This window comes from Lolium perenne, chromosome 3 (genome assembly GCF_019359855.2).
Source record: "Lolium perenne isolate Kyuss_39 chromosome 3, Kyuss_2.0, whole genome shotgun sequence".
In the NCBI taxonomy this organism is placed as follows: Eukaryota; Viridiplantae; Streptophyta; class Magnoliopsida; order Poales; family Poaceae; genus Lolium; species Lolium perenne.
In genome coordinates, this window is record NC_067246.2 from 173,816,630 (window position 1) to 173,888,718 (window position 72,089).

General features: G+C 43.8%; 1 protein-coding gene and 1 long non-coding RNA gene across 2 annotated transcripts in view; both read right to left on the bottom strand.

Moving 5' to 3' along the window:
- Positions 1-24,724: 24,724 nt before the first annotated feature.
- Positions 24,725-35,411, bottom strand: LOC127318337 (uncharacterized). Its single transcript, XM_051348807.2, has 21 exons — positions 35,046-35,411; positions 34,840-34,922; positions 33,045-33,122; positions 32,813-32,941; positions 32,495-32,545; positions 32,264-32,404; positions 32,049-32,171; positions 31,868-31,945; positions 31,228-31,317; positions 31,035-31,154; positions 30,754-30,837; positions 30,007-30,105; positions 29,729-29,917; positions 28,874-28,949; positions 26,809-26,912; positions 26,452-26,711; positions 25,866-25,952; positions 25,520-25,747; positions 25,350-25,428; positions 25,209-25,272; positions 24,725-25,134 (listed from the first exon to the last, which is right to left on the bottom strand). Exons 1-21 carry the CDS (start codon positions 35,125-35,127, stop codon positions 25,025-25,027), a joined length of 2,355 nt encoding a protein of 784 aa, XP_051204767.1. The 5' UTR covers positions 35,128-35,411; the 3' UTR covers positions 24,725-25,024.
- Positions 35,412-71,897: 36,486 nt separating this feature from the next.
- The window catches only part of LOC127318373 (uncharacterized), a 2,878-nt gene continuing 2,686 nt past the window's right edge, over positions 71,898-72,089 (bottom strand). Inside the window, exon 4 of the long non-coding RNA XR_007861793.2 lies at positions 71,898-72,089. This exon is cut by the window's right edge and continues 27 nt beyond it. This is a non-coding gene — a long non-coding RNA (uncharacterized lncRNA).

Below are 72,089 nucleotides of genomic sequence, written 5' to 3' on the forward strand. Positions count from 1 at the left end.
GGCGAGCTTGGCAAGACGCTTGGGACACTCGTTGGAGTAGTGCCCCACTACACCACACTCATAACAAGTGATAGTGGTCTTGTCCTGCTTGTTCGCAACGGGAACGGCATTGCTTCCGGTTCTAGGAGCGGTGTTGGTGTTGGTGTTGTTAGGGGCTCGAGGTGGAGCGCGGTTGTAGTTGTTGTTGTTGTAGTTGTGGTTGTAGCCTCCTGGCTTGGAGTTTCCTCCACTCCGATTCTGATAACCGGGGCGAGAGTTCTGCATCTGGGGTTTGTTGTTTCTCGGAGTGAAACCTCCGCTTGAGCTAGGGCGAAACTTCTAGGGGTGGCTTGATCCACTCTGATTCGCCATGCGGCGCTTGCGGTTCTCATTGGCTTGGTTCAACTTGCCCTCCATCTGGATGGCGGAGTCAACAAGGGCTTCAAGGTCGGCGAAGGGGATGTTGACGAGGACAGTCTGCATCTCATCATGCAGTCCGTTCAGGAATCTCTCCTTCCTCTTTTCAACGGTGTCGGTCTCATCAGGGGCATACCTTGACAAGGTGAGAAACTTGTCGCGGTATTCAACCACCGTCATGCGACCTTGTTTCAGCTCACGGAATTCATCCCTCATCTTCTTGATAAGACCCGGGGGTACATGGTACTTGCTGAACTTGAGTTTGAAATCCTCCCAAGTCATGAATTGACCTCCGTTCATGGCACGGGTGCTTGTCCACCAAGCGCGGGCTGGTCCAGCGAGATAGTGAGTGGCGAACAAAACCTTCTCGTTGGCTTCTACTCCGGCTACCTCCAGATTGTTCTCCATAGTCTGGAGCCAATCGTCAGCGTCGAGGGGCTCCTCGGTCTTGCTAAACACCGGAGGGTTGGTGTTTTGGAAGTTCTTGAGCTTGGATCCGGGGTGGTCATGATTTCCATGGCCTTGGTTGGCGATGTTCTGCAAGGCGATGAGGTTGGCTTGGCGTTCGGCTCTTTCGGTTTCCCGGTCTGCAAGCATGGTTTGCAGCAGTTGCAGCATCGCGTCGTTGGTGCGATTCGGAGGGGCCATCTGAAGATGTAGAAGATTATGAGATAAGAGGGAACATTCTATGGTTCATTTTGGTTAAGTTTGAAAAACATTTGAAAACTGGTAATCTTTTCATGAAAAACATAACATTCATTCATTCATGCAACACATAGTACAAACTACACACATACTCCAATGGTTTTAAGAACCATTCTCATGCTACGATACAAGGGACGGGATACAACTCACACCTACTATAAGTGAACTAGTGCAACTACTCCTCATCATCGACATCGATCGGGACGTAGTCGTCGGGTCCTGCCTCCAGGAACTCGTAATCCTCCTCCTCGGTGTTCTCGTCCTCCTCAAAGTCGTTGTCGTCGCTCAGGAAGGCGTCTCCTCCCTGAATGTTGATGCCTCCGTCGTCATCCTCCAGCTGACGAATCTGATCCTCCTGGGCCTTGACAGTGGCCTCAAGTGACGCGATCCGGGCGCGAAGGCAACGAATCGTAGCGTCCTTCTTGGCACGCTGCTGGCGAAGGCTCTTGCGATCGTTGTTGAGTAGCTTGATCGCCTCACCCTGCTCGGTGATGTGAGCGTGGGTCTGGTTCGCGTAAGCGCGAGTGGCGTCGAGGTCCCTCTGAGTCTGGTAGAGCATGAAGTCCAGGTGCTCAGCATGGTGCCTCAACTCCGGGTGCGGCTGCAGCTCCATGGGCACTCCCGCGGCATCACGCCTCACAAGGTGGGCGTAGCGAGAGGCGAGGATGCGCACCATGTTCTGTCCACAGAGGCGCGCAAGTGCCTCCTGAAGACCACGTGCGAGTCCGTCGAGCCAGTTGCTCTCGCGGAAGGAGAAGAGAATCCTCTCCGAAGTGGGAGGCTCCATCTTGCCCCTCAAGTCGGCAGTGATCACCCACTGCAACTCTCCTCCGGGCGTGTCGTCCAGCTGAACCCCGTGAAACTCGGGGTGTGGGCGCCCAAGGAAGTCAGAGAGGGCGTTGAGGTCGTGCTCAAAGATCAAGCTTCCTCCGTTCCCAAGCTGATAAAACTTGGTGTTGATGGGTTCATTCAGCGCCATCTGAAAGAGAATTGGATGAGTAAGTTAGAGAGTGCAAAGTGTGGCAAAGTTTTAAGTTGATTCAAATAAGATAGACATGATTCATCAAATTTTGGCAAAGTCTCAAAGACAAGAGTGTAGTAAATTTTCACAAATAGTTTCTTTCATTTGATTTCAAAGCTAAGGTTTTCAGAACGCCCATTCTAACTAAGGTCTTCTAAGGTCAAACAATGGCTCTGATACCAACTTGTCAACACCCGGATTTTTAAGTCCGAATGCCTATTATGTCATACATCACAATCCCAGGAATATTGTTGTTGCGAGGCATAATAGTTAAGTATCACAGTCATCATTCATTACAAACCATAAGTCTTACAAATTTGGAATCACATGATCCATATTACACGAATAGTTGATCTATTGATCAACGAACACACACAAGTTCATAGTTCAACATAGCGGAAGCGTAAGATACAAGGACTCTCTAGTCCACAGGCCAACGCTTGACGTCGGAAGGCGCTTAGTTGTCGTAGGCGTCCTGCTGGTCATCTCCTTGGTCATCTTCATACTCTGGCCATTTGAATAGCCAGGGACAAAGCCGTGAGTACGATGAGTACTCGCAAACTAATACTAATGTAGGTGCTAGACATTCTAGTGTGGTTTGCTAAGCTCTAGTTTATTTGCTTAAAGCCAGTTTTAGTTCACAAAGTTTGAGAAAAAGCTTACTCAAGTGCTAACTAACTCAAATGGGAACATTAGTGTCATTCCCACCATTCAAGTGGTGATTTCAATTCAATTCACCACAAGTCATTTCACCATCATCTTTCAACATCGTTTTCAAAAATATGACATCGGAAACTGTATGGCCTTTCCAACCGTCCGTAACCGTGGACGCGGCTATTCGAATAGGTTTACACTCTGCAGAGGTTGCACACTTGTGCCACAACATTTGATTTCATCCGTCGGGATTTCCCCGAATCATCGTAACACAGTACGCGGATCATCAACCATAACCTTTCACTTACGAATCCTAGTATGAGCACCTCTCCCCATGAGCTTGGCCTCCCAGTGAAGACCAACTGTCAACCTGGGAACTGCACAGGGCTTGGGCCGGACATTCACCTCATTTTGCATCGTGTCATATCATTTCTTTTGTGGTAGAGGCAGCTTTCGGCATAACCCCGATGACGCTTGTTTAGAGGGAACCCATACTAAGACGCATAAACTTCCAGTTAAGCCCTACCCATAATCAGGTATTGTGGGGGTACTTATTAATTGGAAAGGTATCGCATTCAAACCAACATCATTTTTTATCAAAAATCACCATCTTCTCTTGTTCATATTCACCTTCAAAAATCATTCAATGGAATGCATCATCATTCCAATGTTTCAAATTCCTTTCAAATTCACATTGTTCCCATCTAGAGTAGTCAAGTTTTATTTCATTAGCACTAGCTCTAAATCATGAGGGGTGCTATCTTGCTTTGCTTGGAAGAGACTAACTCACTACTCTAGTAACCAACTTGTACTTTGACCAAAGTTAACTATAAAAGTAACTCATTTAGAACACAAGTAAAGCTTGTAAAGTAAAATTGGGATATGCTTATGTAAGATAAGATAAGAATCATGGTGCCTTGCCCCAAGGGGCTTTGCACTTTGCAAGAATAATAGCTTGCCTTGGTAGTTCTCAAACTGTTCCTCTTCCTCCTCTTGGTAGCAACCTTCTTCTTCGGCGTACTCTCCGGTGCTACCGTCTAAATTTGAATACGAGTATAATTACTCACTAATTCAAGGGCTATTCCATACATCACATATAACACACAAACTACTCTATGCACACAAATAAATTAACTAGGGGCATGGGTTGTGGGGGTTAAGTAGAATTCACTTCTTTGTATTTCATATGTAAATGATAGTTTCCATAGGGTTCTTGAGAAATAATTTCCTCTCATTGACATCTTCTTAAGATTTAATTTCTCAAACAATCATGTATGAACTCATATTGACCTAAGTCAAATGTTCATCATCATCATTTGTGAAAAAATGATTTAAATGAGGTAGATTACCTCATACTATTTAAATAACACTACATTTGATTTAAATCTCAAGTAATTCATATAAGAGAGTTTGGAACCAGGGGTCCAAACATCCCATGAATTCATGTGAGACAAGTTTAAATGAAGTATAAGACTCCACATAATTTACTTTAATAGTTTTGGACAATATCAACTAGTTAAACTAGCCATAATATCCATTCATTAAACTATGGCATGATCATACAAGGTGACCACACCATTTTATTTCATAAACAATTAGTGTAAGTCAAATATGAGCTATTAGAGTTGGAATTAACTTAATATCTATTCTGGTTGATTTTTAAGAATTATTTGAATAGGGAAAAGTCCCTGTCTTGTTATTTTTATCACATTTATTCTCCAAAGAATCTGGCCATGAGGCTAGTGGCATTGGCTAGATAATTTCTCTAGCTTTCCAACCATATAAATTTCATCGATTTTGGTTTAGCCAATTTAAAACTATGGAATTTCAAAGTTTGGGCAATATTGAAAAAGTTTGGAAATGTTTAAAAAGGATTTGAATTAAACAGGCCGGCGGGAAAAGCTAACGGGCCAAAAGATTTAAAAACGGCCCAAGCCAGCCCACCACGCGTCTGTGCCCGCGTGGGCTGCCTGACCAGGGGGTCCCGCATGTCAGCGTGTTTTAAACGCCGAAGCGGTACGAGCGACGTGGCGCGTTGGATTAGAAGACGATCCAACGGCGCACAGTCGTCGTCTTCTCCGACGAGAAGCAGAGGGTCTGGCGGCGAGGGTAGGGGGTCGGAGAGCTTACAGCGGCTCCAGCTAGGGTTGGCAATGTGCTCGAGGTAGATGTGGACGACGGCGGTTCTCCTGGTACCGGTGGCGTCGCCTGAGGTGGCTCCAATCGTCGGCGAGCTTCCGCGGCGGCGTGCGGCAGTGAGGTAGAAATTGGGCGGCGTCTGTGGCTAATGTCGACGGTGGAGTGGTTCTGGCGGTCGAGTGAGAAGAGGTGAGGCGGCTGGTGTGAAGAAATCGACGAGGCGAGGCCTCCTTTTATAGGCGAGCGAGTGCCCGAGGCTCTGCGGCGAACTCGACAAGGGCGCGGTGTCTCCGGCGGTCTAGCGAGCTAGGCGAGTGTGCAGGGATGCTCTACGTGTCCAGGCGAGGCGAATGGTGGCGACAGCGTGGTCGGGGAGGGCCTGGTTATGTCGCGTTGCTTCCGCGTCTGTCGCGCCCTCGGCGGGGTTTCCTCTTCGTCTCCGGCGGCGGTGGGCACGGGTCGCGGTCTTGGCCGTGTCTGGCGGCTTCCAGGTGGCGAGTGCGTGCTCAAGGCGTTGAGAGCAGGGCCAGGGAGTGAGCGAGGTGGTGGCGCGGCGCGTGTACTGGTCGTGTCCGCATCGTGCATGCGTGCGACGCGAGCGGCGTCCAGGGCGTGTGCTGGCGCGCGTCGTCCGGCGTCTGGTCGCCGTTCCTTCGACCATGGCGGTGCTAGGGCGTGCTAGGGGACGCGTTGGCGCACGGTGGCGAGGGGGTCCTGGCAGAGGAGCAAGGGGAGAAGGGGTGGCTCGGCATGGTGGCGCCATGGCCGGCATGCCATGTCCATGTGAGCTAGCCACTCCTCATTAGGGTTACTATGTGCCATTTATGGTTAGAGGGAACCAGGGGACAAGGTAGATTAGAGTTGGGGTAGATTAGGTGTGTAGAATCACTATTTGCAATAGTTGCAAATAGTGCCCGATTTTGGAATTTACAAAATTGTCCAAATTTGAAATAATTCAAATGGTGAATGTGTTTGAAAAGTGAGTGGTTGAGATAAGTTGTGAATGACCAGAGGGGTTTTGAGGTGGTGGTGGAATTTTTAGAATTCAAACATTTGCAAAATTGGCTAAGTGAAGAATGTTGCATATGTTAAAAAGTTGGGACTTTGGATGAGCATGGCTCTAGATCCAAGATGATTTTGGCATGGTGATCTTCATCAAAGTTGTTCACCTTGATGTTGACTTTGAAATGGTGCAAAGAGTTAGCAAGAGTTGGTTTGGGAAAAATGAATGGCAAGGGCTCAAAGTGGTGATCAGACTAGAATTGTCAAAATTGACCATTATCATATGTGAGTGGGATTTATGTTTGAAATCCATTTGAATTGTGAATCTTTGATTCCAAAAGTTGTAGTAAGTGTTTAATAACATTACTCAACTAATGGTGAAGACCAAATAGGTCTAGGGTCAAAATTTATAAAAATGCCATAGGGCATATGTGAGGGTTTTTAGGGTTTTGCATTTTATGGAATTTCTTCCTCTTTGATTTATTTGGGTTGGTGATCTTCATATGATCACTTTAGGGTGTTAGAGCATATCAAATACAAGTAAAAGCAATCATCATGGCATATCACTCAAATGCACAAGTCCTATGCATGGTACTATATGCAAATAGAAAAGTTTTTGTTGGTTTGAAATTTTGCTTTCTGGATTTCTCTAACTTTCTTTTTATTGAAATTTGGGGTGTTACACACTTTATGTCATATTCATGCGTTTTCCAGAACTAACCTATTGACGAGATGCCGAAAGGCCAGTTGCTGTTTTCTGCTGTTTTTGGTTTCAGAAATCCTAGTAAGGAAATATTTTCGGAATCGGACGAAATCAACACCGAAGATCTTAGAAATACACGAAGCTTCCAGAACACCCGGGAAGGACCAGAGGTGGGCCCCATGGGCCCCAGGAGGGTGGCTGGCGCGGCCCAAGGGGGGGGCGCGCCCCCTATCTCCTGGGCACCCCGTGGCCCCTCCGACTCCGACTCTCCGCCTATATAATCGTCCCTGACCTAAAAACATCGCCCAGTTCGACGAAACCAGAGAAAACCATCCAGAGCCGCCGCCATCGCGAAAGTCCAATTCGGGGGACAGAAGTCTCTGTTCCGGCACCCTGCCGGGACGGGGAATTGCCCCCGGAGCCATCTCCACCGCCGTCTCCACCGCCATCTTCACCGCCATCGCTGCCTCCATGATGAGGAGGGAGTAATTCACCCCCGGGGCTGAGGGCTCCGCTGTAGCTATGTGGTTCATCTCTCTCTCTTTGTGATCAAGTTGAATATCATCTATGTGCTACTCTAGTGATGTTATTAAAGTAGTGTATTCCTCCTGCACGGTGTAATGTGGACAGTGTGTGCATCGTGTAGTACTTGGTTTATGCTATGATTGTGATCTCTTGTAGATTATGAAGTTAATTATTACTATGATGGTATTGATGCGATCTATTCCTCCTTTCATAGTGTGATGGTAGAAGTGTGCATGCTATGTTAGTACATGGTTTGGTTGTGTTGATCTATCTTGCACTCTAAGGTTATTTAAATATGAACATTGAATATTGTGGAGCTTGTTAACTCCGGCATTGAGGGTTCGTGTAATCCTACACAATGGTGTTCATCATCCAACAAGAGGGTGTAGAGTAGTCCTATTATGTGATCATTGTTGAGAGTGTCCACTAGTGAAAGCAGGATCCCTGGGCCTTGCTTCCAAGCATCGAATCTCCGTTTGTTTACTGTTTTGTTGAATGTTTACTCGCTGCCATATTTCATTCAGATTGCTATTATCACTCATACTCATCCATATTACTTGTATCTCACTATCTCTTCGCCGAACTAGTGCACCTATACATCTGACAAGTGTATTAGGTGTGTTGGGGACACAAGAGACTTCTTGCTTTGTGGTTGCAGGGTTGCTTGAGAGGGATATATTTGACCTCTTCCTCCCTGAGATCGATAAACCTTGGGTGATCCACTTAAGGGAAACTTGCTGCTGTTCTACAAACATCTGCTCTTGGAGGCCCAACACTGTCTACAAGAATAGAAGCTCCCGTAGACATCAAGCACTTTTCTGGCGCCATTGCCGGGGAGGAAAGGTAAAAGGCACTCATACTCCGGTTCCAGGTAACAGTACTTTTCTGGCGCCATTGTGTTTGTGCTCGAAGCTATTTCCTTTAGATCCTGCAATTGCAACTTTTTGTTTCTTGTTTACACTAGTTAGGCATAATGGAATACAAATATGAGCTTCTTGATTTATTTCCTAAGTTAGGACATAAATTGTGTGATGCGAAAATTAAAGAACCTATGGAGCCTCAATTGCATGCTAGTAGCAATGTTATTAGTATGAACGCAATCACTACTAATGCTATGAATAAGTCTAAGCTTGGGGAAGCTAGTTTATATAAAAATAATCTTTTTTGCTCTTCAGCTTTTGAAGAAATATTTTGCTCTGATAATGCTTTATCTCCCATATGCGATAACTCTAATGATGCTTGTGATATTTTAAATCCACCAACTGCAAGTACTGCTTTCAAGATACCCATGAAAATTATTGAACGTGTTATTGATAACCGCTATAAAGGGGATGGAACTGTCCATCCTGGAGATCATTTACAGTTTTTGCATGAATTATGCGGGTTATTCAAGTGTGCAGGTATCTCTATGGAAGAAATGAGGAAGAAGCTATTCCCTGTTTCGCTATCTGGTAAAGCGGCGCATTGGTATAAATTGTTGGAGAATAGTCATTATCTTGGTTGGGAGGAAATTGCATCTCTCTTTTATTCTAAATTTTATCATCCTCATGAAGTGCATATTGATAGGAATTATATTTATAACTTTTATCCTCGTGATGGAGAGAGTATTTCTCAAGCGTGGGGGAGATTGAAATCACTAATGCTCAAATGTCCCATTCATGAGCTCCCCCGTAATGTTATTGTTAACATTTTTTATGCGAGACTTTCAGGACAACACAAGGACTATTTGGACGCATGTTCGGAGGGATCTTTCACAAGCAAGGAGATTGAAGCTAGGTGGGATCTTCTTGATCGGATTAAGGAGAACGCTGAAGGATGGGAGAACAATGAAGGTAAAGAGTCAGGTATAAATTATGATTATGAATGCATTGAAGCTTTTATGGATACCGATAAATTTCGAAATATGAGTGCTACTTATGGTCTTGACTCTCAAGTTGCTGCAAATCTTTATAAAGCCTTTGCTTCTCATTTTGAATTTCCTAAAAAGAATTTTGATAAGTATCATGAACCTTTTAAAGAGGCTTGCATGAAGAATGAAATTGTTGTTAATTATTGCAATAAGCATGCTCAAACTCCTAAGAATGCTATTTTCTATAAGCATGTTAATTTTTGTGGAATACATAGACCTTGTGGAATTAATCAAATAAAAGATGAATATTGTATCCATCATGCTAATGAAAAAACTAGAAAGTGGCTTAGGGCTCTAGATGATCTTGGTAAAAAAGTTTGTGCCCTCTATCCTTTTATTTGTGAAGTTTGCCATGAAGTGGGTCATTTTAATTTTCAATGCTCCTCCAATGATAATTTGAACCCAATGAGTGCTGCAAATTTGTATTGTGATGATGAAATTACTCCTAATCAGCATGATGAACTTACTTTATTTTTGGGGTGTGAAGAACTGTCGAGAAAAATCTCTTTCTTACATATGAGTGATCTTGATATTGATGATGTCCTGCATGGGTGTTTTTCTTATTGCATTGATAATAGCCATACAAATACTTACATACAAAATATTTTAGAAGATGACACCTTGCCAAAATATGATAGGACCGCTGTATGTTTTCAACTAATTAATGAAAAGGAGGGATCCTCCCAAGTTTCTTCTATTGTTTCTGAAAGTAAATCAGGTTATGCGGACAAGACACCCTTCAAGCCTCTTCCTCCTAAAGAAGGGAACGAGGAGAAGGAAGAGAAGAAGAAGAAGAAGAAGAAGAAGAAGAAGAAGAAGAAGAAGAAGGGAACGAAGAAGAAGAAGAAGAAGAAGAAGGAGAATAAAAAGAAAGAGGTAACAGCATATCCCCGCGTGAATGAGATAACGCTAGGTAACCGTAAGTATGTTGCTCCTAATGATTATTATGATAATGAATCTGAATACGATGATCTTCCTATGCTCTCTACATACATTAGTGATCATGATTTGAATGAGCACATTACTTTTGATATTGCAAATCTCTGGGAAACTAATTCTGAAAATGATGATGATAATAATTGTCATAGTGTCAGTGCTATCCATGCTTCCTCCCATAATGATATAGAAAGCTCTAAGCTTGGGGAAGAGGTGTTTGAAAATCCTTTTGCTACTGATCATTATGTGTTTGATACATCTCCTTCTAATAACAATGATGGTATGGTCATAGATAAACCGACTGTGAAAGATAACTATTCTATTTCTTATGATGACACTGTGCCTCCGATCTTTGATGATTATTATAAAGAATGCTATGATATAGGTTATAACTATCCTTATGAAACTTGTCATAGTCATGATTGGATTACCAAAAACAATTCTTTTAATATGCAACTTGTTTACCATGTTCAAATTCTTGATAATAATCTTGCTCCAATTACTATTAATGAGAATAACTCTTCTTATGCCAAAATTAATGATACTTCTATGCATATGAACCATGATAAGAATGTTTTAAGTGATGGGTATATTGTGGATTTCATCAATGATGCTACTGAAAGTTATTATGAGAGAGGGAAATATGGTTATATGCATCTTAATAATATTAAGTTTCCCCTCTTTATGTTGAGAATCTTGAAGTTACTCGTGTTTTATCCTCTTATGCTTGTCACTTTGTTCTTCATGAATTCATTTGTCTACAAGATTCCTCTGCATAGGAAGCATGTTAGGCTTAAATGTGTTTTGAATTTGCCTCTTGAAGCTCTCTTTTGCTTCAAATACTATTTCTTGCGAGTGCATCATCAAAACTGCTGAGCCCATCTTAATGGCTATAAAGAAAGAACTTCTTGGGAGATAACCCATGTGTTTATTTTGCTACAGTATTTTGTTTTATATTTGTGTCTTAGAAGTTGTTTACTACTGTAGCAACCTCTCCTTATCTTAGTTTTGTGTTTTGTTGTGCCAAGTAAAGTCGTTGATAGTAAGGTTCATACTAGATTTGGATTACTGCGCAGAAACAGATTTCTTTGCTGTCACGAATCTGGGCAAAATTCTCTGTAGGTAACTCAGAAAATTATGCCAATTTACGTGAGTGATCCTCAGATATGTACGCAACTTTCATTCAATTTGAGCATTTTCATTTGAGCAAGTCTGGTGCCTCAATAAAATTCGTCTTTACGGACTGTTCTGTTTTGACAGATTCTGCCTTTTATTTCGCATTGCTTCTTTTGCTATGTGGGATGGATTTCTTTGTTCCATTGACTTCCAGTAGCTTTGAGCAATGTCCAGAAGTGTTAAGAATGATTGTGTCACCTCTGAATATGTGAATTTTTGATTATGCACTAACCCTCTAATGAGTTGTTTTGAGTTTGGTGTGAAGGAAGTTTTCAAGGGTCAAGAGAGGAGGATGATACAATGCGATCAAGAAGAGTGAAAAGTCTAAGCTTGGGGATGCCCCGGTGGTTCACCCCTGCATATTTCAAGAAGACTCAAGCATCTAAGCTTGGGGATTCCCAAGGCATCCCCTTCTTCATCGATAAATTATCAGGTTCCTTCTCTTGAAACTATATTTTTATTCGGTCACATCTTATGTACTTTACTTGGAGCGTCTGTGTGCTTTTGTTTTTGTTTTTGTTTGAATAAATGCTTGTGTGGGAGAGAGACACGCTCCGCTGGTTCGTATGAACACATGTGTTCTTAGCTTTTAATTTTCATGGCGAAGGTTGAAACTGCTTCGTTAATTGTTGTATGATTGGAAACGGAAAATGATACATGTAGTAATTGCTAAAATGTCTTGGATAATGTGATACTTGGCAATTGTTGTGCTCATGTTTAAGCTCTTGCATCATATGCTTTGCACCTATTAATGAAGAAATACATAGAGCATGCTAAAATTTGGTTTGCATATTTGGTCTCTCTAAGGTCTAGATAATTTCTAGTATTGAGTTTGAACAACAAGGAAGACGGTGTAGAGTCTTATAATGTTTACAATATGTCTTTTATGTGAGTTTTGCTGCACCGCTTCATCCTTGTGTTTGTTTCAAATAGCCTTGCTAGCCTAAACCTTGTATCGAGAGGGATTACTTCTCATGCATCCAAAACACTTGAGCCAACCACTATGCCATTTGTGTCCACCATACCTACCTACTACATGGTATTTCTCCGCCATTCCAAAGTAAATTGCTTGAGTGCTACCTTTAAAATTTCTATTTCTCTACCTTTACAATATATAGCTCATGGGACAAATAGCCTAAAAACTATTGTGGTATTGAATATGTACTTATGCACTTTATCTCTTATTAAGTTGCTTGTTGTGCGATAACCATGTTCCTGGGGACGCCATCAACTACTCTTTGTTGAATATCATGTGAGTTGCTATGCATGTTCGTCTTGTCTGAAGTAAGGGAGATTTACCACCTTTATGGTTAGAGCGTGCATATTGTTAGAGAAGAACATTGGGCCGCTAACTAAAGCCATGATCCATGGTGGAAGTTTCAGTTTTGGACAATATCCTCAATCTCATATGAGAAAATTAATTGTTGCTACATGCTTATGCATAAAAGAGGAGTCCATTATCTGTTGTCTATGTTGTCCCGGTATGGATGTCTAAGTTGAGAATAATCAATAGCGAGAAATCCAATGCGAGCTTTCTCCTTAGACCTTTGTACAGGCGGCATAGAGGTACCCCTTTGTGACACTTGGTTAAAACATGTGCATTGCGATAATCCCGGTAATCCAAGCTAATTAGGACAAGGTGCGGGCACTATTAGTATATTATGCATGAGGCTTGCAACTTGTAAGATATAATTTACATAACACATATGCTTTATTACTACCGTTGACAAAATTGTTTCTTGTTTTCAAAATCAAAGCTCTAGCACAAATATAGCAATCGATGCTTTCCTCTTTGAAGGACCTTTCTTCTACTTTTATTGTTGAGTCAGTTCACCTATTTCTCTCCATCTCAAGAAGCAAACACTTATGTGAACTGTGCATTGATTCCTACATATTTGCATATTGCACTTGTTATATTACTCTATGTTGACAATATCCATGAGATATACATGATACAAGTTAAAAGCAACTGCTGAAACCTCATCTTCCTTTATGTTGCTTCAATACCTCTACTATGAATTATTGCTTTGTGAGTTCACTCTTATGCAAGACTTATTGATGCTTGTCTTGAAGTACTATTCATGAAAAGTCTTTGCTATATGATTCAGTTGTTTACTCATGTCATTTACATTGTTTTGATCGCTGCATTCATTACATGTGCTTACAATAGTATGATCAAGGTTATGATGGCATGTCACTCCAGAAATTATCTTTGTTTATCGTTTACCTGCTCGGGACGAGCAGAAACTAAGCTTGGGGATGCTGATACGTCTCCGACGTATCGATAATTTCTTATGTTCCATGCCACATTATTGATGATATCTACATGTTTTATGCACACTTTATGTCATATTCATGCGTTTTCCGGAACTAACCTATTGACGAGATGCCGAAAGGCCGATTCTTTGTTTCTGCTGTTTTTGGTTTCAGAAATCCTAGTAAGGAAATATTTTCGGAATCGGACGAAATCAACACCGAAGATCTTAGAAATACACGAAGCTTCCAGAACACCCGGGAAGGACCAGAGGTGGGCCCCAGGGGCCCCAGGAGGGTGGCTGGTGCGGCCCAAGGGGGGCGCGCCCCCCTATCTCCTGGGCACCCCGTGGCCCCTCCGACTCCGACTCTCCGCCTATATAATCGTCCCTGACCTAAAAACATCGCCCAGTTCGACGAAACCAGAGAAAACCATCCAGAGCCGCCGCCATCGCGAAAGTCCAATTCGGGGGACAGAAGTCTCTGTTCCGGCACCCTGCCGGGACGGGGAATTGCCCCCGGAGCCATCTCCACCGCCGTCTCCACCGCCATCTTCACCGCCATCGCTGCCTCCATGATGAGGAGGGAGTAATTCACCCCCGGGGCTGAGGGCTCCGCTGTAGCTATGTGGTTCATCTCTCTCTCTTTGTGATCAAGTTGAATATCATCTATGTGCTACTCTAGTGATGTTATTAAAGTAGTGTATTCCTCCTGCACGGTGTAATGTGGACAGTGTGTGCATCGTGTAGTACTTGGTTTATGCTATGATTGTGATCTCTTGTAGATTATGAAGTTAATTATTACTATGATGGTATTGATGCGATCTATTCCTCCTTTCATAGTGTGATGGTAGAAGTGTGCATGCTATGTTAGTACTTGGTTTGGTTGTGTTGATCTATCTTGCACTCTAAGGTTATTTAAATATGAACATTGAATATTGTGGAGCTTGTTAACTCCGGCATTGAGGGTTCGTGTAATCCTACACAATGGTGTTCATCATCCAACAAGAGGGTGTAGAGTAGTCCTATTATGTGATCATTGTTGAGAGTGTCCACTAGTGAAAGCAGGATCCCTGGGCCTTGCTTCCAAGCATCGAATCTCCGTTTGTTTACTGTTTTGTTGAATGTTTACTCGCTGCCATATTTCATTCAGATTGCTATTATCACTCATACTCATCCATATTACTTGTATCTCACTATCTCTTCGCCGAACTAGTGCACCTATACATCTGACAAGTGTATTAGGTGTGTTGGGGACACAAGAGACTTCTTGCTTTGTGGTTGCAGGGTTGCTTGAGAGGGATATCTTTGACATCTTCCTCCCTGAGATCGATAAACCTTGGGTGATCCACTTAAGGGAAACTTGCTGCTGTTCTACAAACCTCTGCTCTTGGAGGCCCAACACTGTCTACAAGAATAGAAGCTCCCGTAGACATCAAGCTTCAAGCATGATGTTCTCGATATGCTCATCTTGAACTTGCCCTTCTCAACCTTGATAACATCTATGAACTGAGCCAACGCCGGCTGGCCCAAGAAACCATTGTAAATGGAATGTCTGCCATGTCGAAAGTGACATTCTCTGTACGGTATTTGTCCTTGGTGCCAAAGGTTACCGGCAACGTGACCTTGCCCACAACATCTTGCTGACGACATTGTTGATCGTGAGCGACACCCACCAATGGTAGGAGTCTTCACGCCTGTTGTGCACTCCGGGTGGTCTTCCGCATCGAACATGATAGACTCGTCCAACCAACGTGTTGGGATTGCTCCGCTACTTTTGACTGAGTGGCAAACACGACGCGGGAGAGACGCTTCACTTCCCCGCGAGAGGCCATAGTGCATGCTCCTCCATGGATGCAAGCAGCGTATCTCCCCTAGTCTTCTCCCTCGTCATCATCTTCTTATTCGTTTCAACGTCGGTTGTTCCCGGGTGCCCCGCCGGGCGTCTGGGGTTGCCGCGTCCCCTCCCGCACCCTCCTTGAGCGCCTTCGCGTCCGCAGGCTAAAACTGATTTGCGAGAAGCTACGCAAGCACATCCATGTAAGCACGATCCTGACGCTTGCTGAGCAGCACCACCACGGCATGTTGAAGAAGGCGTGCTTCCATTTTCTCAGCCCTCCAACAAATCTGATGGCAGCCACGACCACCGACAGCTTTCAGCATCTAAAGGTATAATAGCTGCCCCCATAGGGGGCTTCACAGCGATCAGCGCACGTGAGCTGTCGGATCTCCTCATCGGTGCATCTTGTCCGTTCATTTTGGGTACTCTCCTCTCACTAGCTAACCCCATGCAATGGCAGATTGTTACCCGCCTCCGGCTGCATGTGGGCCCCACCTTTGCTGGCCCCGCACGTCAGCCACTGCGGCTGGGATCTCTGTCGGTGCGCATTGGCGCCAGGCAGTGGAACTCAACCCGCAGGGGTATTTTTGGTATTTCAGCGCGACCTCGTATAAAAGCGATCCCCAGGGAAAAAAAAAACCCTAGCCACCGCCCCTGCCCCCGCCCGCCCCTGCCCCGCCCGCCTCCCACCCCCGCCCCCGCCCCCGCCCCGCCTCGCGCCTCGCCCTGCCACCGCCCCTGCCCCGTTCTCGACGCCGGCCGCCGCCTCGCGCCACGTCCAGCCCTGCTCCCTCGCTCCCCAGGTCGCCGCCTCGAGTCGCCGAACATCACGAGCGCCGACCGCCGCCTCGACCCGCTGCCAGCCCCTCTCTTGCCCGTTCGTGTCGCCGACTCCCCGTGCGATATCCTCCCCCTCCGCGGCACTGCGCCTCGCAGTGGAAGCAGGAGCAACGCGCCGGTCGGCCTAGGAGGAGGAGAATCAGGGCTGAGGCGGGAGCCATCATGTGGGGGAGAAGGAGACAGAGGCGGGGGTGGAGGAGATGGGGCAGCGCGCCTCGCCATATCCGAGAAGGCGCCTGAGCAGCGATGGCAGAAGACGCAGACCTCACCGTCCAACTGGCGATTTGAGGTGACAATCGTGCTCCTTGCCGTCCTTGATCCCATTGTTTCTTTGTTTTTTTTTTCTTCTATTATCTTGAGGGAAACCCTAGCTCTATTTTCCTTTGGAACCGAAACTTACTGCATGTTTACTTGCTGAAGATAGTGGACAGAGGAGAAGAGGCTAACATGGAATTAGATGATGGATCTTCCAAGATTCCTCAGGGGTAAGACACACCAAATTTCTCTTTATTTTAAGTGACGCAGTTTGTGTATATTGTACCACTGATCTGCTGGATGGATATATATGGATATTTCGCAACATGTATTGATGTGTTATGTAACTGTATTGATTAAACAAATCAATCTGTTGGATTACAGTTTTTTGCCGCCCTTTTGCAACCACATTGATTAAAGGCCACCAAATTTATCTTGGCACACAGTTCATAGGGATGGATGCATAATTGTTATGTGCTTGATCTTTTCTCCCAGCACATGTTGATTATTGATTTCATTTTTGTGTGTTTGCAACCATGTTGATGAAATAAATATCTTCACTGATTTTTTTCATTTGCTTTATGTTTTAGGGACTATCCCATTTCAAGCACACCATGCGTGGATGCCAAGAGGCTGCGCTGTTCCGCAATGCTGTCTCCGGGAGAAGAGAAAGCCTCCGCACGTGTCACTAGCTGTTGTGCCTCTCCCTCCTTGAGGTTTAGGTAATTTTTGTTTTGGGTTGCAATGGTTTGAACTGACATATTTAGTTCATGCATTTCCTTTTTAGATGGATCTGTATCACTACATGCTTGAACTTACATGTTACATATGCATATGTCTTATATAATGGAACTATTGGATTTAGTGGAAGCTTTGCCAAAACAATAGCAATTACAATTTAAGAACCATGAGGGGTCCATGAAAAATACAGTGAACGCCTAGGTCTCCAGGGCCAGACATGGTTTCTTCGTTCATATAAAGAAAAGTGATCATTTTACCTATTGCCAAGCTATAGTTGTATGTACTCTGTCTTTGGACCATGGTTTCTCCTCTTGCACGTTGGCTAAGCTGAGGAGGATAACCATAGAAAGACAGCCCGAGTATTTATTGATATAGTTCGGCCGGCTAAAATTCAACTTTCTTAGTAGCTACTGCAGTGTCACATATATTTACATTTGGTTTCCTATGTGTAATTTTACTCAAGGGAGTTCTTTATAAATAGCATTTAGAAAAGAGTCAATCCTTATAGAAGGTTACAATATAGGTGTCCTGATGTACTATGCTCTGTATTATTTTGTTAAAGTGGGATCTGAATGTTAAGTATATGATGCATTTCTATTGTTTAATTTAACTCTGTTTCTTTCTGTCATATGCTCTACCTAAGAATTTCTTCTAGATTTCTTGCTGTCCATTTCCAATATTGTGAATGCTTTGTTTCAGGACCTGAAGAGGAAGTTTTTGCACTGCAATTCAAATGGATCTTGTTCCGGTTAGTATTTGGATTATCATTATCATTTACAACTGGAAATATGTTTTTATTTCACACATTAGTTGGGCATGTATACTGAAGATTTTCTCCTTTTGTTCATAGCTGGTTCCGAAAAGTACCGCATTGCATGATTCAGCAGATTACATGATTAGACATAAACTGAATTTATTATACTTGTCCTGGGCTCCTACCATTTGATCAATTGCCTGCACGCTTCCTTTTCTCATATTTTGGTTTTCCAAGTGTATCCTGATGAGTCTTTCCTTTTTTTTCTCAAATCGCTATTTAGTATTTTTGGTTGGTAGTTGTTATTTTAGTGCCATGCAAGATGATTGTGATTTCTGAACTCTGAATGTATGCTTGTCCTCTGGTTAGCAGATCATGTTGTTTCATGTTTTACTTCACATACCTTATACAAATCAAGATTAAATTTATGAGCTCACTAAAAAATTACAAAATGGCAACAATTAAATTTATTATGGATATTCCAGTATTGACGGCATACTAAGTGTATCCCCATTGACTATTGGAACAAATGTGCTAAGCCTTAAGAGATTGATACCAAAAAGAAGAAAGAGGTTTACACCATCTAGATTACACCTACAAGAATCACCATATCATGGAGGCATTTAATATGAGATATCATAACTACATCACGGATTCAAATATCAAATATTTATCAGGTAGCATCACAACTATTTGTTTCCTGATATTATCTTCTTTGGTATATCATACAGTGTGCGTCAAACATACACATTCTCTGAATATGATGGAATTTTGAATAGCAGATACAAGGAACCTACACAGCATATCATGTTCGTTAAATATGAACAACATTTCTCTTTCTGAAAATCTCACAAATTTGAAGGAGCTGCGGTTGTCTTCTTGTAGACTTACAGATCTGGGTGTTTTTTTTTTACCTCGCGGGTAAACAATGACTATAACATGCCTGTTTCTCTGTTAGATGTTGGTGCTTTTATTTTTAGGTGCTTGAATGGTCCAAGGACCAATCAGTGCATTTTGGTATTTTATGGTCTACTCATGATCTCTATGTAGCTGATTGATGTATATATTTGATCCAACTATCCAAGGATCCTCATGGTTTATATTTATCATGTGTTTTATGTAGGCTTGTCCTGGTGCAGATTCAGATCAATCTGCACATTCTCATGGTCTACTCATGATCTCTATTTAATTGTTTGATGTATATTTGATTGAAAGCTTGTCATGGTTTTTATTTTGAGGTGCTTGCAGGTGCAGATTGAGCTGAACAAGAAGTAACTATTCATGGATGAAGGGTGGGAATGATAAGATGGTAGGTATCATTTCTTCAAAGTTGCCTTAAATTATTATTTTTTTGAAATAAAATTGCCTTAAATTATAGGGATTAAATCATGTGCTTAATAGTTATGTATGTGGTTGACATACCCTGTTCTATCCTTTATAGAGATTTGTTAGCTTCTGACCTAGGGATCTCTAGACCAAAATGTATAATCTGATGTTGCTAAAATATATTAATCATTAGCTTTTGTCAACTTTTCTTTATAATTGTTATAGCCTAATTTTACAAGAAAAAAAGAAAAACAAGGACATTACTGTGATCCATCCGATATTTTTTAAGTGACGTCCTTCGGTCCAAAAGAGCACATGAATTATATAATCTTTGTGCATTTTGTTTGTTGACAATTCCTCTAAGAATTCGGTTATTCAGGGCCAAAGCTAGATGGGATGAGGAATTTCTGATTTTGGAGAGAGAGAGGCATGTCACCATCCATGTTCTAGAGATACGCTATGTTTCAGATATAAAAATAGAGACTAAGATAGTTAAAGTTGTAGTTTAAATTACCACTTCTTTATTTTAGCCATTATAATATATGGTGTCCTTTCTCCTTGCTATTCAGCCAGTTAAATGGTTGTGCTCTTGGTGTATTTCCAGGGGTATGAGAGATTTAAGGAAGCTACAGATGCTGTCAAGGAGAGTGGTTGGGCAGTAATTAGTGGCAAGGCAAGTGTTTTTGGTTTTGACCGTGATGCTTTGTTTCCAGCAATTTGATTGTACTAGCGATGCCCAGCCGGCCAGCCCAATGCAACATTTACTTACAGAAGTCCATTAACACTTTTACTCATAGAAATCCATTAGGATTACCGCTGTGAAAAGATGGATGTCAACATAAACGATAGGAATATAAATAAAGTCCTTCACTTTCTTCTGTTGTTCTTTATGTGCCTGTAGGCTGTAGCCAAAATCACTTCTCTTTAAGGCACGGTTTATGTGCATCAATTTTTAGCTTCCGTAAAAGCACTAAAGGCTGACACTTAAGCCTTGGTCGCACCCTTCTGTCTTATTTTCATGTAATATTAGAACCACCTTTAAACTACTCTCAAAAGAGAAAACTTTATATGTAAGTAGGTATCAATTGCCACATTTTGCGTCAATTCTTAGTCGCTTTATTAATTATTATTTTGGTACTGCATATTTCTACTGTAAACCTTAGTCATGTTAAAAGAGCAGCCGTCCGTTAGTGCGTCTCCATTGGCTTCAGTGGTTGCCCACTGATGCCCCGGTCCATTCCCCTTTCCAGGTTAACTCTTAATTCTCTCACTTTTCAAACTGAATATGTCATAAAAATAGGAATGGAGAAATAATTTTCGTAGTGGCTTGTCATAGTTAACAAGTGACAACCTAAAAGCTGTTGCTAACCACTATGTTCTTATTTGTGTGTGCAGCTCACGGCTTGATTCAGAGGTAGATAGATCCATGCCCTTGAAATGCCTCTCCTATATTGTGTGGCCAGTTCTCAAGCTTATTTGAATTACCACAGTGAACCTTCGAGTTTAAACAAAAATGAATTCTATGTACAGTACGACTATCCAGAATAAAATAACTGCTATGAATCCTCAATTCATAAAAATATTCAAATTTAATTTTACTTGATCATGTTGACAGTTAGAAGCTTTGAACCATGTTTTTTTTGCGTAGTATGCAGTTTATACCATCAGAGTAGCTGCTAAAACAGAAGTGGCTGTAAGATACTTTGCATTGCATATGGTTTTAGATCATTGCCTCACATGGAGCTAAACCATCCGTCTGCAATGTTGTCGCCAAGGTCAGAGACGAAGCTGCCCTTTGGTTCAGAGCTGGCGCGTCGGGCCTGCGTGTCCTCCTCCCGCCCACCTGGGATGTCCACTGAGTTGTCAGAACCATGGCCTCTTAGGAGGATTGTGACAACTATCTCTTCCCTTCTTTTTAATGAAATGAAATGCAAAAGCTTTTTGCGTTTTCTCGAAAAAGATCATTGCCACACCGCCGTTTCCTTTGGTCAATTTCTATCTTCCGTAGGTTGGATTGAGGTAGAGCGTAGTCACCGACTACCGGAGGTGTTGCAAAATGGGTCTGCTGGCTGATACGGAGAAGAAAGGCAAGGTGATGCCATTGCCACAAACTAATTTCTTTCCTGGTTTCCCAAGAAATTTTGTTATGCTTTTCTAAAACAGTGCAATTGGTTTCCTTATATTTTGATGTATGTCGGTCAATTTTTCCTAAATATATTTAATAAATGCAGCATAGTGGTGTTGATGGCAATCTTCCTTGATTCACTACTGTGTGTAAACATTTATAATCCGTTGATCTTGGTTCTTATCTTCTCCATTGAGCCATATTTGTCACAATAGTGGATCCAAGCACTTTTTTTACTTAGTCACCGCATTGGTTAAATAGGGTTATCGGGTTGACCTAGAAGAACACATCATTTTGTATATTGCTTTTCGGTAAACAAACTAGAATTATGCGATTACCTCACAAAAAGGTTTTCCGCACACATAAATGTATGTGTTGATCCGATGAAATTAAATATTTATCTGACCATGGAATATTTTTTTTTTAAGTGTGCTGCAGTGATGTAAGAGCTTTTTGATGATCTTCTATCTAGGTTAGCCGAACATGATTCACTTGAAGTAATTTTTCCCCTCTCTTGAGTGTTTTGTCTTTTCATGTCCACTGAACCACTTGCATTTTTTATATTATTTGAAGAAGCTTTACATATTTATCCACCTAAGGGTGGACATGCTACCACAAACTTTGATAGTTATTATTATTATTTAGCAAGTGTTATTTAGATACCTATAGCTGAATCTCTTCTCTTTTTTTCTAGGTTTTGGTGCATGGATTAGTAGAAGCTATCTAAAGTTCATTTTTAAATACATTGGGCAAATACCTCAGACTTGCTTATTTATGGTCCTCGTGTATAAGGAAAAATGATATAGCATCAGATTTATGTGCTTACAGGTTTGTTTGTTCATTCTGGAGCTTTTTTAATTCTCAGAAAAAACATTGTAGTAATTCTTACCTGATGGATTTGATAAGATAAGAGATAATATTTAATAGCAATCGACTTATCATTGCCGGTCACTTTTACCACTTCGCTGTCATGATTCAATGTGCACTCAAAAAAGCCTTGACTGAAATAATGAAATGGAAGATATACACTCTGCTCTACTCAATCTTTCACAGTGGATCCTTTTTTTTAATGCTATACTTCTGAAATGTTTGCTTCTTATTTATAGGTACTAGTAGGCTTTGGCGCGGCGGCACGCCGCGCCCGTGAGGCATTTTTTGTGTATATTTAAAAATGCACTAAATATCCGCATTTATCCGTTTGCTCTAAATGGCATAAATGTGAGGTAAATATATATTAAATTGTCAAAGTTTTTTTGTGTGGGAGGATATGTGTCTAAAAATTACTGAGAGAGAGGGGAAAAAACCGCCACGCCCGTGGTGGCATTTTTTATTTTTGTTTTAAATACACTAAATGTCTGCATTTGCCTATTTGCTTTAAATGGTGTGAATGTTTGAGAAATATATTAAATTGTCGAACTTCTTCTTTTTGTCGAAAGGTGCGTCAAGAAATTACCGCGAGAGTGGGGAAAAACCGCCGCGCCCGTGGTGGCATTTACTTTAGTTTTGTTTTAAATAACTAAATATCCGTATTTGGTTGTTTGCTCCTAAACTATGCAAATGTTTTAAAAAATATAATAAATTGTTGAATTTCTTTTTTTTATCGGAAGCTGCGTCGAGAAATTACTGCGAGAGAGGGGAAAAAACAGCCGCTCCCGTGGCGGCATTTTTTGGGTTTTTTAAAATGCACTAAATATCCGCATTTGACTGATGTGTGTAAAATTTTTTTTTTTTTATTTCTTATTTTTGTCGAAAGTTCCGTTGAAAAATTACCGCGAGAGAGTGTGAAAAAATTGGCACTGTTATGCTGTGTGTGCTGTTCATATCACAGTGTATGGTGACCGGCACTGTAGACAGGTACTGTTCATCCACCGGCACGGTTCATTACCACTGTTCACCGTGGGCACTGTTCATCACCTGTTTTCTGTAGCAGCATGCTTACGTGTTGTGGTTTAATTGGGAAAAAATAGCACATGAACAGTGCTAACTGACCCTAAGCTGCTCACAGCGCGCGAGAAATCAGCCAACTTTTATATAGGTATCTATTTGGTTCAAGTGGGCAAGATTAACTTTTTGTTTTCATCATCTAGTGCAGGGAAAGAGCAGCTTATGCACAAAAAAAGGTGTATATCTTGGGATATTCACTTTGGCTCATAGGAGCATTTGCTCTCGTTGTGTGAATCAATATTTTGAAGTGTCAAAAAATTGTAAAATAAAATTTTCCATGTACATCTACATATTTTATGATCGTACATAAGTTTTCAAAAAAAACTAAAAACAATTGTGGCTCCTGTAAAAAAAGACAAGTTTTGATGCTATAACACGACTACGTACAGGATATTGTTTTTGTCTTTTTTGTACACGCCATATAAAATGTTATTTCTCCACGAAAATTTGTGCACTAACATAGAATGTCACGATGTACACCAACAAATTTATATCAGAATTTTTCAACATTTTTAAAATTGTTTTTTAATTATTTTATATAATGAGAGTATTTGCTCCTATGAGCCAAATTGCCACCTCTGTATATCTTATGTTTTTTACTATATTGTAGTTGCACACTGCCACTAAACTTTTTAGTCTTTTGGATCTATTTGCATATTTATATGTTGTTTTTCGGCCACAACACCCGAACAACAGAATGGTTTTGCCCATATACCTATCCATTTGATTGAACAGCTATTTTGGTACATTTGGTCCGCGGCATTGCTTTGTGAAACGTAAGAAATGTAATATCATATAAGCAGATTTTTGTTGTCGTTATACAAAATATACATTGACATGAGTTCCACGGGGTCGTGCGCCAAGGCGCACATCTAAATCTAGTCTGAGTAGGAGCTGCCCCTTTGTTATGATAGAGCTGATTGCCATGTCCTCACGTAGTCACTCGGCCTAATTCGTCGAGCCAGCCACGTCTTGTTGATATTGATTTACATCTAAGTATGTAAAAGAAATACTCTGTTTAAACTGTTTTAGGTTTTTTTTTCTAAAATGCATGTATATAGCCATATTTTAGTGTGTTCATTCATTTTACTCCGTATCAATTCATGTTAAAATAATCAAAACATATACTCCCTTCATTACAAGGTGTAGTGTTTTTTGAAAAAAATACATAATATAATTTCTAGGATTTAATTGTGTTTTCTTATCTTTTGTAAACTCCTCTATTTTCTTACGTCAATTGTCCAAGGATAATCCCATCTAAACCTTGTGTAATGTTTTCTCAACTAGAGCTTTTTAATTTGTCAAAAAATATACACCTTATATCTAGGAATGGAGGGAGTATTAGAATAGTGTCAGATGACTAGTTATTACTACTAGTTAATTTAAAATTTTGATAATCCGTAACACTTAGCAACTCTAACAGTAAAAACGTCAAAGGTGATGCATTAGACCAGTAGATGACAGTTCCTAATGCAATAACAAAACAAAAAAATAATACACTATATTGAGAGGTATTAAGAGTATTCCAAAAATTCAGCCATGCAGGCACAAAATATTGGTGAAAGAAACGGCCAAAACGATCAAGACAATACAGAACATGCTCACAGCAAGCTACATCTGCCGTCTTGGTATAAGTTGCGTTCTACTCGCTATACCTCTACAAGTTGCATCAAGACACAGCACACGCCACCGCTCCAGTACTAATATGGATACAATCCACCCAGAGCCAGAATCTCGTCAATAGTCTGTAGATACTACCGCTGGTATGCAAACGTATATTTCTATATCTGGTAGAGCTGTTCTGGCCATTTTGGGAAAGCTCGTTTGAACAAGCTCATGCATACGGTATCATGCTGCTGAACGCTGGTGTTGAACAAGCATTTCATAGAACCTGGTGCCAAGGATAAAATGAGTACAGGCACAGATGCAAGCGAACAAACACATCGGCAGGGTCAGAAAACATACCATGAGTGCCGACAGTCTCTTTGATCCGGCCACGTCGACCATGTTTGGACCACAACTCAACAGGCTGCAAAATTTTGCGTGTTGATATCACTCAACATGAATTTTGAATATAATATAGCAATGTAACACAGGAACACTTACCTTAAACCATCTGACGTCTTCAGGATTGTGAAACATGTACCGGACGATTGCTTTAAGTTTTGAGACTCTCTGGGGATACCTGCAGAAGTTGTGAAATGAGCCAGCATGTATTAGATGAAATCGACATAAGAACAATTCAAGGGGTAAGAAAAATATACTGCCAAGCTTACCCAGTCAAAACAATTTTCTTGAGAATGACCTGATCAGGATCCACAGTTTTCAGTGAACCTACAGCAGCAACGGCAGGTTGCTCCCCATCTCTGTTCTTCAAGACAATCAGAGAAGCCGGTGGGAAGGAAATTGGAGCATAGACAGAGGCAATAGAAAACCGCCCATGATGTAGAAATCTCTCCATCTTGTGCTTATTGCAATTGATGTTGTCAGATGAAAACAGTGGCCTAGAAAAGGGTCAAAACTAATTGATGAGATATTTCTCTGGGTATAAAGAGCAATATTATACTATACAAAAAAATGGACATTTAATATTCTCATTAGTATTGGCTGAACTTTCATTACCTTGCGGTAAACTGCCGGAACCCAACATGGAAAATAAGAGTCTCCTTACTTCTGATAGGAGCTTCATAGGAGTCGTGCTTCTTTATGCTGAAATAAATAGCAAGTGCCAATAAAGCCCAGTGTAAGGGCATTCTAGTATTATAGTCTTGAAAAACAAGAAAATGTGCATGACGTGTACAATAAGACAACAATCAACAAAAGACAATAATCAACACAAAGCTAGTGCAGGTTTGCTGGCTTGTAATTATTAAGTTAGTACTAACGTCATATACAAGTCCAGCTTAGCAGCCTACCGAGTCCATATTTGAGACCAGATTTGAGTCCAGATTCACAAGTAATATAAGGGTACGAGTGTCCTGAGAACCAAAACGCAATTACTCGCGGACTTATCTACATTAAACAACCTCCAAATCATACTGAATCATCTATAACTGGTTGGGCTGAAGTTGCATTTTAACCATTCAACATGGCAGTGATTCATATAAGCACACTGCTACAGGACTCATCAGTAAAGATTAATCCGCAACTTAGTATACGTACTTACAGAAAATAGGACCACATTGCTTTGTCAGTAGAAAGAAAATACCTGAAATGTAGAACTGAAATTTTTGACTCATGTTGAAGAAGCCCAGAAACAACCACAGGTGATCTCCTAGATGGATCACAAAGTTTGGACGCAACATCTGTAGGAACATTTTTCACATGAAGCATAACATATGATCCTATTCGAGCACAATCCTTTGAGCTTCCTTCATCGAGCTCAGCAGTTTTAGCAAGGACAAGCTTCTGTGTTCGTGTGAAGTTATCAAATGCAAATATTCTTGCGTATTCAGGTGGCAAAGATTCCTGAGGTCCACAAAGTAGAGAGACAACCATGTCACACGAAATGCACAAGGTTATCTATCAAAGTTGTGCTAACCAGTAATAGTAAAATCATGCGCACCTTAGGATCCCAGGATGATGTCCTAAATGATTTTAGTCCTCTGTATTTTGCAAAACGTTTTCTCGCCGGTACATCTAAGGGTGTCTCCACCTCATCAGGAAATTCTGAAACAGTATATAAGATTTGCATGTCATATTGAAGATCACATAAGGTATAGTGCTAGTACTGAACCTGGAGCTAGAAGTTGTGACCAAATAGGCATCAACTGGAACAGTTAAAACTACACACTTATCCTGGGGGATCGATCCCTCCAAGGAGTCATGACACAGAAACAACTATTCTGATAAGAACCGTGGTGTTAGCAGTTCCAAGCTCATGTTCTGATCCAAAATATTTTTAAAATGGCCCATGTTTATCTTGAGAAAATTTCACAGAAACGCAGCTTTTGGGGCAGAGGTAATGTGAAGCCATTAATTTCCACTTCACATAATGAGAAACTTTTTATTGCGATGGGTTAAAAACACAGTTCTGTCACCTTCCAATAAATATGATGGAATGCACATGGGACTCACTTCCAGCCCACATGTCAGGCACACTAGCAAGTGAATCTTGTGTCACTCTCCCTCTGAAAGTAATAATCAACAAGAGGTCACATGTACCAACTAGAGGGTACTTGCAATGCTCCGGTTATCAATCAGAAGAGGAATTTAACACCTAGTTATTCTGGGATCCACATCACAACCTCACTCTCTTGAATACACATACGTACACCACGTTGGTATGTCAAACATTATTGGATAAAGCACTAGGTAACCAAGAACTACATACTGCATGCAGTTGCAAACTACGAATAAGCTAGTAACATCTTGCATGCATCAAGTTCTAAAGATGCGTGTCAAGGCATGTAGCCACGCAGGAGGCAGCAGAGGCATACAATATCACAGATTTGCGGCGGTTAAGTTCCAGCAACAACTTGCACATGAGTCACTACGAAACAACCACATCCTCAATAAAGAGTAGATGAGCTGCATTGCCGGGACTACACAGATATTAAGGCAATACACACAACCTTCAGCAGCTCTACCAGGTGAACCTGGGGGCTGACTCAAAAAGCTTCATCTCGCATCTCCAGGTAATGAAGAATGGCGGTCTCGGCACATCAAGAACGCCTCGCTCAAGCACAACATCCGATCCAACTGTGCCGTGTACAAAAGTGCTGGCAGTGGCACTTGCAAATGGTGATTGCCGCGACAGCTATTATCGCTCTGGTTTCTGAACCACGGCTAGGTGGTGTAAACTCATGCATGGAGTAGCACAAGGGACCATTAGTGGTAGTATTTGAGCGATCACAACAATGAATTTTAAAATAGTGGCCGCATTACCATTGCCCCAAAAGTTTTGGTTACACAAAATATGCTCTTAGTCTTGTGATCGTCTTGTGATCTTTTGCAAGAAACCCAGAACAGCCATAACTTTTCAAAAGTAATTAATAACACACCAACGATAGGGTGAAACCCCAAAACAACCATTAACTTTTCAAAAGTAATTAATAACACACCAAGGATAGAGTGATAAAAGGAAACTTAATGAACTTCTAATTCATGTTGTCATTCTCATACCAAGAGATCTATGGTGGAACAATTCTTCATGTTACAAATTAGGACAGAACATACCATTCAAAACATGCAGTGTCCCCATAAATAACTAAAAAAATAAAAATACTACAATCTGATTCTCCTAAATAGAATTTTACCAGGTTATTATGAGTACTGACCAGTCTGAGGCCCATTCTGATTAATTCACATTACTTAATTTTTGTAGTGGGCAACACAATACTCCAAAAATATTTTACTACAAGAATTGGTAAGCCCAGATAATATTTTACTTCATGTCATCATGAGTCGATGGTTATTATTTAATTGAAACTTAAGAAGGATTTAACATATTATCTGGGCCAGTATTGGAAGGATTCGGTCTACAGTTTCCTACATATTGATCGCAACAGGAATCAACTGGAAACATGTGCCAACAGTCCAATAGAAAAAAAGGAACCGGTTTTAGACCCTGCATAAGGTGTGATTGGCAAAAGAATCTTTAACACTTCATGGCAATTGAAAACCCATACCTTCATCGTCAGCATTAGATTCTTTGATTTTCTTAATCTCTGCCTCTATCTGCTCTTTGGTCAGATTTTCATCATCCTGAAAACGCACAAGGGATACATTTACTTTTTAAGAATGTTTTTAATTCAAAGTGTGACCATATGCCTACAAAACAGAAGAAGGAATCCACAGAGCAGAAGAAGAGAATAATTTCAAAAGGCCAAAAAGGCACACTTCACAATTTACAGAGCAGCACAGAAGAGCAACAGCAGTACCCCAAAAGATCTCCCTCCATACAAGCAATTAATGTACTACTATACTTTTAGGTATACTGGAAACTTTTGGGAATTATTTAAAATTTTCTATTAAATAATATAAAATTGAATTAATTTAAAAAAAGTGTAGATTTGAATCCCTTACTGAAAAAAAAAATGCAATGACAGATGTCAAGGAAGATTTGCACCTGTGATGGCCTATCTATATCCACGCATATATCAAAATGTTAACCTGTATTGATTATTGAGTCCCAACCAGATCCAGATGGGGTGGGAAATATCAGTCCAGATCAGCCCTACTGGGAATATAGTGCTCTCAGTAGGGATATTGGAGTTCTATGCTAAATCGTTCTTAGTAGTATCCCTATCTTCCTATTTTGTGCATTGTGCAATTGATTTAAACAAAAACATGGCAAACAAAATGTGGAGAACTAAAAACAACATAAGCATTACAAAAGCAAGAGTTTTATTGGCATGTTCAAGTTAGATCAGTACAAGACTGATTCCAAGAAGCACCAAGTAACAATCTGATTCCCGGTGAACAGATCAAGACTCTGAACTGTATAACATCATCAGATCGAAGACAAGTATAAGGTAACTTACTCCCATCTCAGTGCCCCCAATAGTTTCTTGATCAAATTTCTCCGTGAAGTGAGAAGCTGCATCTACATCTGAACTATCACTGTCATGCTCTGAGTGATCTTTCTCATCAATTACCATTCCAGCACCATCTGGGTTGTCGTCCTCAGAATCATCTCCTTCATCATCTGTATCATCAACAATCCAAGCAGCCTGCCAGTAACATTGGTATGCTATTTTTCAATTAAATAATTACGAGTAATATAAACAGTAAATGTTAAATCTTCAATAGCCCTGTGAACCTGATATTCTGAAGTGCCTCGGGGAAGTTTCCTCTTTACAACTTTCCTCTGTTTATTGCTTTCGTAGGCTTCCTCCATCTCAGCTTCCGTTGGCCAAGTCTAATCAAATGTAAATAATACTGCAAGTTAGCACTTAAAATATTTGACTTTTGACTCGTACTGGAAAAGAAAATAATGATGTTGAAGATAAAGAGGAAACTCTCGATTTGATGTGTTATGCAAAGTGAGAGAAATGAGTTCAGTCCCGAGAATATACATGCATGGTAAGTGTGAAATGAATAATAGAAAGATAAGCCCATGTTGAAGGAACATATTTTAAGTTCGCTATGCTTAATCATATACACTACCTACTGAAACATGTCCTGCACTTGTTGAAGGAACATATTTTAAGACCCGTGTTCGTAACAAACAAAATTAAAGCTCATATACATGAGGCAACAACGCATCCAATACAGAACAGTAGGCTTATGTGCCAAGAATCCCATGTAAAGACACTATTGACCAACCCAAAAAAGGAACAACTCACTGTCATGCATGATTAAAACTGGAAGCGACTGTACAATAGAAATTAAGGACTATATTCAAGTTCTGAAAAAATAACTATTCATTGGTATTAGAACATTAGGTATACATTAGTAGTAGAAAATATAATTATTTATTTCCTTTTCAACACCAAAAGTGAAAGAACATTGAAAAATAATTTATCAAATTCATCTATCAATTAAGCTAGATCTGGGTAATTATCACCTGCTCTCCTGCAAGAGGATCTGGGATATTTTCAACAAGTAAGGGTTCCTGATTCAAGGGGTCTGGAACAAAGGTGTCAACAATCTGAAACAGCCAAACATGAGACATTACAGAAGTGTGAGTAAAAAAAAACATGTAAGATGGGGGGAAAAAATCTTATAAGTGAGAAGTAATTGGTTCCCCAACACAGAACTATTTGCACTGGAAGTTTCTCTACCATAATATATCTAAAACTGTTAAATTCATTTTCTAAAGCTGTGCATTTATCCTATATAACGAACCTGAATCTGATTATCATCCGAATCCATTACATCAGAATTTTTCCTCTCACTAATAGGAAATGGATCCTTCAGGACATCAATTTGCCCTAATTGAAAATCACCAGCGCCTGACACATGGACCTTTGATGGAGCAGGTGTTAGAAATAGAAACAGATAAGACCACCAATGAAAAAATAGAACAAAGATCACCTACAAGCTGATTCACCGAAAGATTGTGGGTCCGTAAATATCCAGACACAAGCAAGGTACACAGTCCCATACTTCCGCCAGGTTTTATGCAGGCCTGAAAGAAAAATCTTAAGTTAGCATCATCAATTACCAAACGAAAAAAAGAAGCCTAGTGCACAGAAACTTTGCAAGAAGCCAAGAACAAAAATTGCTTTACTGTACAGGTAGTAAACTTGGACGATATCGAAGTCTGATTTTGCAATAATACATGGGAAGCTTTGATGGCAACTCTAATTTAAAGTCTTTTTGCCACTGACTTGATTTGAGTCGTTTGTGTAAAAATTTAGTGGGAATGTAGTTAGTTAGTCTAGAACTTGCACGAACAGTTACATCCATGAGCTGTAATTTCTTATTTGTTAAGACTGCGACTAAATAATTTAAAATCAAAGCCAATGTAACAAATCACAACCTAAGTTTGTTAAATTTTGAACTAGAGCATAATCCAGCAGCACTATTGAGTAAGATAACCAAGACGAGTATGTGTTTGTGTGCTTAATTCCAAGTGTTCCAACAGAACCATGTTTGCTATCAACATAAGTATCTCCATTCTCCAAACGAACTGTTAAGATGGGAAAGAGATACAAAGTGTAGGAAGTCATTACAACCTCATCAGACATAACATAAGGTCTCTGATTTCTCCAATGGGGTGACGAAAGGTGTTGCTCCTTGAAAAGCCGCATGAACTGGATAATTTAAGTCAACAACAAAGAATTAGGCACATAGAATAGATAAAAGGAAAGGTTGTCATGATTTGCTATTTTAAAGACCAAACAGAAGACAAATCACCGTATGCAAATCCTCCTTAGTTTCTGCTGGATAGAACTTGGAATCTTCAGGCAACTCTGGAGAAACGAAAGAAACTACTGCTTTCTTCAATTCCTGCCTAGTTTTGGTATCTGATGGAAGATCCTGATGAAATTAAAAAAAGAATTAAACTGACAATTATCAGATAATCACAAGATAGCATCTTGAGTGAGAAAAACTCGTGATGGCAAACTTACTCGAATGAGAACAGCTGTACTAGGTAAGCCCATGGCTCGAAAAACAGATAAGCATTGTTCTCCAAACTCATCAATCGGACTGCTTGAGTCGCTGCTGTATAATGAATTTGCTGACACTACGAACGCTAACAAATCAGCAACCTAGGTAGGAAAATACAATTTGCATGTTCCAATTAGAGTTACGAAATTTGGAAGAAACAAAATTATGTGAGTTCAGTTAAAGAGCAATACTTTTGCCAGTTCCATGCATGAAACAAGATCGCCATATGGTGCTTGCAGTACCTTCACAAATCATGAATACTAAACGATGAAGTTGACTAAATAAATTTAATTAATGGAAAAACAACATACTAACAAATTAAAACAAGTATATTTATATAGAAAACCAAAGTGAACACCTAGAACACGGGATTGAGAACTATGTGCAGTCAGTTATGGTTCAAACATCTACAACGAAGTGATGCAATAACAGCCACAAAGTAGAATGGTTGGAAATAAATGTTTGCACTATGTCCTGGAATCTTTAGTACTTTATACTATTGAACTAACCGTGGTTCGAAGTTTATAGGTGGGAGAGGCAACAGTACTGGATGTCAGCTTCTCATCTCCTGCTGCATTCGTGAGTAGATCTTCCGCAAGTGGTCTAACATTTGCAGATGAGGAAAGACCACAAAGAACCTGCAATAATCAGAGATTACCTTATGTCTAGTGTGTGACAGCAAGAAACAACAAAAGTAACCACCATCGTAGGACAGAGAGGGCAAAGCCCAAGAATACTAACAATGACACGGGGTGCACTTGAGGACCCACTTGATGTCCGCTTCTCCTTCAGCAAGGCAGCACGTTTCTGATCACGGATCTGCGACCAAGGTAAGCATTTCAGGCAATAGGATAAGAATGGCAAACACTGATAATAATGGTCAGACTCTTTAAACATCAAATCAACGAAGCACACCACAAACATAGTGAACAGAACAAGTTGTCAAATAAGATACTAAGGGTGCGTTTGGTTGGGATTTTAGAACCAACTTCTGCTTTACCACCACGGAATCCCAACCAAACGATGTTTTTAAAACCAGATTCTTGAAACGCAGCAGATTTTCCTACGTCCAAATTTGTGAGCCGCAGCCAGGCGAGACCAGCTTCCATCGCAGTGACTTCTCATATTTGAAGAAAATTACCCACTGCCATCCCATAAGTCGTACTGTTTCTCTGTTTTCTTTTCCGAATCAGATCGAAGTCCATGCCCTGTGCTCGTCAGGGGAGAGAAAGACAGGCTAGGTGCTAGGATTCCGTCGCTCCCGCGCCGCCCCTTGGCCTGCTCGCCGGCGGCAAGCCGCTCGTTTGGCTGTCCCTTCTCCGCTTGTTCTTCCGCCCCGACCCGCCTCACCAGCGCCAAGCCAGCGCTGATGCCTACGCTGACCCCCACCCGTCCTTGCTCAGCGCGCACGCCGACCCCGACCTCCGACCCTAAGCAGTCTGTGCTGCACACCTCAAGCCAAATCTTGCCTGATGCAGGAAGTATAGTTGTAATTACAGCTTTGTAGGCCTTTCCGCCGCCCCTCTGACCTTCGTCCTCAGAACTACTTCACTCCTCCCCGGGGTTCTTCTCTGTGGCGGAGATGGAGGTGTTACTGAGCATGATTGTGGTGCTGGCACTGATCTTGGAAGCCATCTGCCCAGACATGGTCGGTGCGAGCCATCTACAGGAAGCCATCAAGGCAGCAGGGAGAAGCAAAGCATGCGTCTGCACTGGGCGCCGCAGCAGGACGTGCTTCGGCACGAGTCGTCACCGAGGGTGTGCCGACATAGGGCAGGGATTGATGTGGTAGCTGGCATGGCCTACAACCCTCTGCTTGGAGCCATGAAAGGTGTTCCACTGCTGGAGAATAGATGTCATGGAACGGATACGTATTACGGCAAGCCGACAAGGTGCAGATCGCTATTTTTTTAATATTTGATAATGTGAAGAATTTATTTTGATTCTCACGTCTTGATTCCAAGAGTGTATTCTGTATATCAAGCGAACCAGAAGAAACACCAACACATAATATTTCTTTTTTAGATTAGCACCAGCCAACTAAAGGGCTTTAAAACCTGCTGCCTCATAAACAATTTAAATTGAGTTGTCCCCATGCACAGGCATTAAGAGAACATGGACTTATACCAGAGGCCACACCTAAGCACAAGGAGTATGTTAAACATGAAAGCTTTATGCCTAAGATGATATAGCTTGTGCTCCGGAGACTAAGGTTGAGGTCTTGGTCTAACTTACGGCCACGATTTCAGCTTTGCAGAGTTGGAGACCAGCTGGAATGAAGAGCAGCCAGAGCTTATATATTGCAGGTATGTTGATACTGTCAACATGCATGAGTCTTGTAACTTATCAGTTTCTAGAAAATTGCATTTTTGGTTAGTTGAACGTCTGGAGAAACCATGACAGAATTATGTTGACTTGGGATAAGCTTAATTTGCAAAGTTGAAAGTATCTCCAGTTTGTTACCGGTCCATCGCGGACATAGCAGCTAGCTATAGCAGAAAAGGGGACAGTTAGGTAGATAAGCAAGAAATCTGACCGCTTTGCTCCGCTGGACGCGCGCGTTACGGGCGCCCTTGACGGCGGCTCGGTGGCTGCCCTCCGGCTTCCCGCTCCTCTTATCTGCAGAAACAACATCCAGGCCACCAGTGAGTTGTGGAGTTTTACACGAAAGGGCGGAAAGGGATGGATAAAAGGAAACGGGGGAGGAGCGAAGAGTTTGAAGGTAGCTAGGTAATAGTGTACCGATCTTGTGCGAATGGCGGGATGCCTTGGAGGCGAAGCGGGTCTTGTGCGGCTTGTTCACCTGCGAGCGCGCGCCGCCCATCTTGGCGGGGCAGGTGTGCTAGCGCGTGGGGCTCCTGTGGTGAGAAGAAGCTGGGGTCGGGGATCGTCTTCCTGCCAGCTTGGAACAGGACAGATACGGTGCTGCGGCTGCGCTAGTTAATGGCGGTGCGAGTGTCGGCTGTGAGCCGAGGTTGAGGGAGCCGGTGTCGTCGAGGAAGGTGGCGGGCGCGATGCTGCTTCTTGCAGCTCTCGGCTGGCGGCGGCGGCAAAGTCGGGGGTTCGCGCCTGTGCTGTGCGTGTGAAGCAGTAGGAGAAGAGTTAGGGTTGACAGATTTTAGGAGGAGGTGGGCGTGCGGTATAGAATGGGCTTTTCGCCTTTTGGGCTGCTCCGCTAGGTCGCTAGGATTTCAGGTTGTTCTGGCCCCATAGGGTCAGCCAGTAAGTGGGTACGTTAGCGGCGGCCCACCAAATGCACACTTGTGTCCGCTACGTTTTTTTTTCCAAGCAACCCATCAAGGGGGTCGATTTTCATTAGGGAAGCGCTAGGAATCCCTCGGAGGCACCAAGTCCTTCCAGCCTCCTGCTTCACAGACCAACACGTGTTCACTTTTAGGCTAAATCCTGATTTTCGTCGCAGTAAAAAAAAGTCCGCTTTTGCTTCATTGAAGCAAAAAAACGGTTCACTAAGGGAAAAACAGAAAAGACCACTTGAACACAAATCTAACTGGAGACCGGGTTTTTGCTTCGTCGCCACAAAAAAATACCCACTTTTGCTTCATTGAAGCAGAAAACGGTTCGCCTAGAAATAAAAAAGAAAAGACTCGCCGGAGACCTCGTAGCAAAGAAATTATACTAAAGCAGCAAAACCACATATCATTTGTAGCACAAAATATATACAATTGTAGAATTGTGAATTACTCCTTCCTGGCGCACTGTCGGCAACATTCCAACTCCGACTGGCAGCACCATCATTTTATTTTCTTCTTGCAGCAGCGCCACTGATAGTGGTAGCACCGTACTTCGCTGTAGCACGATACTTCGCCAGAGACCTCCTTTATAGCAACGATGCCCGCCAATGACAGCACCACTGCTTAACTCCTTGCAGCACTGATAACCGCCGTTTATAGCACCGCCGACCGCCATTGGTAGCACACGCAGCCACCATTTGCAGCATCGTCCGTCGATGTTGATAGCACACGCGGCTGGAGTTGGTAGCACATGTAGCCACAATTTGCAGCACCAGCAACCGCCGTTGGTAGCGCTAGCAGCAACCAGCTGTAGCCCTTGGCGCTCGCAAAATGGTGTCATCATCCTAGCAACCATGGCTAGACCCCATGAAGCCTCGCTTCTTCCTCCATTGTGGCAAAATTATAGAATATTTGCAGCAAAACAAATATAGTATTGTAGCATCGTCAACTACTCTCGACGCACCGCCGACAACATCCCTACTCCGGCTAGCAGCGCCATCAGTTGCTTCTTGCAGCGCCGTCAGTTGCTTCTTGCAGCACCGCCACTAATGGTTGGTAGCACTGTCGGTGAGCTTTTGGAGCACATCCGCTGACTTTTTGGCATCATCTCCGCTGACGGATTGCAACACCGCCACTGACATTTTATAGCTCTATCGCCTACCATTTGCAGCATCTCCACTCTTTGTGTGCAGCTCCGCGTGGCAGCCTTTGCAGCTCCGTTCGCCTGGGCGTAGCCAGTGGAAGTGGAGGCATGGACGGGAACGGATGCGGCGCTGGACGGCGTCGGTCAACCGCGTGCGCCCTGGGTGGAGCCCCGCCTTGCTGCCCATGAACCCCCGTGCTGCTCGTGCGGGAAGGCTCCCATGCCGGCCTCCTCTGCCCCAGTGCCCCGGCCGCTCCATGGTGGCAGAAAAAAACGAAAGAGCGTGAGGGTGTGGCGGGAGAAGAGCGTGGGGCCCGGGACAGCGGCCGGTAGGAAGCGGCTCGCCAGGATCAACCCACCATCAAATCCAGCAACCTCGCCGCGATCGAATCCCACCGGCGGCGCGGTGAGGCTGGAGGAAGCGGCGACGTCGGAGGAGGAGCATGGCGGGGGCGGGCGCGGGAGCGTCGGCGCAGGAGGTAACCGGGGCAGGCGCGCCGGCGGAGGAGGCCGTCCTTTGGAGGCGGATAGAGGCGGCGGCCGTCGCGGTGGACGGAGGCTGCGTCGCGCGGAATAGGGACCTGCGGTCCTCGTGGAGAAGGAGGCGGCGCGCTCCGGCGCCGGGAAGGGTACTGACGTACGGTCATGCGCTCCATCGAGACCGCCGTCGCGGGGCCGAGGCGGCGGCGCCCTCCATCGAGGCCGCCGTCCCGAGGCCGGAGGCGGAGGCGCCCTCAATCGAGGCCGCTCGTCGCGGGGGCCGGAGGCTGCGGCAGGCTACCTCGAGGCCGACCGGCGAGTGCTCTCCCATGGCTTGGCGTACTGGAGGTCGTGGGAGTAGGATTAGTTTGTGGATGGATTTTTGGGCCCACGCGAGGAAGGGAACCGCCGCAGGTTCACACGATTGGGAGTCCATCCAACGACCCAGTACCCGGAGGTTGCGAGCGCTCCAACCTCCGAAGGAAATAGATCATTTCCCTTTTCATTACCAAAAAAGATGACGAAAACATGGCCAGATAGCCCAGTACCATCCAGGTGGTAAAAAAGAAAAGGAAAAAGGAGAGAGGGAGGGGTGCAGCCTACCGCTAGCGTTTCAGAATTAGTAGACAGAACTAAGTAGCACTTGTGCTAAGTGGGCGTCCATCTTAACCCTTTTATACCCACCAGCGTCGTCGGGTAAAGAACAGCCAGCGACCAACGCTTCCTCGGGCTAGTACGTAGACATCCCATTCATTCCCCTTGACTAGTGAAAGAGCATGAATTATGCAATCAAGTTTCTCATTGTACAAGCTAGCAGCAAGATCTGATGAGGACATCCCATCTCTTGATACAACCGTTCTACCTACAGCCACACAAATACAAGGACCAATCACTCGAGCTCGTGCCAAACAACTTAACTATCAGGTACTTTCGTTTCTTGGAACTATTCCTCACATACATGAGAATATGATGCTGCCTAAATCAGATATGTTTGTTACTCTTAGGAATGATGGACCAAGCATGGATGAGGAGGACAAGCATTGGAGCATGATCACGCATGGAGGAGATGGCAGCAAGCGTTTGAGGATTGAAGATGACACCGCAAGTGGAGATTTCAGAACTTTGAAGCCACCATAAGAAGAGATGAAGACATGGACGAAATATAGAGTTTCCTACTTCATAATTTCCTCCATAGCATGTTATGGTGTTGCGTCACCTTTAGTTTTGGGCCAGGCCCATGTCATTTTCGCAGGAATTAAGTCAGCCACTTTTTAGAGTCTGTATTGAAGGGGGAAAGGCCTTCTAGGGTTTGGTTCGACCACCATACGTATGGTTGACCGAAACCCCACCTTTTCCTCCTTTAAATACCCCCACAGCCGTCACGTTTAGACTCGGATTTTGATTAGATTAAAAGTTAGCCATCGCTGCAACTCTCGTGTACTTCTTTTGAGGCCAACGCCCATAACAAGACCGACTATTCGGAATCCCGCCTTTTTCAATAAAGCTTTCATCTTTCATCCGCAATATTTTGATTGCATCATTAGTTCTTACTTGTTCTCGATTTCAGGTAGGAATTAAGATCCTCGCTGGTCAGGCTGATCGTGCATCCGCAAGATCAGTAACTCCCGGAGATTGTCCTAGCGATTGCATTGGCGCACGAGCTTTGCACGTGTAGTCGGATCGTCAAGCACGAACTCCACCAACAAATTGATCTATCCACGTCTCATCGAAAGATCGGCCACCTTTTCCCTGTCAAGTGGTATCAGATTTCAGGTTGCTCGGTGAGAATTTACTGTTTTCCTAGTGTAGATTGCATCTGCCATCATACCCATAAACCACGAAAAAGCTAAAAAAAATACTGTTAGGGTTTAGATCATATCGTCCCATAAACCCCCTGCCACGCCTTGCATTGTCTTTTCAGTTTTGCATAGTTGAATTTGTGTCTGCATCTTCGTGTCGAGTTGCTGGTCTTAGCGTCTAGTTCCTTTAGAGTTTCGAGTTCTGGTCATGTTGGTTACGCCGCCGCCGCCACTCGCACCTTACGCAGATCACCGCCATCATCGCCATATACACCTACCACATACTTCCGCCATTGCCATATACACCTGCCATATACTTCCGCCATCACCATATACATCCGTATACACGCACCACCATTATTGTGTCCATAGTCGTGTCCAGATAATCGCCGCCTTCCGTTTGTGAGTAGAAGAGCAAAAAAAACAAAAAAAAAGTTGCGAAAAAAAATCGCAAAAAAAAAGTCAAATCCGCATCCCAGTCGGGTTTGACCCGATTTCCACTAGTCAGGTCGATTTTAGTCCGAATTGGGTAGTTTTCGACCGCAAACTTTGACCAAGCGTAACTTTTGCATACGACCTCCGTTGTGCGGCTTCCGGAACTCTCAGAATTGCCAAAAAACGTCGGGAAGGTTGAGATTTTTGACGTTTAAGTTTACTACCCGGAGATTCCTGTGTTCTTCACTTATATCTTGCTTTTGAGCTATTCCTTTGTGCTTGTTGGAGCCAACCACCACCATATATCACTCCATAGCTGCTCGTTGCTTGTGTGCCGCGCCGTGACGTCGTTGGTGACCTAGGCTCGCGTCTCTGGTACGGTCTAGCCTAGGACCAGCACAGTACCGTCGTTGAGCATACTTTCAATATTGCATTGCTGTTTTGACAATTGTTGTTTTGCTACCATATTAGCCTTCCTACAGCTCTACATATTGTCTCCACGTGCACTGTGTCGACACCTGGTAATCGCTTTGGCAATCTTTGGAGACGCTGATCCTTGCTGGTTGTTACATCACCTTCCTCCTGTTTGGTAAGAACTTGTAAGAGCTTTGTATTTTGTTTGACGAATTGCGCGTGAACCACCATATTCCGTAGTTTGTAGGCATATACATTTGTGCTTTTTGGTGTACTAACCATGTCAGGACCTGTTGATCCGGCCACTCTTGACCCGACCACGATGACTAGTGAGGCGTTGCATGCTCACTTCACCCACCTTTTGGGAGGGCATGCACGCGACACTGATGCGCGCATTGGTGATGTGGATGCCAAACTCACTGACGCGCTGGACAAGCTGGATGGCCTCGAGGCAGCTTTCAACTCCAAGCTCGACGCCAAGTTCCAGGAGCTTTTGACTCGGTTGCCGCCACCTCACGACAACGGGCGACGACGCGCACGCCGCGTTCCTCGTGCGAATGTGCCTGCGGGTACCGCTCCTGCTGCAGCAGCCGCACCTGACGCGCCTTCTGATGAAGGATATGGAGACTATGAAGGGGATGAGGACGAGCTGGTAGATAAGAACGTGTTGGACGGCGAGGAAGTCGAATAACCTGCACCTGGTCGTCCACGCCAACTGAACCGCAACGCTCGCCCACCTCCACGGCTGGTACGTGATGATGATCATGTTGCTAAACTTAAATTGAATATTCCGCCATTTGAGGGTAGATATAATCCTGATGCATATCTTACATGGGAATTGGAAGTAGAACAACGCTTTGCATGTTTAAAATACCTTGATCACTTGCGTGTTAGTGCTGCTACTTGTGAATTCAAAGATTTTGCTTCTATTTGGTGGTCTGAATATTGTAGAGCACATCCGGCAAATATTCCTACTACTTGGGTTGGTTTAAAACTTGCCATGCGCACTCGTTTTGTTCCTCCACATTATCAACATGATTTGCTGAAAAAATTGTCTCGCTTAGAACAAGGAAAAAATTATGTAGAAGACTATTATCAAGAATTGCAAACTGGCATGATTCGTTGTGGTATTGTAGAGGATAATGAGGCTATGCTTGCACGTTTCTTTGGTGGTTTGAATAAAGAGATTCAGCATATTTTAGATTATAAGGAGTACAACACTATTACTCGCTTGTTTCATCTTGCTTGCAAAGCTGAACGTGAAGTGCAGGATCGTCAACCACCATGGAGAAGAGCTAATATTTCTGCAGGTCGTACATCGTCGTGGTCTCCGCGACAATCAGCGCCACCATCTCATGGGACTACACCAGCACCTACTACCTCCAAGTACACCGCGCCTGCATCACGAGCGCCACCTGCTGCTACTCCACCACCATCTTCTGGTCCTCCTTGGAGTTCATCTTCCATGGCCTCCACGGGAAAGACGCGCGACATTCAATGTCGCAAATGCTTGGGATTTGGTCACATAGAGAGAGAATGTAGAACCAAGCGTGTGATGTTGGTGCGTGAAGATGGAGAATATGATTCTGCAAGTGATTTTGATGAAGACACATTGGCCCTTATTGCTGCACGTGATGGCGCCAATTCTGATTCTGAGAGAGAGATGGAGGTAATGGAAGCTGACACTGCTGATCAGTACAGGAGCTTAGTTGCACAGCGTGTTTTGAGCGTGCAATTGAGCAAATCTGAGCATGATCAACGCCACAATCTGTTCTAAACAAGAGGCGTTGTAAAAGAGCGAGCCATAAGGATCATCATTGATGGAGGGAGCTGCAATAATCTGGCTAACGTTGACATGGTGGAGAAGCTTTCTCTCTCTACAAGACAGCGCACACATCCATACTACATTCAATGGTTTGAGATCTCTCGGAAGCTCAAGGTAACAAGAACTACACGTGTGCATTTTACTATTGGTACATATTCTGATTTTGTTGATTGTGATGTTGTACCTATGCAAGCTTGTTCTTTGTTACTTGGTAGACCTTGGCAATTTGATAGAGAATCTGTTCATAATGGTAGAACTAATCAGTATTCTCTTATGCATGATGGAAAGAAAATTGGTCTCAAACCTATGACTCCTGAACAAATACTAAAATATGATCTTGCTAGAGCTAGTAGAGTAAAAAACGAGGAGAAAAATAAGAGTGAAAATCAGATTGTTGCTGCAGATTTTGTGCCTCATAAGACTAATACTAAATCTGATTCAAACCATGCTACTGAAATTCGTTTGAAGAATCCTTGTTTGCTTGCTAGCAAATCTGATATTGCTGAACTTGATGTGAACACTACTCAATGCTATGCTATTATTTGCAAAGAAGTTCTGTTTTCATTTGAGGATATGCCTCCTTCTTTGCCACATGCGGTTGCTAACCTTTTGCAGGAATTCATTGATGTGTTCCCACAAGATGTTCCACCTGGATTGCCACCTATTCGTGGGATAGAACACCAGATTGACTTGATTCCAGGAGCTTCGCTGCCCAACCGTGCACCGTACCGTACCAATCCTGAAGAGACGAAAGAGATTCAGCGACAAATTCAGGTTCTTCAAGATAAAGGTTACATTCGTGAGTCTCTTAGTCCATGTGTTGTTCCTATTATCTTGGCACCTAAGAAGGATGGTTCTTCACGCATGTGTACTGATTGTAGAGCTATTAATAATATTACCATTCGATACCGTCATCCTATACCTCGTTTAGATGATATGCTTGATGAATTGAGTGGTTCTATTATGTTCTCTAAAGTTGATTTGCATAGTGGTTACCACCAGATTCGTATGCAATTAGGAGATGAATGGAAAACAACGTTTAAAACTAAGTTCGGTTTATATGAGTGGTTAGTAATGCCTTTTGGTTTAACTAATGCACCTAGTACTTTCATGAGACTGATGAACGAAGTTTTACGTGCTTTTATTGGACGTTTTGTGGTGGTATACTTTGATGATATTCTTATTTATAGCAAATCTTTGGAGGAACATTTGGATCATTTACGTGCTGTTTTCAATGCTTTACGTGATGCACGTTTGTATGGTAATCTTGAGAAGTGCACCTTTTGCACCAATCGAGTTGCGTTTCTTGGCTATGTTGTTACTGCGCAGGGTATTGAAGTTGATCCAGCCAAGATTGAGGCAATTGAGAGTTGGCCGCAGCCAAAGACGGTCACACAAGTGAGGAGTTTTCTTGGCCTCGCTGGTTTCTATAGGCGCTTTGTGAAAGATTTTGGATCCATTGCTGCGCCGCTGAATGAGCTTACAAAGAAGGATGTGCCCTTTGTGTGGGGCGATGCACAACAAGACGCCTTCATGATTCTGAAAGATAAGTTAACACATGCTCCATTACTCCAACTTCCTGATTTCAATAAGACTTTTGAGCTTGAATGTGATGCTAGTGGAATTGGTTTGGGAGGTGTGTTATTACAAGAGGGCAAACCTGTTGCATATTTTAGTGAAAAATTGAGTGGGCCTAGTCTGAACTATTCTACTTATGATAAAGAATTGTATGCGCTGGTTCGGACATTAGAAACTTGGCAACATTATTTATGGCCTAAAGAATTTGTTATACATTTTGATCATGAATCTTTGAAGCATATTCGCAGTCAAGCTAAGTTGAATCGTCGCCATGCAAAGTGGGTTGAGTTTATTGAGTCTTTTCCTTATGTTATCAAACACAAAAAGGGTAAAGATAATGTTATTTCTGATGCTTTGACGTGCCGATATACTATGCTATCTCAACTTGACTTCAAGATTTTTGGATTAGAAACCATAAAGGAACAATACTTGCATGATGCTGATTTTAAAGATGTGTTGCTGAATTGTAAAGATGATAGAACATGGAACAAATTCGTCCTCAATGATGGATTTGTGTTCCGTGCTAACAAGCTATGCATCCCAGATGGTTCCGTTCGTCTTTTGTTGTTGCAGGAGGCGCATGGAGGAGGATTGATGGGACATTTTGGTGTGAAGAAGACGGAGGATGTACTTGCTGCACACTTCTTTTGGCCACGTATGCGTCGAGATGTTGAGAGATTTGTGGCACGCTGCACTACATGTCAAAAAGCTAAGTCTCGACTTAATCCACATGGTTTATATACGCCTCTTCCTGTTCCTAGTGTACCGTGGGAGGATATTTCTATGGATTTCGTTTTGGGTTTGCCTCGTACACAGAAGGGGAGGAATAGTATATTTGTTGTTGTGGATAGGTTTTCTAAGATGGCACACTTTATTCCATGTCACAAAACTGATGATGCTACACATGTTGCTGATTTGTTCTTTCGCGAAATTGTGTGTTTACATGGTGTGCCAAATACTATTGTTTCTGATCGTGATACTAAATTTCTTAGCCACTTTTGGAGATGTTTATGGGCTAAGTTGGGGACTAAATTGTTGTTTAGTACTACATGTCATCCCCAAACCAAACTGATGGACAAACTGAAGTAGTAAATAGAACTTTGTCTACTATGCTGCGGGCTGTTTTGAAGAAGAACTTAAAATTGTGGGAAGAATGTTTACCTCATGTTGAATTTGCTTACAATCGTTCACTGCATTCTACCACTAAGATGTGCCCATTTGAGATTGTTTATGGTTTTGTACCACTTGCACCTATTGATTTGTTGCCTTTACCATCTTCTGTGCAAAATAATTTGGATGCTACAGACCGTGCTGAATTGATACTAAAATTGCATGAGACTACTAAAGATAACATAGCACGCATGAATGCTAAGTATAAAATTGCTGGGGATAGAGGAAGAAAGCATGTTGTGTTTGATGTTGGTGATCTTGTTTGGTTGCATTTGCGCAAAGATCATTTTCCTGAATTGCGCAAGTCTAAACTAATGCGCGCTACTGGTCCTTTTAAGGTGTTAGAGAAAATAAATGATAATGCATATAAACTTGAGCTTCCTGCAGCATTGGGTCCGGTTAGTCCTACATTTAACATTGCAGATTTGAAGCCTTACTTTGGTGAAGAAGAGGATCTTTCATCGAGGACGACTTCAATTCAAGAAGGGGGGCATGATGAGGACATCCCATCTCTTGATACAACCGCTGTACCTACAGCCACACAAATACAAGGACCAATCACTCGAGCTCGTGCCAAACAACTTAACTATCAGGTACTTTCGTTTCTTGGAACTATTCCTCACATACATGAGAATATGATGCTGCCTAAATCAGATATGTTTGTTACTCTTAGGAATGATGGACCAAGCATGGATGAGGAGGACAAGCATTGGAGCATGATCACGCATGGAGGAGATGGCAGCAAGCGTTTGAGGATTGAAGATGACGCCGCAAGTGGAGATTTCAGAACTTTGAAACCACCATAAGAAGAGATGAAGACATGGACGAAATATAGAGTTTCCCACTTCATAATTTCCTCCATAGCATGTTATGGTGCTGCGTCACCTTTAGTTTTGGGCCAGGCCCATGTCATTTTCGCAGGAATTAAGTCAGCCACTTTTTAGAGTCCGTATTGAAGGGGGAAAGACCTTCTAGGGTTTGGTTCGACCACCATACGTATGGTTGGCCGAAACCCCACCTTTTCCTCCTTTAAATACCCCCATAGCCGTCACGTTTAGACTCGGATTTTGATTAGATTAAAAGTTAGCCATCGCTACAGCTCTCGTGTACTTCTTTTGAGGCCAACGCCCAGAACAAGACCGACTATTCGGAATCCCACCTTTTTCAATAAAGCTTTCATCTTTCATCCGCAATATTCTGATTGCATCATTAGTTCTTACTTGTTCTCGATTTCAGGTAGGAATTAAGACCCTCGCTGGTCAGGCTGATCGTGCATCCACAAGATCAGTAACTCCCGGAGATTGTCCTAGCGGTTGCATTGGTGCACGAGCTTTGCACGTGTAGTCGGATCATCAAGCATGAACTCCACCAACAAATCGATCTATCCACGTCTCATCGAAAGATCGGCCACCTTTGCCCTATCAAGATCCCACCGTCGGCTCCACGTCATCAAGCTTAGTCTTCGCTCCACCGCCACTAGCCCTAGCCGATGCGCCTCCATCTTCCCCTCATTGCTGCAGTGTGGCTAAGAGCCCTTGCACCTTCCTACGAACGAGCTCCTACACGGCTACGTTCTTGCTACAGAAGGGAGGGGAAGACCTCTCCGTCAAGACCTGGTGTTGATGCCCACAAGTATAGGGCGTCACTAAAATCTTCGATAGGAAGTATTATCCAAATTTATAGTTCGAATCGAAGGGAACACATGAATAACAATAAGATTTTAGCAATTGAGACGTCACTCTTAACCATACATGTATATCAATAAACTCACAAATCAAGTGATGATTTATAGCAGTTGATTAAAAACAGTAAAACAGACAGTAAACAATCTTTACTATTATATTGCAGTTGATCGTAGATCATACAACGCGTTTGGTGAAGGAGATTCGGAGCATCTAGACTGTTCAATCTAATCAAAGGTCTCTGCTTCGCTCGACCATTTTTCCAGTCCTCTCACATATAAGAGGATCAATCAAATCAATTCTCCTTTAATTAGCCATAATGATATTTTCTTCCTACAAACGGAATGAAGCAAATCAAATATCAGTTGCCAAAATCTCTCGTCCTTTCTCTCCTCCCGCAAAACGCTCTAACGCCTCCAGATGCAGATCACCCGGGCCTCGTTGCCCCATCAAATGCCATCAGCACCACCGCCACCTCATAGGCAATCGGCACAACAATGGCTCCGCCACCGCACCGTCCTGGACCACCACTCCTCGATCTCTTCACCTCCTTTGCGAGCTCCTCAGCAACCTGATGTCAACTCTGTGAGCCTCCACGATGTCGAGGATGTCCAGCGGGGTGGCGTGGGAGAGGAGCTGCGCTCGGCCAGAGCTCGACGCGACGCCCACCTCCTCCACCGTACCACTCCCGAGCAGTTGTCGAGGGGGATGGCCCCTGGTAGGCCAAGACTATGGCAAGTTAGCCATAATATGGTATTGGTAAACCGGATCAACGAGTGATCCGGAATGCAAAGTTAAGTTCAGCTAACCGGAGTTGGTACGAACCTGTGAGGACCCCGGACCAGTTGTCCGAAATACCCATTATGTATACCGTTCACGATCCCATGATCAGTGCGTCGTGAACACATAACCGAACTGATATCAAATTACACCATCCATTACAAAGCGAAATGAGAAAATTACAATAAGGTCACATGACCATCTTTACATAATAGCCTCGAAGGGCCCAACTAAACATCAGAGTAGCAACATCACTTCAGCAGCGCAGTACCCAAGTCATCTGCCATAACCCTACAGGCAACTGACTGGCAAGACGTTCCTAGCTTGCATAGACGTCGCCAACTCCTTCTTTATCCGTCGTGCTCCTCCAAGTCTGGCCAAGTAAATAGCCAGGGACAAAGCCGTGAGTACATTTGGAATTGTACTCGCAAACCATCACGAAGGTACTTTGCAAGGGTGCAAGATAACAAGTGCTAATTTAGGATGAAGAGCTAATTTCTCTTGTGGAAATAGCATGTGAAAGAGAAATAGTTTCTCTTGTGGATATAGCATGATAAAGAGAAGTAGTTTCTCTTGTGGATATAGCATGATAAAGAGAAGTAGTTTCTCTTGTGGATATAGCATCCCAACATCACAGTTGAAGGGGACACTAAGGAGATCCTATGACATCTCTATATCTTTGTTGAAGAAGATACTTCAAAAGAGTTCTACAACATAAAACACTAGGAAGGGAGTAACCCAGTTTATTTCCTTTCCGACCATCTCCATATGGTCAACCAAACCATTCTAGTACCCTTCCGGTACTCCAAAAACAAGTTCCTTTTTCCTTTGGTAAACACTTTCTCAAACAAAACTCATCAGGCTAAGCAACAGCCATTCCAACCGTCCATGACCGCGGACACGGCTATTCGAATAGATTTGACTCTGCAGAGTTTGCACACTTTTCCCACAAGATCCGCGAGTTTATCATGTGGGCATCATCCCTGCATATCAACTATGCCATGACAAAAACTCGGACATAGCCTTTCGCCTATTCGTCTTAGCACGGGATCCTACCCTATGGAGTATGTACCTCCCCGGCACCGTGGCAGCTCACCTCACTTTGAGCGTGGCTCCACCGCCAAGCCAGGAGACCCATAGTGTCTTCCGGACGGGTCAGCCCCGAAGGCCTCCCGTTATACTATTGTCTCCTCCAACGACAATCCGGATTCAGGGGTAACCTTACCCTTATATAGTTGTGCGGTGTCCCATGTTAAGAAGAACAAACTACGAGCTAAGCCCCGTCCCACTCCAGGGTAATGTGGTTGCGCGGGTTAATTGTCACGGGTGAATACTTAGACGCCAAAGTTTTCGAAAACAAGATTTTCTTTCCAACCATCTTTGCCAAGATCCTTTCCTTTCATAAACACACGCTTGGATAAGTCCAACTCACCCAAGGTTTTCAAAAATTCTTTTCAACAAGGTATTTTTCTAAGGGGGTTCCCAACCTATAGTTTTATGGATGAACTAAGATACATCAAGGGCATGATGCTAGCCATCATACCACTAAGGAGATGATAATTGAGGTGTCAAGGGGATCATACATACTTAGGATAAGCATGCATAGGGACATCATAAATAAGATGATTCAACAAGGGTCGTGATGTTAATCATCATACCACTAAGAAGGTGACAATATAAGTGGTCAAGGGGGCATACATGCTTAGGGTAAGCATGTAAGTTGTCAACATAAGAAGGAAAATACTTTCAGATTTGTGGTGTTAACCAACCAACACTAAGAGAAGTGAGGGTGATCAACGATATTTGACATACCTAAGGTAGGTAGGCATACTCATCTCAAAATGAGAGTACACCAAGATCATGATGTTATTACTACTACACTAACAAGGGGTGTAGGAGTGAATTGGCAAGAAGTGTCACATACTTAAGGTAAGCATGTAACTCAACAAGGGGTTCAACATACTTGGGAATAAGTATGCATAGTATCAACAAGAGGGAATGATGCCAACCACCATTCCTCTAAGGGTGCAAGAAGGGTGTCAAGAGGTCGACACACACAAGATAAGTGGGCATAACCATCACACTTAGAGGGTACACCAAGATCATGATGATGACCACCAATCCACTAGACGGGATTGTATGTGGGGTATCAAAGAGAAATCAACATGCTCACGGTGAGCTTGCTCCAACACATAAGTACAAACAACACAAGATAGATCAAGAGAAAAGGATAACAACAAAGTAACCACAATATGTGATTAAACATTCAGAGATCAAGAGATGGCTTGCCTTGGTTGGCTTGTCCCTGGTCCTCTTCAAAACCTTCTCTAAAATCCCTCCCCTTCAACTTCTCCCTCGTTCGTGTCTAGCGTCGCAAAAGTAAATAAAGCAAACAATGAACACATAGCTCAAGAACTAAGGGTCAAGTAAAATAAACATGAAAATATGCAGGGGAGTTGTTTTACAGTAACAAATCATGGTTTGGATATTTTGAAAACAAAGTGATGGCACGGATTTGATTAAGTCAACGAGATTTTAATTCTATATATGCATGTGACACATATACACTCATGAACAGAGATAAATTTTCAAGATCAGTGAAAAATGATATTTTTCCTAGATGGGCAATAACAAAACAAGATTAACACGATTGGATTCATTCAAAAATATGAAATCTACAATTTTAGGAATTAGAAATACTAACCAGAATACAGTGATCATGTTTAATACATTAAAAATCGTACAAAAATCCTAAAAATACAAGGTCAGTGGCATTGGAAAGGTAATGAAATTTTTGAACTAAAGCAATTGGTTTCACTGGATTTGGGTTCGTAGATCTCGAGTTATGAACAAAACAGTGCCACTCGTTTCTATCACCATTTTCAGTAATTTCCAAATTTTTAAACGGTTAAACGGGCGGGAAACTACTGGGCTGCTCGGATTTGAATAGTGGGCCGGCCCAGGTAATTATCCAGGTGGAGGGAGGGGAAAAAAAGAAAAGGAAGAAAAGAGGGCCAGCTGCTGGGCCCTGCATGCGGGCCGACGTGGCCAAGTGGCCATGCAGCCCCACGATCGGGAGGACGACCTGGGGTCGTCTTTCTCCTTCGCCACGCACGCACGCAGACGGGCGGAGAAGGGAGAGCGGCGGCCGGGAACTTACCGGCAGAGGGCAGCGGTCGCCGGCGGAGGTCCGGCGAAGCAGCAGCGGGTCGGGGCGGTGGAAGGGCGCGCCCAGCAGCTCCTACTTCGCCTGCAGCAGCAGATCCTCCCGATGCCCCCATGCTCGCAGCAGCTCCTGGACCAACAGCGACGGCGGCGGCCCCGGCAGACCTAGGCGGCGCAGAGCCATGAGTTAGGACGAGCAGGGCATATGGTGAGCAGTCGAGGAAGGAAAAAGGAGGGGAAACGGGGCCGGGTGAGCTCAGACTTCGCTGGCCACCTCGCGGTGACCATGGATGTGGCGCGCCCGCCGGCGAGCAGCAGCCAGGGCAGAGCTCCATGGTGCTCTGTGCGACAGCTGGGACGGTGGAGAGGAGTGTGTGGAGGAGGAGAAGTGGTGGGAGTGAGAGGAGAAGGCTGGGGCGGGGGTGCTTTTATAGGCCCGTGAGGAGCGATGGTGGTGCGTGGGCGGTGGCTTCAGCCAACCGGAGGGCAAGGGCTGACGTCAAGGTGGCACTGGAGGGTGACGTAGGAGGTGCTGGCATCAGCAGGGTGGCACACAGGCGCGGGAAAGAGGGAGGGGTCGAGCGGGAGTGGCTTCCAGAACCGCTGCTCGTAAACTTTCCCTCCGTTAGCTAGGGTTTCGGTGGCAGGGTGGGCTGCACGTTTTTTCTGGGCCTGTGGAGGAAGGGAGAGGGGTCTAGGGGGCCCCTGGGCTTGGGCCAAAAGGTTGGAGGGGCGCAAGAGGGAGGGAAGTGCAGAGCACTTTGGCCCCGGCCATGAAAAGAGGGAAGAGAAGAGAGAAAGAAAGAGAGGGAGTGGTGGTGATAATGCCACTATATGATGAAGGAGAAGAAAGGTGGAGGGAAGGAGAGGGGGGATGGTGAGTAGGGTGGGATCAACTACCATGCATACACAAGTTTTGCACCACTATGCAAGATTTGGAAAGAACCCAAGAATAAAAAGAGAACAAAGTGGTGGTTGTGATATGCAATTTGAAGCATGTCATTTAGGCAAAGGTGTAGAGAGGAAATAAGTAGGGGTGGTGATCTAGAAAGTTATTTTGAAAATTGAACAAGCCACAAAGGACTTGCATGATCATGGCTCCTCATATGGATATTTTTGATAATAGCATGGAAGGGGGAATGCACTATTTCCAAGTAGACAAGAGATAAATACTTCAAGAATGGGAAAAAAAAGTGTTGATAAAGAGGAGAGGATAGGGCATAGATCCTATTCTCAAGATTGTAGATAGTTGGGTTGAGATATCATTTAACAAAAACCAAAGAGACTTAGAGAGAAAGAAAAAAAAGGGTTCTAGATTGGTGATGCAAGGGAAAGGTTGGCTTCCCCTCTTATCCACACAAGTGAGCAAGCAGAGAGTGGCATGAATGACTACCAAGGTCAAGACTATATGGAGGTGTGATCTTGATTGAAGGATATGTGAGAGGTATTAATGGCAAAGGCAATGCCATGGGTATTTGATCACATATTCAAATACCAATTTATTTTGGTGTCTAAGGCCTTGTTTTTGATAGAGATTAAACCAATAGGCTTACTTGAAAAAATTGAAAATGAGGAGAGGTCTTAGAAGAGTAGAATGATCCATAGAGGAATGAAATATGAATTATTCCATTTTTAAGAAACCAAACTACAAATAAGGGCTTTCGCCAGATTTTAAAGTCACATAAGGTAAGGGTAAGCCATTTGGTAAATATTTTGTGTTAAAACAAAATAACCTTAGAAACCATTTTGTGACACTATGACCTAAGGTGATCATAGCCAATTTTTAAAAGGAAAGGTTTTTGATAAGATCCTTTGAATCAAGATTTTTGAGTCATAGAACAAAACAAAAAGAGGTTTTGTGATTTTTGTGAGATGCTATCTCAAATGTTTTTGAAGGGAGGGGGTTAAGGTAACACAAGAGTGACCATAGTTTAGCTATTTTTCTTGGGACTGGAATATGTGAGTTGGGGTACTTATGAGAGAACACCAAGCATAGGGTTTTATGGATTGTTAGTGAAAGGAAAAAAAATAATTTACAAGGGCCACACATGTGTTTTATTAAGTGGCTACTAATTTGTTGTACTACTAGAGGTCTTGTTCTTGGAGGTAGCTCCAGACAATTTTCAACAAGCAAACCAAGACAATACATCTACAAGCAGATCAACACAATTCATCTATAAACAGATCAAGGTAATTTATCTTAGTTAGTCTTAAGAAAAAGTTTTTTTTCCCCCTAATTTTTGCACTCTGGACAGTTATACAAGGTTGCAAAAAGTTGGGGTGTGACAGATCTTCCACCCTTAAAATAATCTCGTCCCGAGATTACAAAGCGTAGGTCTAACTAGGGAGGTTGTATAGGTCAACTAATGTTAGACTCCAGCTTCCGGTGGACGTGCAGTTGTCGAGAGGGGTCACAACTTCAGCTTCTGAGGGGCATGGTAGATTCTGGTCGAGGCCAAACTTTGTGAAGAGGTTGACTACTCCATGTAGGTGTTAGATTCCACCACTCAAGGAGAGTTAGTGTACCCCAACAGTACTCTAGTAGGGTTTAAAATCTTTAGAGTTAACTTAAAATTTAGTGGAAGACGAAGTCTTCCACCCTTAAGATGGTTCATCGGGGGTTCTGAAGAACTTAGAGCTTCTCCACGGGGCTCGTCGGTGCTTCAAAGAAGTCATCGATCTCTCGTCTTGAGTTGAACATCTTCAGGGGGCGATGTGCAGTCCACAACTTCAAGAGGCACTTACGGTGTTTACTAAACCATAGGACACGCGGTAAGTTAGTAAGTTGGTGAAATGCCTGGTGAGTATCCATATGAAGCAGCAACAAAGGTCATCGAAGACAATCTTCAGCTTGAGGGTCGGTGCTGACTTATACCAGTTAAGAAGTGAGCGGGTAAACTACACTTAATCTTGAGTCTTGAGGTATCTTCAGGGGCTTCACTTGACGAGGACCAGATGAACCATGTAATGTAGCTTGGCTTTGACGCTATTTTTCTCTCATCTAGTTAGACGGTGTGTTAGGGGGTGGTTTTCAAAAAGATACCCCCGAGGTTAGCGCGATTATACTCCAGGGTTAGACCAAGTTAGTATGTCTTCTCGCAGAGGTGCAATCACTCTTGAAGGTAGGGGCTTCTGCTTTCTTGGCGTGGTAGAGATGCTTCAGCTGATCTTGAAAGTTGTTAGCGTATAGAGGGGTCTGGGTTAGTTTTTCTGCCGGTTGAAAAAAAAACAACTGCAAACGGGGTTAGAGTTAGAGCCTTCTGTTAACCTATCCAGTAACTAGCAGTTAGCATTCTAACGGCGAGGTAGATGAGGGTGAAAACATTTTAGGGAGGCTTCCTACGCTAGGTTATTACACTAAGAGTATTTTTCAGGCCGAAGGGCTAGAAAAACATACACACAACAAACAAATAAAAGACACTCAAGGCAGCACACTAGGGAACTACAAGCAATCAGCATACCAACAAGGCATTCTAAGTATCTAGGGATACCTAACACGTGGGGGTAGCTCAACCAAAGCGATTGAGTTTGTCTTATCCATCCTATATGCTTGGGGGATGGTCACATATCCGGACGTCTTCATCTTGTTGATATTGACTTCAACAAGGATTCTCGAAATAGTTGGTGGTGAAGCAGCCTGGTGTTGAGTCGTTGATCTTGAGGTGGAGGCGAAAACTGCATATATCCGAGGGTCTCATCATCCCAAGGACATGAGGTCTTCAGAGGGGCAGTTGTTGAGGTACTCCTGAAGCTGACAACTTTCGGTGGCTGGCCTAAAAATTACTAGTCAAGAAATTGAGAACTTGATCCTTGACGACTGCGAAAGTACGAGTCCAAAGAGGAACAAGGTCAGCTCCTTGACAAACTTTGGTGACAACCAAAGACATGATGTTATCATCCCTATATGTGCACACTAAGTTGACCTCCACTCTTCAATAGCGGCTGTTGGGGATACATGAGTCTTTCTGAGGGATTGAGCCATCTTTGAGTTTGAGTCTCCGGGTCTGGATTGGGGACATCGTCCAACATGTAAGTTTGAAGTGCATGAGACAATAGAGTAAGAATTTTCAAACCTTTTTATAAGGCGGAGAGATAAGAATTTAGAAGTTTTGAAGAAATAAGAGGAGTAGAAGCTATGCTTCTGACTAAAGAAAGAATTTGTTTTGTAAATAGTTTTTCCCAAGTACTTGTTTCCTAACTATCGTCCATGCTAACTAAGGTCTCCTACAGTCAGGATAGCTCTGATACCAGCTCTGTGAGGACCCCGGACCAGTTGTCCGAAATACCCATTATGTATACCGTTCACGATCCCATGATCAGTGCGTCGTGAACACATAACCGAACTGATATCAAATTACACCATCCATTACAAAGCGGAATGAGAAAATTACAATAAGGTCACATGACCATCTTTACATAATAGCCTCGAAGGGCCTAACTAAACATCAGAGTAGCAACATCACTTCAGCAGCGCAGTACCCAAGTCATCTGCCATAACCCTACAGGCAACTGACTGGCAAGACGTTCCTAGCTTGCATAGACGTCGCCAACTCCTTCTTTATCCGTCGTGCTCCTCCAAGTCTGGCCAAGTAAATAGCCAGGGACAAAGCCGTGAGTACATTTGGAATTGTACTCGCAAACCATCACGAAGGTACTTTGCAAGGGTGCAAGATAACAAGTGCTAATTTAGGATGAAGAGCTAATTTCTCTTGTGGAAATAGCATGTGAAAGAGAAATAGTTTCTCTTGTGGATATAGCATGATAAAGAGAAGTAGTTTCTCTTGTGGATATAGCATGATAAAGAGAAGTAGTTTCTCTTGTGGATATAGCATCCCAACATCACAGTTGAAGGGGACACTAAGGAGATCCTATGACATCTCTATATCTTTGTTGAAGAAGATACTTCAAAAGAGTTCTACAACATAAAACACTAGGAAGGGAGTAACCCAGTTTATTTCCTTTCCGACCATCTCCATATGGTCAACCAAACCATTCTAGTACCCTTCCGGTACTCCAAAAACAAGTTCCTTTTTCCTTTGGTAAACACTTTCTCAAACAAAACTCATCAGGCTAAGCAACAGCCATTCCAACCGTCCATGACCGCGGACACGGCTATTCGAATAGATTTGACTCTGCAGAGTTTGCACACTTTCCCCACAAGATCCGCGAGTTTATCATGTGGGCATCATCCCTGCATATCAACTATGCCATGACAAAAACTCGGACATAGCCTTTCGCCTATTCGTCTTAGCACGGGATCCTACCCTATGGAGTATGTACCTCCCCGGCACCGTGGCAGCTCACCTCACTTTGAGCGTGGCTCCACCGCCAAGCCAGGAGACCCATAGTGTCTTCCGGACGGGTCAGCCTCGAAGGCCTCCCGTTATACTATTGTCTCCTCCAACGACAATCCGGATTCAGGGGTAACCTTACCCTTATATAGTTGTGCGATGTCCCATGTTAAGAAGAACAAACTACGAGCTAAACCCCGTCCCACTCCAGGGTAATGTGGTTGCGCGGGTTAATTGTCACAGGTGAATACTTAGACGCCAAAGTTTTCGAAAACAAGATTTTCTTTCCAACCATCTTTGCCAAGATCCTTTCCTTTCATAAACACACGCTTGGGTAAGTCCAACTCACCCAAGGTTTTCAAAAATTCTTTTCAACAAGGTATTTTTCCAAGGGGGTTCCCAACCTATAGTTTTATGGATGAACTAAGATACATCAAGGGCATGATGCTAGCCATCATACCACTAAGGAGATGATAATTGAGGTGTCAAGGGGATCATACATACTTAGGATAAGCATGCATAGGGACATCATAAATGAGATGATTCAACAAGGGTCATGATGTTAATCATCATACCACTAAGAAGGTGACAATATAAGTGGTCAAGGGGGCATACATGCTTAGGGTAAGCATGTAAGTTGTCAACATAAGAAGGAAAATACTTTCAGATTTGTGGTGTTAACCAACCAACACTAAGAGAAGTGAGGGTGATCAACGATATTTGACATACCTAAGGTAGGTAGGCATACTCATCTCAAAATGAGAGTACACCAAGATCATGATGTTATTACTACTACACTAACAAGGGGTGTAGGAGTGAATTGGCAAGAAGTGTCACATACTTAAGGTAAGCATGTAACTCAACAAGGGGTTCAACATACTTGGGAATAAGTATGCATAGTATCAACAAGAGGGAATGATGCCAACCACCATTCCTCTAAGGGTGCAAGAAGGGTGTCAAGAGGTCGACACACACAAGATAAGTGGGCATACCCATCACACTTAGAGGGTACACCAAGATCATGATGATGACCACCAATCCACTAGACGGGATTGTATGTGGGGTATCAAAGAGAAATCAACATGCTCACGGTGAGCCTGCTCCAACACATAAGTACAAACAACACAAGATAGATCAAGAGAAAAGGATAACAACAAAGTAACCACAATATGTGATTAAACATTCAGAGATCAAGAGATGGCTTGCCTTGGTTGGCTTGTCCCTGGTCCTCTTCAAAACCTTCTCTAAAATCCCTCCCCTTCAACTTCTCCCTCGTTCGTGTCTAGCGTCGCAAAAGTAAATAAAGCAAACAATAAACACATAGCTCAAGAACTAAGGGTCAAGTAAAATAAACATGAAAATATGCAGGGGAGTTGTTTTACAGTAACAAATCATGGTTTGGATATTTTGAAAACAAAGTGATGGCACGGATTTGATTAAGTCAACGAGATTTTAATTCTATATATGCATGTGACACATATACACTCATGAACAGAGATAAATTTTCAAGATCAGTGAAAAATGATATTTTTCCTAGATGGGCAATAACAAAACAAGATTAACACGATTGGATTCATTCAAAAATATGAAATCTACAATTTTAGGAATTAGAAATACTAACTAGAATACAGTGATCATGTTTAATACATTAAAAATCGTACAAAAATCCTAAAAATACAAGGTCAGAGGCATTGGAAAGGTAATGAAATTTGTGAACTAAAGCAATTGGTTTCACTGGATTTGGGTTCGTAGATCTCGAGTTATGAACAAAACAGTGCCACTCGTTTCTATCACCATTTTCAGCAATTTCCAAATTTTTAAACGGTTAAACGGGCGGGAAACTACTGGGCTGCTCGGATTTGAATAGTGGGCCGGCCCAGGTAATTATCCAGGTGGAGGGAGGGGAAAAAAAGAAAAGGAAGAAAAGAGGGCCAGCTGCTGGGCCCTGCATGCGGGCCGACGTGGCCAAGTGGCCATGCAGCCCCACGATCGGGAGGACGACCTGGGGTCGTCTTTCTCCTTCGCCACGCACGCACGCAGACGGGCGGAGAAGGGAGAGCGGCAGCCGGGAACTTACCGGCAGAGGGCAGCGGTCGCCGGCGGAGGTCCGGCGAAGCAGCAGCGGGTCGGGGCGGTGGAAGGGCGCGCCCAGCAGCTCCTACTTCGCCTGCAGCAGCAGATCCTCCCGATGCCCCCATGCTCGCAGCAGCTCCTGGACCAACAGCGACGGCGGTGGCCCCGGCAGACCTAGGTGGCGCAGAGCCGTGAGTTAGGACGAGCAGGGCATATGGTGAGCAGTCGAGGAAGGAAAAAGGAGGGGAAACGGGGCCGGGTGAGCTCAGACTTCGCTGGCCACCTCGCGGTGACCATGGTCGTGGCGCGCCCGCCGGCGAGCAGCAGCCAGGGCAGAGCTCCATGGTGCTCTGTGCGACAGCTGGGACGGTGGAGAGGAGTGTGTGGAGGAGGAGAAGTGGTGGGAGTGAGAGGAGAAGGCTGGGGCGGGGGTGCTTTTATAGGCCCGTGAGGAGCGATGGTGGTGCGTGGGCGGTGGCTTCAGCCAACCGGAGGGCAAGGGCTGACGTCAAGGTGGCGCTGGAGGGTGACGTAGGAGGTGCTGGCGTCAGCAGGGTGGCACACAGGCGCGGGAAAGAGGGAGGGGTCGAGCGGGAGTGGCTTCCAGAACCGCTGCTCATAAACTTTCCCTCCGCTAGCTAGGGTTTCGGTGGCAGGGTGGGCTGCACGTTTTTTCTGGGCCTGTGGAGGAAGGGAGAGGGGTCTAGGGGGCCCCTGGGCTTGGGCCAAAAGGTTGGAGGGGCGCAAGAGGGAGGGAAGTGCAGAGCACTTTGGCCCCGGCCATGAAAAGAGAGAAGAGAAGAGAGAAACAAAGAGAGGGAGTGGTGGTGATAATGCCACTATATGATGAAGGAGAAGAAAGGTGGAGGGAAGGAGAGGGGGGGATGGTGAGTAGGGTGGGATCAACTACCATGCATAGACAAGTTTTGCACCACTATGCAAGATTTGGAAAGAACCCAAGAATAAAAAGAGAACAAAGTGGTGGTTGTGATATGCAATTTGAAGCATGTCATTTAGGCAAAGGTGTAGAGAGGAAATAAGTAGGGGTGGTGATCTAGAAAGTTATTTTGAAAATTGAACAAGCCACAAAGGACTTGCATGATCATGGCTCCTCATATGGATATTTTTGATAATAGCATGGAAGGGGGAATGCACTATTTCCAAGTAGACAAGAGATAAATACTTCAAGAATGGGAAAAAAAGTGTTGATAAAGAGGAGAGGATAGGGCATAGATCCTATTCTCAAGATTGTAGCTAGTTGGGTTGAGATATCATTTAACAAAAACCAAAGAGACTTAGAGAGAAAGAAAAAAAAAATTAGGGTTCTAGATTGGTGATGCAAGGGAAAGGTTGGCTTCCCCTCTTATCCACACAAGTGAGCAAGCAGAGAGTGGCATGAATGACTACCAAGGTCAAGACTATATGGAGGTGTGATCTTGATTGAAGGATATGTGAGAGGTATTAATGGCAAAGGCAATGCCATGGGTATTTGATCACATATTCAAATACCAATTTATTTTGGTGTCTAAGGCCTTGTTTTTGATAGAGATTAAACCAATAGGCTTACTTGAAAAAATTGAAAATGAGGAGAGGTCTTAGAAGAGTAGAATGATCCATAGAGGAATTAAATATGAATTATTCCATTTTTAAGAAACCAAACTACAAATAAGGGCTTTCGCCAGATTTTAAAGTCACATAAGGTAAGGGTAAGCCATTTGGTAAATATTTTGTGTTAAAACAAAATAACCTTAGAAACCATTTTGTGACACTATGACCTAAGGTGATCATAACCAATTTTTAAAAGGAAAGGTTTTTGATAAGATCCTTTGAATCAAGATTTTTGAGTCATAGAACAAAACAAAAAGAGGTTTTGTGATTTTTGTGAGATGCTATCTCAAATGTTTTTGAAGGGAGGGGGTTAAGGTAATACAAGAGTGACCATAGTTTAGCTATTTTTCTTGGGACTGGAATATGTGAGTTGGGGTACTTATGAGAGAACACCAAGCATAGGGTTTTATGGATTGTTAGTGAAAGGAAAAAAAAGAATTTACAAGGGCCACACATGTGTTTTATTAAGTGGCTACTAATTTGTTTTACTACTAGAGGTCTTGTTCTTGGAGGTAGCTCCAGACAATTTTCAACAAGCAAACCAAGACAATACATCTACAAGCAGATCAACACAATTCATCTATAAACAGATCAAGGTAATTTATCTTAGTTAGTTTTAAGAAAAAGTTTTTTTCCCCCTAATTTTTGCACTCTGGACAGTTATACAAGGTTGCAAAAAGTTAGGGTGTGACAGAACCGGTATCCCCAAAGGGGTATACCAAAGTACCGGCTCCAAGAGGTTGTGTGGCTAAGTACAAAGGTACCGGAGCAGAAGAAAAGGTACCGGGAAACCGGTACCAGGGGTCACTGTAGCCTGTCGGCACTTTGGTCAAAGATTCCATCAAGGACTAGAGGACAAGGATGAGCGAAACACTTCAGCTTTAAACGAAGCCCTAGCACCAAAGCAGAAGATGAAGTAAAAAATACCGGCGGAGGTCATCACTCCCTGATTAAAGTCATAATCGGTGCCAGGTGGGCCAAAGTAGCTTAGCTCATCCCAAATTCCATTAGGGTTTCTTCCCTTGTAAGCCACCCTCTCCCCTATATAAGGAGAGGGGGCACATCCCTGCGCGGGAGGTTCCATTACGAGATCAACTGATTAGAGATTGTGTACTGTACATCCTCAACCTCTGTCCAAGGGCCAAGTTTGGGAATACATACCGGTTTCTTCTCTTCCTTTCCTCTGTTAACCAAACCCTCCCCCGGATCCTCTAGGGCACATTCGGCCCCAACTTAAGCCATCCTGTGGCATCTGTTGTTACCCCACGACGACAGTTGGCGCCCACCGTGGGGCCAGCAGCTGCGCTTGCTGGAGTTCATATCTGGGCGGGCCTTCTCACCATCTCCGGCGAGCGCATGGTCTCTGGCCTCGTCTACCGCCTCGGCTCGCTGGACTTCATCAATGACAACGCCACAGCGTCTACCTCGGCACCGTGAAGGAACGCCAGTTCCCCTCGCCGGTGCTGGTGGCGCCAGATCCGCCAAGGTCTTCGCCTGCTCGCGGACCGCGCCCCGACCGCACCGCCGACAGCGTGGAGGTGCTAATGGTTGGCGCAGGAGGCGCCGGCAAAGAATCTGCTGTGGAGGGCGCTGGGCAGACCAAGTCCACGCGCACGACCAAGCCTCCTACCGAGCGCGACCAGGTCGTCGTCGGAACATCTACTGCGCCACCGGAGGCAACCCCGCTCCAAGCGGCCATGAGCGTGTTGGCCACGCCCATCGCGCAGAACATCGACCCTGCCCTAGCTCAAGCCGAACTGGAGGCGCAGAGGCAGAAGCTGCTGTCCGGCGCGGCGAACATCGTCAAGGCCCAGCAAGAGCTCAACTCGACCCTACGTGAGTATAACGCTGTCCATGGCTTTGCTTTTGTTAGCGCAAACCCTACTAGAGTAGCGGGAAACCGGCTTAGAGGTCGCAACCTAGAGCAGGATCTGCGCCGGGAAGTTCTTTCCGGTAAGAGTGCGTCGGTATCTTTGAGCATGGTAGAAAAACCTAAGTACAGCAGTCCGGATAAAACAATAAAAGCTGCTAGGGCTGCAGTAGAGATGTGTGACTCGCTTTCAGGTGAGGCTCTGGCAAAACAACAAGATCGAGTAAGAGAGTTACTTGATATGATCGAGGCACAAAACGCTGAGCTGGACCATATCAACAAAGCGGCTCTAGCGTCAAAATCGGTTTGATCGGCAAGAAATGCCGGAAGCAATTCACATGGGCAGGCATCGTCCCCCCATCCTGACAGAAGAGAAAAAGATGTGAATGCACAGCAGATGACTGTGTACGATCCGGTTATAGCTGGAAAACAACAAGCCGGGAAATACGATGCTGGTAGAAAAAGCCAATGGGCAGGTCGTGGCTATGCCGGAAATGGCTACGCCGGAAATGCTTATGCCGGTAAAGGAGAAACCAGGCAAAATTATCAAGCAGCAAGAGCAGCTTAGGCCTCCACCGAGGTACCAGCGAGGAAAAGTTGCGATACCGGAACGATACGATGAAGCCGATTCCGGACTGGAAAGAGTTTACCGGAACCTGTTGGGGGAACGCGTTGGAGAAAGATGCCTGCCAGACCGGGATGTGAGGCATAGGCTGGAAAGAGTGTATCTATCCGAGATGATTGAGGCTAAGGGTCCACCAGGTCCGAAATGCTTTGGCCCGCACATCATGAGGGAAGAACCGCTGGTGCGCAACTTTCAGTTGCCCCGTGACACAAAAACATACGATGGCACCACCAAGCCAGAAGATTGGCTTGCAGACTATGTGACAACGGTATACGTCGCTGGAGGTGGAGGAATCGCAGCTGGCGGAGGAAACCGGCGTTGGGCGGTGAGAATCATACCGTCATTCCTGGTAGGACCGGCACATATTTGGCTTAACAATTTGCCAAAGGGAAGCATAAATCGCTGGCTCGATTTCGAAGAAGCATTTGTAAGCAACTTTAGTAGCACATACCGGAGGCCAAACAGACCGCAGCAGCTCGCCTTGTGCCAGCAGCGCGAGAATGAAACAGACCAGGATTATCTAACCCGGTGGAACTCCACACGAAACTCTTGCGAAGGCATGATAGAAGCGCAAGCTATTGCCTGGTTCTGCAACGGATGCTGGAGAGGTTCGCCGCTGTGGCAAAAGATACAGAGAAACATGCCAACCACTTTGGTTGAGATGATCCGAGTGGCTGATAGCTACGCGCTGGGAGATCCGATGTAGCCGGTAGTCCAGGCTGAACCGGTGCAAAGGAATCAGCCACGCCAGGATCAGTGCCGGAACAACCACCATAACAAAAGGAGGGAAGACTTTCTGGATCGGAGGTATGGAATGCAACAAGTGGTCGTAGTACAGGACAATTCCGGTGCCGACGGAAGCCAGAGACAGAAAATCGGATCGCAGCCGTGGGCGGGTCCAAAGAAACAATGGGTTGAGAAGAAACCATGGCAAGATCAGGAAAAATACACCATGGAATCCGCTATGGACCAACCGTGCCGTTGGCACACACCGAATCCGACAAGGCCGGCGAACCACTTGACAAAAGATTGCTCCTGGACCAAGAGGTTGATGGAGAGAGGCATGATGAAAGATGCCAGAGACCAAGGTTTCGAAAAGTTACGCCGCCACCGCTTACCAGGGCAAATGTGTAACCGGTTTACACTCAGCCAAACCGCCCGCAGCAGCTGCAAGAAGTTCACCAGGTGGCACAAGGTAATGACCAAGCTCCGCCGCCGGCACCTTTGGGCCGGAATGTTTACCACGATCCGGATTTGTGCTGTGTTGTGTTCGTAACAGAGCCGATGGACCGGCAAAGTGTGCATCGCCGTGAACGCGGTGATACCGGCAGTACCAAAATACATGATGTGGTCAGATCAGGAACTGACTTGGTCGTTTAAAGATCATCCGAAAGTGATGCCGAATCCAGGCGGGTATGCTTTGGCGGTGCATCCGATCATGCATGGACCATCGTCGCGAGTCCGGTTCAGCAAAGTGCTGGAGGACAATGGGAGTAGCATAAACATCATGTACCGGCACACCATGCAGACGCTTGGCATAACACCAAACATGTTGGAGCCAACCCACACGACTTTCCATGGCATCGTTCCGGGGCTGTCCTGTTCACCAATGGGCAAGGTCCGGGTTGATGTGCTGTTCGGAGTGCGTGACAATTGTCGCGTTGAAAATATTCTGTTCGAAGTGGTTGATCTCGACAACCCCTACCATGCACTGCTGGGGAGGCTGGTGCTGGCAAAATTCATGGCCTCAACTCATACCGCATATCTCAAGATGAAGATGTCGGCACCCAAAGGACCCTTAACCGTGGTGGGAAACTACAAGGTGTCACTTGAAACCGCGTCTGCCGGATCAAATCTAGCTGAATCGCTAGTGATAGCGAAAGAAAAGAAAAGAATTCAGACCGCTGTTGTGATGGCTCAATCCTCACAACTAAACTTAGCGGCAATGAGCAGCCAGCTTGGCACGCCAGCTTTCAAGCTGACAAAAGAAACAAAGGGCATCGTGCTGGATCCGGCTTACCCAGAGTGCACCGTTCGTATCGGTGCCGGCCTAAGTGAGGCATACGAAAGCGCGCTCGTCAACTTCCTCCGTGAGAATCGGAACATCTTCGTCTGGTCTATTGATGACTTGGTGGGTGTGCCGAGGGAGTTGGCTGAGCACTCTCTGAATGTACGGAAGGATGCGAAGCCGGTGAGACAACCTTTACGCCGGTTTGCTGAAGGTAGGAGGAAGATCATTGGAGAAGAGGTAACAAAGTTGCTGGTTTCCGGTTTCATCGTGGAAGTACTGCACACTGAATGGCTGGCCAATCCGGTGTTGGTCGAGAAGAAGAAAGATGAAGACCCCAAGGCTCCGAAAGTGTGGCGCATGTGCATTGACTACACCAACATGAACAAGGCCTGTCCTAAAGATCCGTTCTCGCTACCCTGGATTGATCAAGTGATCAATTCCACTGCCGGTTGCGAACTGTTGTCTTTTCTGGATGCCTATTCCGGTTTCCACCAAATTCCCTTGAAAAAGGAAGATCAAATAAAGACTGCGTTCATTACCCCGCACGGGGCTTATTGCTATGTCACTATGCCTTTTGGTTTGAGAAACGCTGCCGCAACATACCAGCGCTGCATGCAAAAATGCCTTCACGATCAAATCGGTAAAAATGTGCAAGTCTATGTGGACGACGTTGTGATAAAAACAAAGTTAAAAGATACCTTAATTGATGATCTGAAGCAAACATTTGACAACCTGCGAAGGTTCCGGATGAAACTTAATCCGGCAAAATGCACCTTCGGTGCTCCGGCAGGAAAGCTACTCATTTTCCTAGTATCAAGCCGCGGTATAGAAGTGAATCCGGAAAAAATCCGGGCCATCGAAAGAATGACGGTGCCTCAGGACCTTAAGGACGTGCAAAAGTTTACCGGAAGCTTGGCATCGCTAAGCCGGTTCATAAGCCGGTTGGGAGTAAAGGCTTTGCCACTGTATGCCTTAATGAAAAAATTGGATACTTCCGTCTGGACCCCTCAGGCAGACGCAGCGTTCAAAGAGCTAAATAAAAGGCTGGCCACAGCACCGGCATTGGCTTCGCCTTTGGAAAGGGAACCCATGTTGGTTTTCATAGCAGCAACAAACCGGGTTGTGAGCGTTGTGATACGGGGTGGCCTTCTGACACCGCCGCCTCAAGACCGACAAGCCCTCCTCGTGGTCCAATGACATGAGCTCAAGCCCAAGCCCTACACCAAGAGGTGAATTCGCTCCTCTCCACGTATGTTTTTGATACCCCTTTGGATGGCTTCTACTTCATGCAAATACCCTATGTTCAATCAGGTACATCGACCAAGACGCGAGCCATGGAGACCAAGCCAATGGAGAGGGAGCTGGAAATGATGAAGATGGAGCTACAACACCCAGGCCGGAACTTCCGCCCCAAGGACCGGAACTTACGGCCAGATGCCTTCCAGCGCCCAGAGAAGTGGATCAGGCCGGAACTTCCGCCCGAAGGACCGGAACTTCCGCCCACCGGAACTTCCGCCCAAGTTCCGCTCTACTTCCGGAAATGCGCGAAAACAACACTGGATAGTGCCGCAAGGAAATCGCCAATTTTCGGAACAAGGCCGGAAGTTGGCCGGAACTTCCGCCCCGACCGGAACTTCCGGCCCACAAGACCGAAACTTCCGCCCATGACCGGAACTTCCGCCCAGGAAGACCGGAACTTCCGCCCCATCGAACTTCAGCACGACATCACTTTTCAGCGTGTAACTTATCCCTTCGCCCCGCCTATAAATAACCTTGTTGGCTCAGATCTGAGATTAGACTTGATGTAAGAGAAAACATGAGCTATGCTCCTTCCAGCGGGAAACCCTTCTAGATCTACCAATCTACGAAGTTATCTACTCTTCTAGGCGGTTGATCTCTTCCATTCCAGGAATTATAGTGTTTTGGATCTTTTGCTTTTGCAATTCTATCTATTTGCACTCTTTTCCTCTTTGGAACTCTATCAATTGCTATTGCCAATCTTTTGTGAGGGATTCTACTCCTTGTGGGTCTTTTTCTTGCAATTCCATTGGGTTGGTGTATCGGGCCAACGAAGAACAACCGGTTGTGTGTGTGTGTTGCGTTTGTATCTTCGATCCACCCCGCCATCCACCCGCGTTCTTCGTGTTCATCCACCTCCCCCACGAATTCCATCCAAATCCGTGAAGATCGGGCACACCCTTGGGCTTAGCCCTCATCATATGGTATCAACAGCTCTTTGGTTGCCACGGATTTGACCCCCACATCACCAAAATTCCACCAATTTCGCCCAAAAAATTTCCCAAAAAAGATGATACGGGGTGGCCTTCGGACACCGCCGCCTCAAGACCGACAAGCCCTCCTCGTGGTCCAATGACACGAGCTCAAGCCCAAGCCCTACACCAAGAGGTGAATTCGCTCCTCTCCACGTATGTTTTTGATACCCCTTTGGATGGCTTGCTACTTCATGCAAATACCCTATGTTCAATCAGGTACATCGACCAAGACGCGAGCCATGGAGACCAAGCCAATGGAGAGGGAGCTAGAAATGATGAAGGTGGAGCTACAGCGCCCAGGCCGGAACTTCCGCCCCCAAGGACCGGAACTTCCGGCCAGATGCCTTCCAGATGCCTTCCAGCGCCCAGAGAAATGGATCAGGCCAGAACTTCCGCCCCGAAGGACCGGAACTTCCGCCCACCGGAACTTCCGCCCAAGTTCCGCTCTACTTCCGGAAATGCGCGAAAACAACACTGGATAGTGCCGCAAGGAAATCGCCAATTTCCGGAACAAGGCCGGAAGTTGGCCGGAACTTCCGCCCCGACCGGAACTTCCGGCCCACAAGACCGGAACTTCCGCCCATGACCAGAACTTCCGCCCAGGAAGACCAGAACTTCCGCCCCATCGAACTTTAGCACGACAGCACTTTTCAGCGTGTAACTTATCCCTTCGCCCCGCCTATAAATAGCCTTGTTGGCTCAGATCTGAGATTAGACTTGATGTAAGAGAAAACATGAGCTATGCTCCTTCCCGCGGGAAACCCTTCTAGATCTACCAATCTACGAAGTTATCTACTCTTCTAGGCGGTTGATCTCTTCCATTCTATGAATTCTAGTGTTTTGGATCTTTTGTTTTTGCAATTCAATCTATTTGCACTCTTTTCCTCTTTGGAACTCTATCAATTGCTATTGCCAATCTTTTGTGAGGGATTCTACTCCTTGTGGGTCTTTTTCTTGCAATTCCATTGGGTTCGTGTATCGGGCCAACGAAGAACAACCAGTTGTGTGTGTGTTGCGTTTGTATCTTCGATCCACCCCGCCATCCACCCGCGTTCTTCGTGTTCATCCACCTCCCCCACGAATTCCATCCAAATCCATGAAGTTCGGGCACACCCTTGGGCTTAGCCCTCATCATATGGTATCAACAGCCCTTTGGTTGCCACGGATTTGACCCCCACATCACCAAAATTCCACCAATTTCGCCCAAAAATTTTCCCAAAAAAGATGATACGGGGTGGCCTTCGGACACCACCGCCTCAAGACCGACAAGCCCTCCTCGTGGTCCAATGACACGAGCTCAAGCCCAAGCCCTACACCAAGAGGTGAATTCGCTCCTCTCCACGTATGTTTTTGATACCCCTTTGGATGGCTTGCTACTTCATGCAAATACCCTATGTTCAATCAGGTACATCGACCAAGACGCGAGCCATGGAGACCAAGCCAATGGAGAGGGAGCTGGAAATGATGAAGGTGGAGCTACAGCGCCCAGGCCGGAACTTCCGCCCCCAAGGACCGGAACTTCCGGCCAGATGCCTTCCAGATGCCTTCCAGCGCCCAGAGAAATGGATCAGGCCGGAACTTCCACCCCGAAGGACCGGAACTTCCGCCCACCGGAACTTCCGGAAATGCGCGAAAACAACACTGGATAGTGCCGCAAGGAAATCGCCAATTTCCGGAACAAAGCCAGAAGTTGGCCGGAACTTCCGCCCCGACCGGAACTTCCGGCCCACAAGACCGGAACTTCCGCCCATGACCGGAACTTCCGCCCAGGAAGACCGAAACTTCCGCCCCATCGAACTTCCGCACGATAGCACTTTTCAGCGTGTAACTTATCCCTTCGCCCCGCCTATAAATAGCCTTGTTGGCTCAGATCTGAGATTAGACTTGATGTAAGAGAAAACATGAGCTATGCTCCTTCCCGCGGGAAACCCTTCTAGATCTACCAATCTACGAAGTTATCTACTCTTCTAGGCGGTTGATCTCTTCCATTCTATGAATTCTAGTGTTTTGGATCTTTTGCTTTTGCAATTCTATCTATTTGCACTCTTTTCCTCTTTGGAACTCTATCAATTGCTATTGCCAATCTTTTGTGAGGGATTCTACTCCTTGTGGGTCTTTTTCTTGCAATTCCATTGGATTCGTGTATCGGGCCAACGAAGAACAACCGGTTGTGTGTGTGTTGCGTTTGTATCCTCGATCCACCCCGCCATCCACCCGCGTTCTTCGTGTTCATCCACCTCCCCCACGAATTCCATCCAAATCCATGAAGATCGGGCACACCCTTGGGCTTAGCCCTCATCATATGGTATCAACAGCCCTTTGGTTGCCACGGATTCTTTTTCAGTAGTAGCATAATTTCTTTGAGCAGCATCAAGGGTTTTACTAGCATAATGAATAACATTCAATTTTTTATCTACTCGTTGTCCAAGAACAGCACCTACAGCAAAATCACTAGCATCACACATAATTTCAAATGGTAAGTTCCAATCAGGAGGTTCAACTATAGGAGCAGTTGTTAAGGCTTTCTTTAGAGTTTCAAAAGCTTCCTTACAATCATCATCAAAAACAAAAGGTACATCTTTTTGAAGAAGATTAGTAAGAGGCTTTGAAATCTTGGAGAAATCTTTAATAAACCTCCTATAAAACCCGGCATGACCAAGAACACTACGAATACCTTTAACATCCCTAGGATAGGGCATCTTCTCAATTGCTTCAACTTTAGATCTATCAACTTCAATACCTCTCTCGGAAATTTTATGTCCCAATACAATTCCTTCATTAACCATAAAATGGCATTTCTCCCAATTAAGAACAAGGTTAGTTTCTTCACATCTCTGCAAAACTTTATCAAGGTTCCGCAAGCAATTATCAAAAGAATTCCCATAGACAGAAAAATCATCCATGAATACCTCTACAATACTCTCGCAAAAACCATGAAAAATAGCAGACATGCATCTTTGAAAAGTAGCAGGAGCATTACATAAACCAAAAGGCATACGTCTATAAGCATAAGTTCCATAGGGACAAGTGAAAGTGGTTTTCTCTTGATCCTTAGTTTTAACAGCAATTTGTGAAAACCCAGAATAACCATCAAGAAAACAATAATGAGTATTTTTAGATAACCTTTCTAACATTTGATCAATAAAAGGCAAAGGGTAATGATCTTTCTTAGTAACCTTATTAACTTTTCGATAATCAATGCATATTCTATACCCTACAACTACTCTTTGAGGTATGAGCTCATCATTATCATTAGGCACAACAGTCATTCCTCCTTTCTTAGGAACACAATGCACAGGACTAACCCATCTACTATCAGCAATAGGATATATAATACCAGCTTCAAGAAGTCTTAATACCTCATTTCTTACCACATCCTTCATCTTAGGAATTAGACGACGGTGAGGTTCAACAACAGGCTTCGCATCATCTTCCATATAAATGGCGTGTTGGCAAATAGAGGGAGAAATCCCCTTCAAGTCATCAAGAGTGTAGCCAATAGCACCTCGGTGTTTCTTCAATATTTCCAATAACCTTTCTTCTTCAAACTCTGAAAGCTTAGAACTAATAATAACAGGATATATTTTCTTATCATCAATATGAGCATATTTAAGATTATCAGGCAAAGGTTTTCAATCAAAGACAGGATCTTTCTTTGGTGGTGGTGTTGTACCCAGATCTTCTACCGGTAAATCATGCTTAAGAATAGGTTGACGAAGGAAAATTTCATCAAGCTCATCTCTTTCTTTCCTAAAAACTTCACTCTCGCTATTCTCCAAATGTTGCTGCAAGGGATTATTAGGAGCAAGAACAATAGATGCGCACTGTTCAACTTTAAAATCATTATTAGGCAAATCAGCTTTATAAGGAGTTTTGGTAAATTTAGAGAAGTTAAACTCATAAGATTCACCAGCAAATTTAGTCAAAATTTTCTCTTTCTTGCAATCTATAATAGCTCCACAAGTATTTAGAAAAGGTCTACCAAAAATGATAGGACAATATTTACTGGCAGCAGAACCAAGTACCAAAAAGTCAGCAGGATATTTAATCTTACCACATAGAACTTCCACGTCTCGAACAATACCAATTGGAGAAATAGTTTCTCTATTAGCAAGCTGAATAACCACATCAATATCTTCAAGTTCACAAGAACCAATTTCGTGCATAATCTCCGTGTAAAGCTCATAAGGAATAGCACTAATACTTGCACCAATATCGATAAACCATAATAACAATGATCACCAATTCTAACAGATAGCATAGGAACACTAGCTTGCTTGGACTTATTAGGATGTGAAACAATATTAGAAGCATCTTCACAGAAAATAATATGACCATCCTCCACATTTTCAGTCACAAGATCTTTAACTATTGCAACAGCAGGTTCAACTTTTATTTGTTCTTCAGGTTCTATAGGTTTCTTTTCACTTTTATGAACCGCACTATTAATAACAGAGTACTCCTTCATTTTAGCAGGGAAAGGAGTTTTTTCAATATAAGCTTCAGGAATAACATGATCAACAGTTTCAACTACAACGCATTTATTAAAAGATGAATCAATTTTATCTTTATACGGTTCATGATACTTATCAAAATTCTTCTTAGGCAATTCATAATGAGAGGCAAAATCTTTATAAAGATTTGCAGCAACTTGAGAATCAAGACCATAAGTAGCACTCATATTACGAAATTTATCAGTATCCATAAAAGCTTCAATGCATTTATAATCATAATTTATACCTGATTCTCTATCTTTGTCGATCTCCCATCCTTCAGTATTTTCCTGGATCCGATTAAGAAGGTCCCTTTTAAACTCTTATTTGTTGCGCGTGAATGATCTAGAACAAGAAGTATCCAGCAAGGTCTTGTCTTCAAAAGAAAGTCTTGCATAGAAATTATCAATAATAATATTACCAGGAAGCTCATGAATGGGGCATTTGAGCATTAAAGACTTCAATCTCCCCCAAGCTTGGGCAATACTCTCTCCATCATGAGGCCAAAAATTATATATGCGATTCCGATCCTTGTGAATTTTACTTGGAGGATAGAACTTAGAATAAAACCGGGGCACAATATCATTCCATTCAAGAGAATCCCCATTATCCAGTAATTTATACCAATGCGCCGCTTTACCAGACAGCGATATAGAGAATAGTTTCTTCCTCACTTCATCCATAGCAATACCTGCACACTTGAATAAACCGAATAATTCATGTAAGAACAGTAAATGATCTCCAGGGTGGACAGTTCCATCCCCTGTATAACGGTTACCCACTACGCGTTCAATAATTTTCATAGGTATTTTGTATGGTATCTCTTCCTTACATGGCGCCTCATCCACTACCTTTGCAGTAGTAGCAGATTTTCCAAATAAACATTCAAAAGGAGATCTCTCCATAATGAATTATGGCGACGAGCGAAATAAAATCAGCACAAACAGTAGAAATTTCCCTTACCAATTCCACTTACCAATAGCGCTTCACTCCCCGGCAACGGCGCCAGAAAATAGTCTTGATGACCCACAAGTATAGGGGGTGTATCGTAGTATCTTCGATAAGTAAGAATGTCGATCCCAACGAGGAGCAGAAGGTATTGACAAGCAGTTTCGACGAAGGATTCATTGTAAATGCTCACAGACAAGTATTCAGGGGGTTTTGATGTAACAGATGAATAAAGTACGAGTAAGTAAAGTGCGAGAGTAACAATTGCAGCGAGTGGCCCAATCCTTTTTAGCACAAAGGACAAGCCGGTTTGTTTACTTATAATGACCAAACGTTCTCGAGGACACACGGGATTTTAGTCTAGTGCTTTCGCTACATACGACTAATTAATCTTCATTGTTTTGATAAGTGTTGTGTGGGTGAACCTGTGCTAATGTACCGCCCTTCCTAGGACTAATACATACTTGTGATTATACCCCTTGCAAGCATCCGCAACTACAAGAAAGTAATTAAGATAAATCTAACCACAACCTTAAACTCTGAGATCCTGCTATCCCTCCTGCATCGATATACCAACGGGGGTTTAGGTTTCTGTCACTCCGTGTAAGCACCCTACCTTTTAATAAAGGCAAGATACCTGTGTATAGTGCTATTCCCGGGATCACTGATAGCACACACATTACAAAATATAGTAATCATTGCAATAGTATCAAATTACTACATCGTTGATCCAGAGGGTACAATAAAACCTTACAAATTGCATAGTCACATGGACTAGCTCAGAATAAACACAGCGGAAAGTAAATCAGCAATGAGCCTTCATCATCTTCATGTGCCACAGGCAGTCATGTTGGAATGTAGACTCGAGATC

Bases quoted from the DNA above. Each gene is read 5' to 3' on its own strand.
- LOC127318337 (XM_051348807.2), bottom strand. From the start codon at position 35,127: ATGGGCGGCGCGCGCTCGCAGGTGAACAAGCCGCACAAGACCCGCTTC. The intron at 30,838-31,034 runs GTTCGTTATATA...TGGCTGTTTCAG, and splicing joins CGGATGATAATCAGATTCAG to ATTGTTGACACCTTTGTTCC. The intron at 25,273-25,349 runs GTAAGTGTTCCT...AAAATTTTGCAG, and splicing joins AAGACGTCAGATGGTTTAAG to CCTGTTGAGTTGTGGTCCAA.